Raw genomic sequence first — 72089 nt, 5'->3', positions numbered from 1 at the left:
GCTATCTACCCGCCTACTCTGCCCACCCATCCTTCCACCATACATTCCAACCAGCCCACCCACCTGCCCTTCTACCTGCCCACACACCCTGCCCACCCACCTGCCCTTCTACCTGCCCACACACCCTGCCCACCCACCTGCCCATCTGTCTACCCTATTCCATTGTGCTCACCCGCCCACCCCGCCCCACCTCGCCCTCTCAGGGCTATCTGTGCATATCCTAGTCTGTGCATACACTATGCATTTAATAAATTGATCCAGGCTCTAAAAAACTAAATTTAAATAAAACAGAAAATTATACAAACACAAGTGTTTTATTCAGGAGTAAACATATTAAGCTGGGGGTTGGATGCCAAATACTTTTTTTTTTTTATGCGAGGAAGAAGGAACCAAAGGCCATGAGCCTGCAATAACAGTTCCCTCCAAGAGAAAAACAAAATACAAGAGAGAGCCAAATTCAAGATCCGTTCATTTCGAGATGCCTGGACACACTGCGTTTGAAAGACTGGAGATCATAGGCAGCAGGAAATACAGACAGAAGGAGACAGTTCCAGAGTTGACCTATTGCATAAAAGAAGGACTGGGAGTAACGGTTAACTCTTGCATTAAAGAGTTGAACAGATAAGGGATGAGAATTTGCTGCTAGACAGGTGCTACGTGCACGTCGTGGAGGTGGAGGAATGCATGCAGACAGTTCAGAGGAGCAGTGACCATTAAAGTAGCCATAGAAAAGAGATAAAGATGCAACAGTGCGACGAAGAGACAGAGGTTGAAGGAGAGTCGGTAAGAGGAGGAGAGTTAATGAGATGAAAAGCCTTTGACTCCACCCTATTGAGAAGAGCTGTATGTGGAGAGCCTCCCCACACATGAGAGTTGTACTCCACACAGGAGCGGATAAAACCCCTGTATAGAGTCAACAACTGTGCAGGGGTAAAGAAAGAACGGAGTCGGCTTAGCACACCCAATCTCTCGGAAGTAGATTTTACAAGAGATGTAATATGATCTTTCCAAGATAAGTCCCGAGTAAATGAACCCCAAACATGTTCAAGGATGATGCAGGATTAAGCTGAATATTATTAAACATTAGTGGGTATACCTGTGGAAGATTTTGACGAGTTGATAGGTGTAAGAACTGAGTCTTACATGCATTAAAAACAACAAGATTATTTTTACCCCAGTCAGAGATACGAGCCAAGTCGGACATTAGGTGTGCCATAGCCTCATCCCTTGTTTGTTGAAGTAACTGCTGAGATGGGTGTTGCGGGAACAGAATGGAAAGGTGAAGGGTGGAGTCATCAGCGTATGAGTGGATAGGGTTAGATGTACAGGTTAGAAGATCATTGATGAATAAAAGGAATAGAGTTGGTGATAGGACAGAGCCCTGAGGAGCACCACTGTTGATACATCCAGGAGAAGAACGATGGCCGTCTACAACAGCGGAAATAGAACAACCAGAAAGGAAGCTAGCGATGAAGGCACAGATAGAAGGATAGAAACCGTAAGAGGGCAGTTTGGAAATTAAAGATTTATGCCAGATTCGATCGAAAGCCTTTGAGATGTCAAGTGCAATGGCAAAGCTCTCGCCAAATTCCCGAAAGGAGGATGACCAGGAGTCTGAAAAGTAGGTGAGAAGATCGCCAGTGGAGCGTCCCTGACAGAACCCGTACTGACGATCAGAAAGAAGGTTGTGATAGGAAAGATGCCTTAAAATTATTCTATTAAGAATTGACTTGAAAACCTTTGAAATACAGGATGTTAAAGAAATTGGACGATAGTTGGAGGGTTGGGAGTGGTCACCCTTCTTTGGGACTGGCTGCATGAGAGCAAACTTCCAGGAAGAAGGAAAGATACAAGTTGACAGACAAAGGCGAAAGAGTTTGCCTAGGCAGGGTGTAAGCACAGAAGCACAGTTCTTGAGAACAACAGGAGGGACTCCATCAGGCCCATATGCCTTGTTAGTATTGAGGCCAGTGATGGCAGAAAATACATCAGCTGAAGAAATTTTAATGTCAGCCATGAGGAAGTCAGAGGCAGGAAATGATGGAGGAACAGCACCGGAATCGTCTAAGGTGGAATTGGAGGAGAAAGTCAGTGCCAAGAGATCTGCTTTATCAGTAGATGAAATAGCTACAGAACCATCGGAGTAGAAAACAGGAGGGAAGGATGATGAGGTAAAGTTGTTAGAAAGGTTTTTGGCAAAGTGCCAGAAGGAGCGGGAAGAATTCGAGTAGGAGAGTTGAGAGCATTTAGTACGGATGAAATTGTTTTTAGCAGAGTGACGAACAGACTTAGCACGATTCCGGGCAGAAACGTAAAGATGATGTGATTCAGGGATGGGTTGGCTCCGGTACCTCTTGTAAGCCTTCTCCTTGTTGTGGACAGGATGAGAACAAGCATGATTAAACCAAGGCTTTCTTGCATTAGTCAAAGAATATGAGAAAGGAATGCATGCTTCCATGCCCGAGAGAATAACCTCCGTAATGCGCAAGGCACACTCAGATGGCTCCCGGCCATGGAAGCAATAATCATTCCAGAGAAAATCAAAGAAGCACTGCCTGAGGGCCTCCCAATCCGCGGCTCCAAAATGCCACAGACGACGTTTCCCTGGAGAGTCCACAGGCCGTACCAGAGTGATAGGACAGGTTAAGGTGATAAGGTTGTGATCGGAGGAGCCCAACGGAGAGAAAAGATTAACAGTGTAAGCAGAAGGATTAGGCGACCTTTAAAGGTTTGTACTGTATTACAATATATTACGTTGGAGGGCAATTTATTCCATGTATTTACAGCTCTATTGAAGAAGAAATGCTTAGCTTCATGCAACTGGAATCGTTTGCCAATTATTTTATTCCCATTGCCCCTAGTGTAGTTCGAGTGATCAACTGTGAAGTATTTATCGACAGCCATTTTATCATGTCCTTTAAATATCTTGAATACTTGTATTAAATCTCCTCATATCCTCCGTTTTGTTAGGGTAAAGAGATTAAGAGTTCTAAACGTTCCTCGTACGGTTTATTTCTCAATCTAGGTATCATCTTTGTCATCCTACGCTGCGCTCTTTCAAGCTTTTCCATATCCTTTTTATAATACGGTGAGCAAAACTGAACGCAATACTCCAAGTGCGGGTGTACTAAGGAATTATACAAAGTGAGGACGATATTATCAGAATTTATATTCAAATGCTCTGCCTATGAACCCAATCAATTTGTTGGCCTATTTCACAGCTTCTGTACATTGTTTGCTTGGTTTCAAATCATTTGTTATTATAACTCCTAAGTCTTTTTCATGGTTTACCCTATCAAGCTGGACATTATTCATGCTATAACTTGCTCTTACATTTTTACTGCCAATGTTTAACACTTTGCGTTTATTAATATTGAAATCCATTTGCCAGACTTCGGCCCAATTAAACAGATGATCAAGATCAGTCTGAATTGCCTGTCTTTGCAGTGCTGTATCTGCCCTGTTACCTATTTTAGTATCGTCAGCAAATTTTGAAATCTTACAACACAATCCTTCGTCAATATCATTCACATATATTAAGAAAAGAATAGGACCTAGCACTGAACCCTGCAGCACTCCACTTGTAACGTTTATCCTGGCTGATGTAGGCTGAGTGGAATTTTGTAATGTTTTGACTTGTCTTTGTATGAACTGAGCTTTATTTTCTGGTGATACAGCAGTTCAGTGCAATTGTTGTGTATTAACAGTAGTGTGGGAACGATTTTGTGACGATTTAAGCAGTTTGTGGCAATCAGTTGTGACTGTGGTTGGCGCCGTTGTGTTTGTAGATGTAAACAATTAAAGTCTGGTACAGTATACTTGGTGTATTTAGTGTTAAGCATTCCCCTGTGAACAGTGTGTGAGTGAGTGAGTACTATTCCCTTAGTTTTTGTTAGTTTGTTTGTTTTTGCCAGCGAAAACAGTTTATATCCCAGGTTTACAGTTACCCTTATAGGTAAGATATAATTGTATTTTCATATATTGTAACTTTTCAGGTGATAAACAACTTATTTGTGTATTGTAAGACTCTGTTGTGACTTCATTGTTGTTGTATTTCAGGTAGTATAATTTTAATTCTTCCTTCCAGGTAATGGTTAGCTTTCCATTCTTTGTAACAGGTGTATTACTAACCAGTAAGGTAGCTATTCCTGTACAGTTCTAAACTAAACAGCAACAAGACCTCCACCAGTAAAACCTGTAACCATTGCATAAATTGTCACTGTTCTAACAGGCTTTGTATATAACTTATTCTTATTCCAATATCTCTTCCAGGTACTAATCAGTATAACCAGATTCTTTTTCTCTGATTAATCCTCGCAGTTACCTTGCATTTCAGAATGCCGTGGAACATCATTTGCGTAACCTGCTCCGGTAGTTTCACCTTATCCTTTTATACAGACTGCACCTTTGTTTGCAGGATGTGCAAACTACATCAGAGCCTGGAAGACAAGCTGACTGAGGCTACGAACAAAATTAACAGTCTGACCCGAAAAGTAGATGTGCTGGAGGAATTCATTGCGAGTAATGTCGGACACACTGCAGAGGACAATGTCACTGCTAGGCCAACTGCAGTCCAGGTTGACCATCCTCTTCCTGCTGTAGTTACTTCTCCCCCCACCATACGGAATGAGTTCCAGCTAGTGCGAAATGGTGCAAGGCTTGTAAGGAAAAGAAGCATCATTCCAGTAACAACATACAACAAGTTTCAGATTCTAACAGAAGTAGAGGAAGAGCTCCATAAGGCACGGGTTGTGGGGGACTCCATCATCCGTGATGAGTTGGTGGAATTTTGCGGCCGGGCACCCTCTAAGAAAGCGTTTTTGTATTCCAGGTGCAGGAATAGATGACGTAACAGAGGCTGTGGATGACGTTTTTGAGAATGCGGAAAATGACAGCCTTGTTATCATTCATACAGGTACCAACGACGTCATGTGAACCCAATCAGAGGAGCTGATGGAGAAGTACAGGAAGATGATCCGACGCTACAAGGAGAAAACTAACCATATTTTAATTTCAGGCATACTACCAAGGATTAATGCAGGGAATGCCTTCTTCAGCAGAGCATTTAGTATTAAAAACGGAGTCAAGTCACTTTGCATACAGGAAGGAGTTCAGTTCATCGACACGTGGAACCAATTTTACAAGCAGTGTACACTGTTTACGAACGATGGACTACACTTGAATGCCGTTGGTTCTGCCAGTCTCGGTCGTTTGCTTAATGACGCCGTAAGTTTTTTCTGGAGAAAAAACAGGCATCACGGGAGGCAAACGTAGATATCATACGATCTGATAAATCAATAAATAATGGAAGCTCCCAACATCAGAAAGGAAAGCACATTAAAGCAATCCTTGCAAATGCTTGTAGTCTACGTAATAAATTTTCTGATTTAGAGCCCCTTGCCTTTACCGAAGATTATGATGTAATTGGAGTAGCAGAATCGTGACTAAATACTGAGCAGAGAGATTTTCTAGCAGAGTTTAATTTACCAGGCTATCACATTTTCAGTTGTGAAAGGAAGAATCGAGCAGGGGGCGGTGTGTTGTTACATGTTAAATCAGGATTTCATCCAGTCAGAATTACCAAGCCATGTATCGAAAACATCGACACTATTTATATTCAGCTTAGAAATGAATATTGTCATAAAATCACTCTTGGGTTAATTTATCGTCCACCTGGTCAGCCACTCAACACTGATAATGAAATCTACAATCAAATTGCCGAACTATCTTGTACGCAAAACACTGTAGTATTTGGTGACTTTAATTTACCAGTTCCAAAATTGGGAGAAGCCCTATCCTCACACAGAGGGTCAGACCTATATACAAATTTGCAAGAAAATTCTTTGTATCAATTTGTAAATTATCCGACACGTTGAGCTAACATCCTAGATCTTGTCTTAGCTACATCAGAAAATGTAGTGAGTAATGTTATTGTAGGAGAAAAATTTAGTACAAGTGATCATCGCATAGTTACATTTAACATTAAATTCAGTGAAGACAGTGTCAAGGCCAGTTGTGAGAAAGTGCCCGCCTTTAGAGAGCAAATTTTAAGAAATTAAAGGCAATTGCAGGTGCAGCTGACTGGCATCCCATTGTCAAAACTTTAGATATAAATGACGCATGGAGTTACTTTACAGAAACTCTCAACAGTGCCATCAAATTATGTATTCCTATGTGCAACAGAAGGCCCACCAAAAATTCTAAACCCAAATGGTGGAACTCCAACATTAAACATTGTCTAGAAGCAAAAAATCTTGCATATAAGAATTATAATACCACAAAGAGTCAAAGTGATAAAAATGAATACGATGCCCTTTGACGAAAAGCCAAAAAAAAAATTAAATGCAGTAAGAAAAACCTTGAGACACATATTGCAAGTATCAGTAAATCAAGTCCCAAAGAATTTTTCAGTTACATAAGAAGCAAAAAGGTAATAACTCCATCAATTGGTCCTTTAGTCACAGATAACGGAGAGCACACTGATGATGAAACTATGATGGCGAAAATTCTTAATACTTTCTTCGCGTCAGTATTTACAACAGAAAATATACATACCGGTACAATTCCTACTGTTTCTCCCATTCCTATAGAAGAGGGCAACATAATCACTGACATTACAGTCAGCGATCACGACGTACTGCTTGCAATAAACAGATTAAAAGAGAATAAAGCACCAGGACCGGACAAAATATCACTGTCATAAACGGACTCTGTAGTTACTTGTAGCTGAAGTTATCTATTAGACTTGTGGACGAGCGGTTGTTATACTTGAGTTGTTTTGTAAGTAGATAATCTTGGTTCCCATTTGTCATGCAATGACAGGAGAGATAAAGAAGAGTATGGGACTATTTTTATTTGTCTTGGAAATATTAACAAGTCTCTCACACACAAGTGAGTATAAGTAGAGTCCCTGTCTCCCTGTCTCTCTCTCTCTCTCCCAAGTTGCTAAGCCTTTCTCCCTACACCCTGCCGATTCTATGGCCTCTCTCCTTCTGAGCTCTCTTTCCTAAATTCTGGTGAAACAGGGGTCGTGTCACGTGTGTTCACTGTGGTTGGAAAGTTCTAGAAGCCTGTGTGTGAGTATGTGTGTATGTGTGTGTATGGTCACGAGGCACTGTCGTGTGCCTATAAAGCATTCCTTGAGTTAAGAGTGTGTAAGCATGTTTAGCATTGCTCGATTCTCGCAGACACAATACCTTCTCATCATCTGACCTCCTGCTTCTATCTGTCTCTCTATCAATCTATATATCTATTTATCTATTATGATTTGTAATTATAATATGGAGACCTGACATCACCACGTGTATTGAAGGAACTACAGAATGAAATATCAAAGCCTTTAGCTGAACTTTTTAGCTTATCACTTAGGAGCAGTAAGGTGCCACATGAATGGAAGCTTGCTAACGTAACCCCAATATTCAAAAAGGGCAACAGAGCCCAACCAGAAAACTACCGCCCAATTAGTTTAACATCGGTGGCTTGCAAATTGCTTGAAACACTTATCAGAGACAAGTTTGTAAATCACTTAGAAACAAACAATCTCATAAAAGAATCGCAACATGGTTTTCGTAACAATCGCTCTTGCCTCACGAATCTGCTGGACTTTTTCAATGATATACTGAACATGTATAACGAGACTAAATCTATTGATGTGGTCTACCTCGATTTTCAAAAAGCTTTTGACAAAGTTCCACACAAAAGACTCGTTCAGAAGCTAAAGGCACATGGTTTCAGCGGCAGTGTTCTCGGGTGGGTGAAGATTGGCTCACCAGACGAAAGCAAAGAGTTGTAATAAATGGTATGAATATGTCCGTAAGGGAAAATGGGGGCATTGGGAATTATGTTCCTGAGGAAATGAACCTAAGGAACAATGTAAGTCCAATGGGTTATAACAGGTCCATGGGTGAAATAGGTCCATGAGAGCAAATAGGGCCATGTACAAATTCTTTGGTTCCTGTTGGTAGAACACTGGTTATTATGAGAAAATAGGTCCATGGGGAAAATAGGTCTATGGAGAAAGTAGGTCCAAGGGAGATAAAAGGTCCAGGAGGGAATAACTGGACCAAGAGGAAAGATGGGTCAAAGGGCAAAACAGAACTTACTGGGGACATAGGTGCATGGAGGAAAACAGGTCCATGGTGAAATTTGGATTCATGGAACATAAAAATTTGTTGGTGGAAAATAGGTCCATGAGAAAAATAGGTCCATGGGTAAAACAGGTCCAGGAGGAAAATAGATCCATGAAGAGAAAAGGCCCATTGTGACAATAGGTCCACATGGAGAATATGTCCTTCAGTAAAAATCGGTTCATGGAGGGAGCAGATCCATGGGGGAAAATTTGACATTGTTGGAACAGGTCCGTGGGTGAATATAGGTGGGTGTTGGTTGGCACCTCGGGGGTGTAGCCGGAGACGAGTTCATGTGTTGGTATGACCCTAAGGAATAAAAGTATGTAACATTCACAAAGAGGCCTGTCATGACCTTTGGTCTAATTGTCGGAACAGCCAAACACTGGACATTGTTACTGATCCCAACCCTGCTGAAGCAAACACGTGTGGGACAAGAATTTATAAAACAGATAAACATGGGAGGTGGTCTTCCTCTCGACCCCTTAGCCTACCTAACACCCATTAATCTCGACTTCGGATCAGCTGGTGACAACGAAGCGAAAGAAGGAGAACATGAAGAGGAATAAACTGCTGTACACCAAGGGTATTGGCAGTTGCTGAAAGTGGCTTATAAAGCTGTTAAAAGTAGGCATCTTGAGGACATTAAAACATAAGCACATGAAGCATGACGAGCTGCAGTGAAGACTTAGAGACGGTGGAAGACTAGACAAATCTCAGAAACGAGAAGAATGATGGAGTGAAAATAGATGGCAGTGAAACATGCGAAAGTTCTTGAGACATTATAGCATAGGCCTGACTCTTGTGAAAAAAAAAAAAAAAAAAAAAAAAAGGTCCTTTGTGGGGCGTGGAGTGAACAAGCAGAGATTATGAGGGGGTGTACTGCTGAAGTGAATTCTACTAAGTGGTTACGAGAAAGGTACCCCTAGAAGTATCATTAGTTTTAGTAAGAGTTCACGAGAAGGTGTCCCTAAAAGCATCATTAATTTTAACACAAACGAATCAGTATGAAGCTCGATAGTTCGAGTGTTGTACAAGACAGTGCTCCAGGAACTACTATAGATATAAGCAGAGGTATGAGGGTGACAGGGGGAGTACATATTTAGGCGGCTGTCAGACGGGACACATCTGTGAGAGTCTCGGGAGACAAGAATTCTGTTGAGAGGAGCAGAGTGTCACATGACCATGGACAGCTTAAGGATTCTAGTCAGTGGAAGTAGCTAAGATGGGGAGATTGTGAGTGTACAAGACAAGGGAATTGCACATTCATAAGCATAAATTAAAAACGTCAATTATCCTCTGCCCAATATCCAGCAATAATTAATGCTAGTCTCTGGTCGTGGGGATAATTATAGTGGTCATTCTGTAGCATGTAAGAATTCAAATAAACATATAAGTGAATCATTATGGAAGAGTACGGTAGGTGGGAACACTCACCATCCACTCACCCGATGTAGTGCATCTTTGGGTGTTTGCCCTTTCATTTCTCCCATCCTTCCTCTTCTGTCTTTTTTCCTTCATTCTTTCCTCTGTCTTCTGCCTACGGGTGATTTTACACTCCCTCTTCTGTCTTTCATTCATTCTTTCGTCTTCCTTCTGCCTACTGGTGACTTTACACTCCCTCTTCTCTTCTCCATTCTTTCCTCTTCCCTCTGCCTATGGGTGACTACACCGAGTGACAGTCAAATGGTTTCCTGTCCACCAGGAAACCATTTACTACACTAGATGGTAACCATATAACAAAATTATGGCGCCTTGTGGTTTAGTGGACGATTGAAGCACTCTAATCGGACTGAGCCTGTGTAGGTTTGTATACAAGAGGTGGTTGGGGTTTATTGCTCACGTAATGCCACTCAGGCACGAGTGAGACTGGTCACTCTCTTTTTAAATGTCAGGACCAACTTGCCTAGCCCCAGGCTTCTAAGCTCCTCAAGGGGCAACTTAGGATTGGATGATGGATGGATGGACGGAAGAATATTTGTAATTATATGAAAATTGAGTTAAATCTCCAGCATTGCGTGACCAGTTTATAATTGTGTTCCTAAAGTAATGTAACTGTCTTGTTCTAAGCCAGTAATGGTAAAGTAGAAAACGTATCTGTGTTTTGGAACCTCAGTGTGTGGAACAGTTTTCATCGAAGTCTGGGAGGGAACTGGGAGAGAAAATGACACTCAGTGTCACACTGTCTTAGCTGTAATGTTACAGATCCTCTCTGGACTTGTCTCCACACTCCTTGCTGCTACTGTTCTCGCGCTGCCTAGCTAGATAAATAGCAGTCATATATCGTGCTCATTACAGATGAGTGTGAAACATATGATTACTGAGGTAGAGTAGGGTACGACATAATTTATCCTAAATTAACTAAAACTGCAAAATCATGTCATATCGACATTGGTTGTTATAAGGGTTATGCCGGCTGACGGCTATGCAGAACCTCGATACGAAGCTGATGAACGAGCTCGTTGTAGAGTTGTACATTAAGATTAGCATTTACATGCTTCTAAGTTCGTCATGACACGAGGTTTGACTGTTAATTGAATAAATGTCTGGAGGTAGTGATGAATTATTAAGGGACATCCTCTCCGTGAAAGAGTGACTGAAATTTGTACAGACTCTCTGCAGAACCAGCGGTTGCCACAGTTTGAACATAGCGTTGCGGCCGTAGCAGGAATAGTGATTATTTGAGATGATCACAGTAACAAAGTAAATATATTTCTAATATCACAGCAATATGACAGGATGGTCCATATACCATATCTGAGACTTACGTGCGGAAAGTGGCGCGTTACGATTTTGTCGGGTACACACTGGTTATATTACATGCTGGAATGTGAATTAATATATTTCATGGTTGTACCTCGATGCTCTAATATCCACCGATACTTTAATTCACCTGAAGAAAGGGACATCACAAATAGGAATGAAAATATTGGAACAGTAATATTTTGATCATATAATCACTAATGTTACTGAAAACTCAACACTATGCACACTACTCACGTAGTACAAAGTACAAAGTTTTCTGTGTATTAGTTTATTTTTACCTGCGTAGGAAGATGACAGGAGTATAAGAAAGGAGCGTCCTTAATTTCTACTTACTAATCAACTGGTTTTAGAATGTATCGAAGTAATCCATTGCCAGATCCACAGAAGGCAACCTGCACCACCTGTGTTCACAGGTAAGTATTACTTCCTCCTTGCTCAAAAAAAAAAAAAAAAAAAAAAAAAAAAAAAATCCTTCTCCCCAACCCATCTCAAACCATCATGTGTTTATACCCACGACTCCCGAAATGAGAACGGGTGTTTTGTTGCAAAGAAAAGTTTAACAAGTTGTAATCTGCTTTCAATCAGGGCTGGGGGAACGGTTGAAGGACAGAACAAGAGGAATGTTCTTGTCTTTCAAGAACAATAGGTCAAAGATGTAGGTCACGGGGCTGGGTCAAACGTTGATCCAGCAAAATCAACGTCAACGGTTTTTATCCAGTTATGACAAAACTTGGAGGAAGAGCTGAGGGTATGGCAGGAATTGGGTGATTCAGTTTTGACAACGCTCATTGAAAGATCAAGGTCACAGGTCAAGGTCAAATTTTCGATTCGGATGTGTGATGGTTAACAAAATAACTCAGACAGATGTAGTCTGCTTTTAATAAAGCTTGGCTGAATGGTTGAAGGTGGGGCACGGAGTAAATTTTTTTTTTTTTTTTTTTTTTTTTTAGATCTATATGTCAAATTTCTAGATCATGGGGCATGGTCAACTTAAAATTTTCATCTAATTTACACCATTTGTGAAAGGTTGTGGATAACACACGAAAAAGAGGGTGTGATTAAGAGCACATTCGAAGGTCAAGGTCACAGGGAAAGGTCAAAGGCCATATTTACAAGACAGAGTCAGCTTTGAGTTTTGGTCTTATTTGAACAAAATTCTGTAGAAGAGTTAAGGGTCAGATAATGCAGAATATTCATAAACTCTAACAAAAACTTTATTTTGTAAAATGCATAAAGATTTTGATCAAAGTAATATTAACAAAAAAAGTGGTAGTAGCAGAATAAACTACAAATATACAGAAATATATAATTAGTCTTCAAAGTGTTAAGAAAATATTGCCACAGATATATAGTATAGCAAGAGAATATATCCTTTATATAGGAGGGTTTGAACTCCTGAATCAACAACTCCACCATCAAGTTAGCCTACTGATCCACTGCGTCTAGTTCATGATCAAGCACGTGTTATTTTCTTCCTGACATTTCACATCAAAGAGGATCATCTATTGGCAGAGAAACATACCAAGCCTCTCTCAGCTATTCCAGTGCATCTACTTCACACTTACAGCATGTACTGTTCATCACTTTCCTCCCTGATGTTCAGTACAGTACCACAGAAAAGTGTCTATGAGCAGAGAAACATAACATACCTCCCTCAGCCATTCCACTGCATCTACTTCACAATTAGGGAATGTCCATCATATTGCTCCCTGATACACACTACCAGGGAAAATTATCTAACGGCTTAGAAACATGCAGCTCCAGTTGCCTGTTTACTAGTCCACAACATCATACTCAGCACACACGAACACCACAACCCACAAGGCAACAGAATACATTAAAACCCAAACTTTTCATCAAAGATATTCTGCCTCATAAGGCAATGCAACAGATTTAAACACACCTCACCTCTCCCACACACACAACACTCCATCACAAGGCTCCAAGAACTAAACAATGAGATCAGCAACAAAATTAGTACAAAGAAAATGGAAAACTGGAAGGCCTTTGTAAGAACACGTTGTCACTTCACAGTCACCTCTAGACTCTACAAAATATTTAACAGAATCACTAAATCACAAACATGCACTTCCAAGACCCACGTTACCATCACCTCCAACACCCAACGCATCACATCTTACAATGAACAAGCAAATATTCTTATAAATCACTACAAAACATAAGTCACAACATGCACAGGGTCTGAAAAACAAACCTCTCAACATAGGCCCTCCTTTTCTCTCGATCACAGTGCAACCCCCTTCGCTCCAGAAGAGACAACATCAACAAAAAGAACCCTACAAGCACAGGGCCAGATACTGTCAGCAACCTGCACCTAAAAAATAAAGGACCACAAGGCATCCAGACCCTGACAAACATCAGCACCTACTCATATTCACACTGCAGCATTCCCAGTATTTGGAAACCTGGAACAGTCACCATTATACCTAAACCAAACAATGACCCGACACTCCCTTCTTTGTACAGACTCGTAACACTACTTAGCACACCATCCATAATAAGTGAATGTCTCATTCACATTAGAGTCATTCCCCATGTCCTCCTTGCACTGATTCAAAGCAGTGTTTTCTACATGCACCTGACTGGCTAATCTCGCGCAACGAGCATCGAATGGCATGAACTCCACGACACCAGGTCAGAGTACATTCCTCACAATAGATAAGTAAAGCCGTAGATGCCATCCCGCGATGCAAAGTAATCACCAAGATAATGAAAATGAATATGGAGAACAACACTAACTGTTGGCTTGCCAGCTATTTATCTGATAGATAAGCAAATGTTATATTCCACGGAGAGCCATCATGAACAAGAAATTTCCCTAACGTAGGTCCACAGGGCTTTCTTGTCTCACCCATACTCATCGACCTATGCACACATATTCCTACACCCCAACCACTTACAAACATTGCCTTATTATGCAGATGATATCACCAAAATACCACACACTTCGTTGCAAACACAGACTGCACACTGCAACAAGATTTCCTCAGCACACCGCAGGCTTGTGTGGACAACAGGCTGATGATTGCCCCAGTCAAATCCAGCACCACACTCATCAGCAGCAGTAAACATGACCACAGGTACTCCCCCCACATCACACTTAACAATGTACATGTGCCACACACACCCTCTTTTAAGACCCTTGGAGTGACATATAACACCGGACTCACCTTCAAGGGCCATGTACGTCAAGAGGCGGTGCATCCCCAGACTCAATACACTAAGGGCAACTATAAGGCCACACTTTGGGGTACAAAAAGAAACACTCTCCTTACTGAATAAACATTAGATGAATAATGTCATATGCCTCCCCGGCATGGGCTCCCATCCTATCTGATGTTTGCTACAACATATTGCAGATCATACAGAACAATGCATCACCACTGGCTCCACCAAAATCACACCAACACCTTACTTGCAATCTGAAACAAAAGCCCTCCCTGTCAGAACTACCTCGATATGAGGGGCACACAATTCTCTGCAGCGGCCTTCTCCAGAACACAATACCCTTGCCCTTATATGAAAGAAACACACAACACACCTAGGCACATAAAACACTCACCACACAAACATTATCAAACCCTCAACAACAATATCCAACCTCCAGATATTCGAACACTAACAATGAAACAACACCTACCTATACTGTATTCATGTGCAGGGCACTACAACACCTCGATCACAACACCATACTACAACCCCCCTCCCCCCGGACATCCACACATCGGAGGTGTCCTTAAATTGAGCTGAATGAGTTCACTTAGCTTCACTCAGAGCAGGACATACCCAGCCCTCCACAACTAATAGTTTAGATTAGAGGGCATTATTAATGGGAAGAGAAACACATCAGGCTTCTCAGCATTTGAACATTAGCCAACAGAGGAGAGTAGGAAGTAGAACAGGTGTAATGTTAAGTGAACTTTTATCCTTGGGTGTACCTAGGTGGCACCTCCCCGACTGCCTTACTCCCCGTCTCCACCCAAGCCTGGAGAAGAATAAAAGATCCCAGTCAATTTTTGCAATAAACAAATCTCTATTCCAGTGGTTCAGTAATATCGCAGATCATTGTCTTTGGTATAAATTTTTCATCCTAATACCAACTCAAGATTGGCCATGAAGTGTCAGGTGAGGAAATAAAAGTATAAAGTAACAATCTCATACGCAAATCATGCTCAAGAAAATTTGTGAGTATGGTACCTGGAACTTGGCCTTCATTTGGGGTGTGAAGCGATTGACCCAGTCCCCAGTGGCACCTGAAGGGAGAGAAGAACACAGGATGAACACTGAGAACACTGCCACTGACAACATACAATACTCAATGTAAATTCACCTGATGGAACTGGGACACTCCTACACCTTGAAAACTAAGTCGCAGTTGCGTGAATTTAGATGAATCTTAGTAATGAGGTGGACATGAGCCTCCTTCATTAATAGTTAAATTGACCTTCCACTCTGGCTTCACTTGGTCATCAACTGAGCTGCAAAGGGTTATGGATCTTTGTCAGGTAAAACATGCTATTTCACCTTTATCTGTGGGCTCACCTTAATCTCGCCCAGCTTATATCTACCTATTTCTAGTAAAGGGTGGTCCATATATTACACCGTGGCCCGTATTCTTGTTAGTTAAGGAAGGGGTTGACGCCTTTTCCTAAGTGGTTCGTTTATTACAACTTACTGTACTCTTCAGTGTTACATAAATTCTTCTAACGCCACCATACTCCTCAAAAATAAAGTACAAAAGGATATTAACCACCCATATCCCATAATAAATCATTAAGAAAGAGGTGTTAGGGAGCTTCCTTACCCAGTAAGAATATAGGCCCATGTGTTGCAGGGACGGCTCAGTCAGTGTAAACAGTATCTTCTTCCAATAAATCTGTCCATAGCCAGACGCCTTTATCCCGTAAGTGGTGTCCATGTCACCCTGTCCTCTGCCATTATTCTGCCCTACCCCCTAGCTCACGCACGGCTGTCTCATATACCTGTCCACTCCATCCCTCCCTCTCACCCTCTGTCTCCCACTCCCTCTCCCTCTTTTCTACTTTTTTACTACTTTCCATAAATCTTTACATCCTTAATACTCTCCACGTTTATGCTTTCACTGACTGCATGGTGGATTAGTAGTTTCATGATGAAGCCAAAATCTCTGCTTTCCCCATACCAGCAGACTGAGCCAGGACCACACGATACAAGGGTGCAATATACCATCCATCTTGTGTATCGTTGTATGCCCAGCTTAGCATACTGTAACCTGGTCATTCAAACCTGACATGCTTAACCTACTTTGTCTGACTGGCTTGCATCCATTAATGAGGTGAGTGAAGATGATGATGATGTAAAGACTATGATGATGATGAACACTACGACGAAGACAGGGATGATGATGATGATGATGATGATGATGATGATACTGATGATGTAACGACAATGATGATGAACACTACGACGAAGACAGGGATGATGATGATGACGATGATGATGATGATGATGATGATGTGAAGACAATGATGATGATCACTACGACGAAGACAGGGATGATGATGATGACGATGATGATGATGATGATGATGATGATGATAATGATGATGATGATGATGATGATGTAACGACAAATATGATGAACACTAAGACGAAGACAGGGATGATGATGATGATGATGATGATGATGATGATGATAATGATGATGATGATGATGATGATGTAACGACGATGATGATGAACACTAAGACGAAGGCAGGGATGATGATGATGATGATGATGATGATGATGATGATGAACACTAAGACGAAGACAGGGATGATGATGATGATGATGATAATGATGATGATGATGATGATGATGATGATAATGATGATGATGATGATGATGATGATGTATCGACAAAGATGATGAACACTAAGACGAAGACAGGGATGATGATGATGATGATGATGATGATGATGATGATGATGTAACGACAATGATGATGAACACTAAGACGAAGACAGGGATGATGACGATGATGATGATGATGATGATGATGATGATGATGATGTAAAGAAAATGATGACGAACACTAAGACGAAGACAGGGATGATGACAATGATGATGATGATGATGATGATGATGGTGATGATGATGATGTAACGACGATGATGATGAACACTAAGACGAAGACAGGGATGTTGTGATGACGATGATGATGATGATGTAACGACGATGATGATGAACACTAAGACGAAGACAGGGATGATGATGATGATGATGACGACGACGATGATGATGATGATGATGTAAAGACAATGGTGACGAACACTAAGACGAAGACAGGGATGATGATGATGATGACGATGATGATGATGATGGTGTAACGACGATAATGATGAACACTAAGACGAAGACAGGGATGTTGATGATGACGATGATGATGATGATGATGTAACGACGATGATGATGAACACTAAGACGAAGACAGGGATGATGATGATGATGATGATGATGATGATGAACACTAAGACGAAGACAGGGATGATGATGATGATGATGATGACGACGACGATGATGATGATGATGATGTAAAGACAATGGTGACGAACACTAAGACGAAGACAGGGATGATGATGATGATGATGTAAAGACAATGGTGACGAACACTAAGACGAAGACAGGGATGATGATGATGATGACGATGATGATGATGATGGTGTAACGACGATGATGATGAACACAGAGACGATGACAGGGATGATGATGATGATGATGATGATGCTGATGCTGATGTAGCGCCAATGATGCTGAACACCAAGACGAAGACAGGGATAATGATGATGACGTTGATGATGATGATGACAATGAAGATGATGACGGATGACGACGACAACAGACGATGATGATGATGGTAATGAAGGCAATAATAATGATATTGATGCCAAAGGTGACATTGACAATGGATGATGATGATCATGATGATGATGGTACTGAAGACAATAAGTAATAATAATTATTATGATGACAATGATGATGATAACAGCGACGATAATAAATAAGAAGAGGATGATTAAGATTATGATGACAACAACGACGACGCTAATTAAACTCACCCTTCCTCACAAACTCAGCCTCTCCCGGCACCAGTATAGGCGATTCCGGGATGAGACTGATGTTAGTGGCAGGTCTGGCCTTCATGTTGGCAAAGCTGGAATGCTGGGCCACCTGCAGCAGCTCGTCTTCCGTCAGGCCTGTGGCGAGGAAGTGGTCCAGGCGCTGAAGTTCCCTCAGCGGATCCTTGTTCATGTCTTCGTAGTATAGCCAGAGGAGGTTTGGTGGGTGCGTTTTGCCCATGCCTCGCTTAAGTGACTCCAGTATGGTCCTCGCATAACTGTGAAGAAAAAGAAAGAAAAAGAAAAAGAAAGAGAGAGAAAAGGAGAAAAGAGGGAAAAGAAGATGAAGGCGTCGAAGAAGAAGAAAGAGATGCAGGAGAAGGAAAGGAAAAAGAAGGATTAATGCACATTATTCCTATCAACGGCACTAAAATCAACAGTTTATTAAATTTTTGCAAAGTCCCATTCTTCGTTTTCTCTCTCTCTCTCTCTCTCTCTCTCTCTCTCTCTCTTCTTACCTAAATCTTGGCACCACAAATCCAGGAACTCTTCCAGGTCACCCTTGAAATTCACTGACTTGAGGAGTCTTTGAAGGTGGTAGTAAGACACACACACGTCACCCGGATATCTAGCCACATATATCACCTACGAATGAAAATGAAAACTATCACCACCAACATCTTGATCTTCATTATCATCTCCATCATTCTTATTTTAAAAGTTGATTCAATAAGCTTATGTTCGTATTTGTGTACTACGGTAGAAACCAAAACAGATCAAAACAAGTGGCGGTGCCAAGGAACAGCAAACCCGTCCCTGTGAGTCATTTTAGTGCTGACGTATAAACTGAATATCTAATCAAATATGCCACATATCAAGTTTGAAGTAAATCAGGTGAAAACTAACGATTTTATGCCCATATGAAATTTTAGGCCAAATCCACCTGACACTGACCTCTTTACCACTAGCTGAGGGGTGACCCCCCTGATGTAATGAGGCATGTTATACGATGCAGATTTGAAAGACGCACCTATAGGTTTTACTTTCATGTCGATATGACGATTTTAAAAGAGTTATCGCGAAAAAAAAAAAAAATCCCCCTTTTTTTTTTTTTTTTTTTTTTTTTACACTTTAGGGGCCCGCAGCCTGGGTCTTAGCCCAAAATTTAATCAGGTGATCAGGTCATAGCCCTTCATCCTTTTTAGGTTTAGTTATAATCGCACCAGTAGTTTTCGCAAAAAGTTAACAGATAAACAGACAGACCGAGTTAATGCAATACCCGTCCCCCACCCCTTCCTGTGTGGGGTCTGGTAACTAACACTTTCAAAGAGAGAGAGAGAGAGAGAGAGAGAGAGAGAGAGAGAGAGAGAGAGAGAGAGAGAGAGAGAGAGAGAGAGACCAAATTAGATTAAAACTAATTAGCTAACCTGATTGAGTAGCCACAATAAGGAAATTTCGCTCTAACTCCCAATTTTTTTTTTTTTTTTTGCCTATCGACCATGGGGGCCGAAGCCTCTGGTTATTAAGGCAAATATATATATCAGCCGTTTGAGTATCCACTACAGGACCGGCCTATCCCGACCGAAGTCGGGACGATCAGCCAATGTATCTCTACCAAGTGGCTTAAGCTGTCTGGTAGAGATTGTATGTAGGGTGAGAAGTACTTGTTAGTGTAATTGTAGTGTTGGAGTGGCTTTGGATGTGTGTGTAGTCTGTGAACCAAGTGTAATCGGCCCGCGCAAACCGACTGGGTGCAAGCATACTTTATAGCAAGCGACACTGGTTCAACCACAGCACCCCTGGTGTCCGCTAATGCAGTATGTGGCCGGGTGAACACTCCCAAAGTTTATTACCCTGGCGGGGAGCGAACCCTGGCTCACCCGTGTACGAAACGCACACTCTACCACTGTACCACAGAGGCCCATATATATATATATATATATATATATATATATATATATATATATATATATATATATATATATATATATATATAATCATGAGGTCCACTGCACGACCGGCTTATCCTACTGAAGCAGGGACGATAGAGCCAATGTATCTCTACCCAATGACTTAAGCTGTCTGGTAGAGACTGTATGTAGGGTGAGAAGTGCTTGTGAGTGTGATTGTAGTGGCTTTGTATGGGTGTGTACTCTGTGAACCAAGTATAATCGGCCCGCCTTAAGCCGATTGGGTACAAGCATACTAGTATGCGACACTGGTTCAACCACAGCACCCCTTGTGTCCGCCAAAGTAGCAAGTGGCTTGGTGAACGCTTCCCAAAGTTTTTACACCTCTGGCGGGAGGCGAACCCGCGCTCACCAGCGAGAGAAACGCACATTTTACCACTGTACCACAGAGGTATATATATATATATATATATATATATATATATATATATATATATATATATATATATATATATTCACACACACATCCATGCATATATATACAGACACTTTCATTCATATATATATATATACATGTAATTTTTTATTGTATTTAGTTTTTTTATTTGTATTTTTATTTTTTTATGTTTTTTTTTTTAACCTTACGTTATGTAACAGAAAGAAAAAAAAGGTAATGAACCTAAAGTCCCTAAAACTAATAACTTAACAGACAAATCGCTAACCTATACTAAATCCTAAAAGGCAAATAACTAAACCTACAGTAATGATAAAAAGAAAAATACCTCGACCAAGAGAACTCCATTGACTGCAGATATGTAATGCCTTTCTACATTACATACCTGCACTCATCACCTGTTGACTGTCACTCGAGGCAGAACCTAATATAGGGGACATCAATATATGAAAGGGAACCAGACGAGTCAGGAACATTTCCTTATACGTCAGCTGTCGCCCTAATTAGAATAACTTAAGCAAGATGGTTTAATGTATTTACATAATATGTACAAAAAGTGAAGTACCTCTCCCAACAGACCACCATCGACTGCAACTGCCCAATACCTTTCTATATTGCACACTTGCACTCATCAGCTGGTCACTGTCACGCGAGGAACAGGGTTTAATGTAGGGTACATCAATATTAGAAATGGATCAGTGGGAGGAGGAACTATTTCAAATACGTCAACTGTCAACCCTAATTAATATTACAATATATACATATATACAGTTGATAAAAACCATAACCACACAGTAAAAAAGTCACATCACTCTGATCAGTCCGGTCTCTCTCAAGAAAGCCATCAATTTATCAGTCATAACAATATCCCTATCACCCAGGATGGTGGAAAGGGTGAAGGGGACGTCTGCTGTGCCACAGTAATTTATAAGTGAAGCGTGTTCATGAATAAATCGCCGACAGCGCAGGATGATATGACTGATAGATAACACCCCATCACAGATGTCACAGTGCGGTGGAAAGCGTCTTTCCATGTACGGTTTCATGTGCGTTACCACGGTGGCATTGAGCCGTAATTGCGCCAATACTTTTTCCTCAAGACGACTGGAAAGGTTGGCAGTATCCCAGTCGCCTAGGTACGGCTTACAGGTTGGAATATTTAGTCTAGGCCACTGACCTTGCCACAGTTTTCATCGTAGACTGGGAGGGAATTGGAACAGAAAGGAACACACAGTACTACATTGTCTTAACTTTAATGTTACAAATTCTCTCCGGACTTGTCTCCACACTCCCTGCTGCTATTATTCTCATACTGCCTGATTGTAAATGATTACTGAGTGAGTCTAAGGTACGACATCTTTTATTCTAAATTAACTAACACTGGAAAATCATATGTCAGACATTGGTTCTTAGAAAGGTTATGCCAGCTGTGTATTGATTTAATTACCTGCGTCGGAAGATGACAGTTGTATAAGAAAGGAACGTCTTTAATTTCTACATACTAATCAACTGGTTTTAGTATGTTTTGAAGTAATCCTTTGCCAGATCCACTGAAGGCAACCTGCACCACCTGTGTTCACAGGTAATTATTACTTCTCCCTCGCTCAAATATCCACCACCACCAAAACCCATCCCCCCTACCCATCTCAAACCAATTCACGTCTTTGTACCCAGGACTCGCAAAACGAGAACGGGTGTTTTATTTTGAGTGGTGTGTGTGTGTGTGTGTGTGTGTGTGTGTGTGTGTGTGTGTGTGTGTGTGTGTGTGTGTGTGTGTGTGTGTGTGTGTGTGTGTTTAAAAAAACAGTTCAAAAAGTTGTAATCTGCTTTCAATCAGAATTGGGGGAACGGTTGAAGGACAGAACAAGAGGAATGTTCTTGTCTTTCAAGAACAATGGGTCAAAGATGTAGGTCACGGGGCTGGCTCAAGCGTTGATTCTGCAAAATCAACGTCAACAGTTTTTATCCACGAATAGGATGGATGGACAGTGTGAAGAGGGCACTGGATATGAGAGGGATGTCTGTTGAGCAAGGAAGAGTGGCTGTGCGTGACAGAAATAAATGGAGAGAAATTGTGAATGAATAAGTGATGACGCAGCCCTGAGGGGATATTCTCCCGCATTTGGTCTGATCAGCTAGTCAGGTCAGGTGTGGGTAAGGGGATGGGTCTGTTATGATGTGGCAGGGGTAAACCAGCTCTGCTGTTGGGCCCTGCTGCAGATGTCACTGATTGCATTACGCAGTTGACCCTTGTGCGGTGTGGTGCGGTGAGGATCTGTCCGTTCTCCCCTTGAGGCTAAGGGCCGTTTTCACAGTCGTCCCCAATGCAGTCCCCAGTGGCCTACTCGCCTCCGAACACATGTTTTCGTTTTCACAGTCGCCCCCAACCAGCCTTCCGAGGCCTCTGTTGGGGACGGCATTCGGGACGGCCCGAACAAATTACTGGAACATTCCTGGGGGACCTGCAGCCTCCCCAACAGACAGTCCCGAAAGTAAAAAAGTAAAAGAATAATTACATGTAACATATTTTCATTATTATTTCAATATTATGTACCCAATGTAATATTTCTGGGGTAAAAAACGCACCCGGTACTGAAAAAATATATATGTTTGTGTATTTTTATGAGACTTTCTACTATGTATCCGAATACTAGCCTTTCGCAGACGGGTGGAGGTGTAACTTGCAATACTTTGGTGATAGAAACTCCGTGTACAAACAGCTAGATAAGGAGTTTATTACAAGCTCACAGTAAAATAGTCTGCCCGTGTCGGCTGTCTGCTAAGAACTGATGCAATAACGCCGTCTTCAGGCGTGGGAAAGCATGCTGACCTAGCAAAGTTAGTGGGGGCATGTATGCATTGGGGGGGGACATATATACATCGGGGATAGACATATTGTGGAGGGGGTACACTACTCCCCCGGGTAGCTGAGACGGTGTCTCCTGACACCGGGAGTTAAATGGTGGGTGATGATAGTAGTAAGGCAGGACCGGGGAGGTTTGTACAAGGGATAAGTATGATACAGGGGCAGTAGGGGAGACATGGCCATGTTGAGGGGAGGGAATTAGCAAGATATATACATATAAGAAAGACAAGGATTAAGTCATAATGGAAATTACACAATAATAGTTTGATACATGAGAAACAAGGAGTAGATATGAGAGTTCTTGTGTTGTTCTTCCTTCTTTTTTTTTTTTTTTTTGTATTTTCTGTAGGATACACTGTCACTAAGTAATGCGTGAAAGAAATACCATCATTTTCTAGTAGGCAGAGTGCTGTTCACAGTGTGGTTAAAAGTTAGATGGCAATGGTAGTCACGGAATGCGAGGGCACTAAGTACGGGGAGTTTCGACGTCGTGTGTAGGGAGTACTATGCCTGTAGTGACTGATTTCCTGGAGTCGACGTTCCATTTTTCTGACACAACAATGCACTGCACAGATGATGAGTAGAAAACCTACGAAAGCGATAACCACAGGGGGAAACACAACTGTTGGATGAACCCATGAACGGCTGAAGGCCAGAGAAAATTGATCCATAATGAAATCACTGTCATTAAGGAAGGTGAGCATGCGCAAGTGAGGGGAGGTGATGGTAATGTTGGCAGAAGGTAGGGTTGAAGGCATGTCGATTGGTTGAAAGATGTCATAGGAGTGTTTACGAACAGCTTGGTGATAGCAAGTGGCGTAAGTGATGACGGACTCTGATTTGACGGTACAATAGCCAGGTGCTTTGTAGAGACCACTAGCGGGGACGGAGCGAATGGAAGAACCAGGACACATGATTGTGACAGAGATGGGAACAGCAAAGAAGAAATACTGGACATGGTTGAGGTGAGCATGATGGACCGGGAGGGCAGGAGCTGGTACAAAAGAACAGGCCGAGTAGATGGAATGGTGACGAACTAGAGCAGACTCACAGGGTGTGGCACTGCTAGGGAAGATAGCGAAAAGGTGGGCAGCAGAGAGACGAGAGGTCGGAGTAAGGGAGGAACATTGCTGGAGGTCTGTGGAAGAAAGGAAGGCAACGGAAAGATGATCATGGGAGAGGAGGAAATATTCTGAAGGAACAGATACCTGGAACAAGGAGTTGTTGAGGCGGAAAGGGAAGGGAATGATGTGGAAAAGGTTAAAGGTTATGGCAGAATGGAGAGGAATATCGACGACGACGTATGTAGTGAGAAGAGTGGCTTCGAGAACAGGATAACAATATTCAAGGGAGGAGTAAGGGAGGACTGGGGATAGACCAAAGGTGGAGTGAGCCCATTTCAGGACAGAACGGAGAGCTGAGACAGGTACTAAGTCGGCAGTGACACGTCCATTGATAGCATCGACCAGGATACGAATCAAGGTAGAGACTTGAGACAAGAGAGAGTCAATGGCTAGTTGGAGATGATCCATGTTCATTTTGAGGTAGAAGAACTGAGAGAGAACGTTGAGATCGGAAAGGTGGCGTTGTAAGATATCGGTGAAATGGTGTAGAGTGGACGTGACGTCATTGAGTTGGGTTTCAGTGAATCTGTGACTTATGTATTGCAAGTGCCAGGAGAGTGGGAGGAAAAGGTTATAGAGATACTCATTCGGGTTGTGTGTCCCCATGAGGGCCGTGAGATGGTTCCTGATTCCGTGGAGTTGGTGCGCGTAGGCAGGTAGGGCAATGGCTACGTCGGCCAGGGGCGCAAGATCGTAGCGCAAGGAGACCTCGCCTCCTGAGCCGACCAAGGCCCCGGGACGTACTCCACCATCGTCCTGACCTGACCCAGACCCCAGGAGGGTCAGCACTGCCAGCAGGGAGATCGCTAACATCGTACCTAGAAAATCAGGGTAGAGTTAATGGGGGAGGTCGTGAAGAGGTTGATGGGCAGAGCGCAGTTTGGACCGATATTGATTGGTTGATGAATGAGCAGGTGGAGATGGAGATGAAGGAGACTGAGGGATAGGTGGAGACAAGGTAGACTGAAGGATGGGAGGAGGGGAAGAGGGGGCAGGAGGTTGTGTAAGTGACTCTTCCAACACAAGGCCACGGGGTGCTCGCTTTAAGTCATTGACGTGAACCCATCTGGTGTCCCTAGTGGACAGGTCCTGGAGGTGAAATTTGTTGCCTTGTTGAATGAGGACGCGGTGGGGCCCTGTAAATTTGTCATCCAACTTAGAGGAACGCGTATGGGAATGAGCAAAGACAAGATCGCCTAAATTGATAGTGATAGGAGAGGCGGACTTATGTTGGCGCTGCAGCATGTCCTCCTGAGAGGAAGCCAAAGTCGATTGGACATACTGGTGGATTGTCTGGAAGTTGGCCAATTTTAGTTTAACATAATCATCCATGTTGTAGATGGGTTCTGGCTTTGAGGATAAGAGAGAGTATGGGAGGTCCTTGTCAAAACCAAAGAGGACGAAGAAGGGAGATTCAGCAATGGATGCATTGATGGAACTATTGATGGAGGATGCCACTTGGGGAATCCAGTCATCCCAGGACGAACTATGGGAGCCGAGATGTCTGATGCACTCTAAGATTTTTCGGTTGTGGCGTTCTACAAGGCCATTGGAAGCCGGATGGTTAGGCACGACATTGCACTTACTGATATGAAAGTGGCGACAGATCTCATCGAGAAGGCTATTGTTGAACTCTGTACCGTTGTCAGTAAGAATGGTATGAGGGGTACTGAACGGGCAAATTACATGATCTACAAGGGCACGTGCAACGCTCTTCGCGGTCTTGTCGGAGAGGGGAACGAGGACACAGTAGCGGGAGAAGTGGTCGACCGCTACGAACAAGTACTCAGCGCCAGATTCTGTGAGAGGTAGTTTTAAGAGATCGATTGAGACAGTTTCCCATGGTCGTGATGGGATTGGGTATTGTAAGAGAGGTGCTGGTAAGCCGGTTGATCCTTTGTGGCGGTGGCAGGAGAGGCAAGAGTCACAGTGGGCATTGATATCGCGGCGCATGGTTGGCCAATAGTATTTGAGACGTGCTTGGCACAAGCATCGGTCTTTGCCTGGATGGGAAGCTTGAGGAGTATTATGAACAATACGAAGAACCTTTGGTATCAGGGCAGTGGGGCCAACAAGTTGGCGTACTTCGCGATTGGGCATATCTTTGCCTGTTAGCAGTGTTTTCCTGTACAAGAGATCATCATCTAGCATGAACTCATCTAGTGATACTGGCAGAGTAGGTAAGGTCGAGGCATCGCCAGATTCTAGGAAATAAATGACTTTGGACCATATGGGGTCTTGGCGTTGAAAGTTTCGAACAACTTCTGACGTTAGTGTAGTGTTTTCAGTTACTTCAGGCTGCAGTGAGGTTATAGCTGCTGCTACGTGACGTGAGAGTGCGTCTGTGACTACATTCAACTTGCCTGGTACATATCGAAAAGTGGGATTAAAGTCCTGGATGATGACAGACCATCTAGCTAACCTACCTGTTAGGTTGCGATTCTTGAACAAATCACATAGTGGAAGGTGGTCTGTTTGGATATGCACTGGATAACCATAGACTATATCTCTGAAATGTTTCAAGGACCAGATTACCGCTAGCGCTTCGAGATCTGTGACACTGTAGTTACGTTCAGCGGTTGTAAGGGTGCGACTAGCATACGCTATTACGCGCTTCCTTGATGCTTCATCGAGTTGCATCAAAACGGCACCAATTCCAGTGCCTGAGGCGTCTGTGCAGAGAAGGAAGGGTGTGGTATAATCAGGGAATGCTAGAATATTGGCATTTACAAGAGCTGTCTTTAGCTTTTCGAAAGCCTGTGACTGGTCGTTAGTCCAAACAAAGGGCACATTCTGCTTGAGTAAGTGGGTTAGAGGAGCGGCGATCTGGGCATAATCCCGGATAAAGTGACGATAATAGCCACTGAGGCCCAGGAAACTTCGTACAGTGTCGGTAGTGGTAGGTTCTGGGAAGTTAATGATCGCCTTAGTTTTATCCTCATTAGTATGAATGCCTTGTGCATCTACGACATGGCCTAGGAATTTGATTTTCTTTCACAGGAAGTCGCATTTACCGAGATTGATTTTCAGGCCTGCGAGCTGGAGGCGTTCAAAGACTTGCTGGAGTTTGGTAAAATGATCAGGGATGGATTTACTCACAACAATTATATCATCTAGGTAAGCAAAAAGAGAGTGTACCATCATACCGCTGAAGACTGAATGGATAAGTCGCATGAACACGGAAGGAGCATTTCTCAGACCAAAAGGGAGTCTCTTAAACTGAAAATGTCCGGAAGGGGTGCTAAAGGCTGTAACTGGGCGAGAGGACTCTTCCATTTCGACCTGCCAGTACCCGCTGAGGAGGTCTAAAAATGAGAAGACTACGTTATTGTCACCAAGGGATTCTAGCAAATCAGTGAGGTCAGGTAACGGGAAACGGTCTGGAACGGTGACAGAATTGACCTTACGATAGTCGACTACTGGTCTAAAGTTGCCGTCCTTCTTTGGTACTAAGAAAAGTGGGCTATTCCATGGACTGACGGAGGGTTCAATAATGTCCTGGTCTAACATGTTCTGTACCATTTGATCTGTTTGCTTTCTCTGGCTGTGAGGCAATCGATACGCTGGTATGTAAATCGGCTGAGTTCCTAGGAGTAGTTCAATCGTATGTTTGACAAGGTCTGTTCTACCCATCGGTTCACCGGGTAAGGCAACCACGTTTCTGTACGAGGTCAGAAGGTCGAGGAGTTGAGGCGTATGTTCTGGGAAATCTGTGCAAGTGAGATGTGAGAGCATATCGGGTGAATGCGTCGGCGCAGATCCCGTAGAGTTAATAGTACATACACCGATTGGCGTATCATCAGTCTGAATAGTAGGAATTGAGGAATCCTGGCACACCTTTACGGCCGCTGGGTATACTAGGAAGTCTCCAATCTTTACACCACTTTTAAGTTTTAGTGGAGCATTTGTGACATTGAGCAAGTACAGGTAGCATAAACTGTCCTCTAAGACTGTACACCACGCTGACTCATAAGTCAAGCCATTCACACAACACGTCTCAGGTAGGGTTAGTACATCCACTCCTTCTTTCGCACCGGCAACACAAACAGAGACTTTGGTGAACTCATGCGGTAACAAAATTGTGCACGTATTCGTTACTGCACGTTTCGTCTCTGCGTGTTGGAGAAGATCATTCAGACTGTGTGAGGTAGGTAACTGAGACATGTCTGAGTCAGCGATAGTGTTGTCGGGAGAGGATGTAAGAGCTATGTTCGAGGGCTGAGATGATGGATCAGGAGACATTGAGGAATTTATGTCCTTGTTCGCAGTCAGTAAAGGAATGATCTCTGTATTCTCAGATGATGATAGTGGTGGTTTGGGCTGGGTTGGACTTTTTGGTAGTGATAGGGACAGAGGTAATTGAAGGACTGATTTGATCGTAAGAACAGGACGGAGACATTCCATAGTGTAAACCGGGAATCCAGAAATGTCTATACTACCACAAGCAGGTAATAATGCAATGGAATGTTGTGCCATGGTGGAGAAACCAATAAGGGCATCTGCGGGATACTGCAAGTCATTAGTGACATGAAATTCAATGAGGATAGGGGGCAAAGCTCTGTGGAGTTTGACTTCAAGGGTGACTCTTCCCTTAACCTTAAACTCTGAGCCGTTAACACCACATAGGCGAATGTCTGGTGGTTCTAGGAAACTGACGTGGCTGTGATGGCGATGAATAATTTGTAAGGAATTTTCGGAGATGAGATTTACAATAGATCCTGTGTCCAAGAAGAATGACGTTGGTATGTCATGACTGCTTCCGAGAATGACTAAACCCGAGGATGTTATGGGACCTACATGGCGGATGGGGAGATGGGTTTCTGGTTCTACGTGATATTGGTCCGATACGGGCGCGGCGCTTCCCCCGACTGTGGGCGGTTGAGGTAACGACATTCCTCAGTGGTGTGAGTCGTGCTTGATTTGTGGTATTTGCAGTGTGGACGACGTGAGCGGGAAGGCGTACGCTGTCTGGTTTGGGAGTGAGGACGTCTGTATGTACGGTTGCAGCTGGATGCTCGATGTCCAGGATGACCACAGTACCAGCAAAGAATCGAAGATTGTCTGTTTCGTCAGGCGCTAGATTGATCACGACCTGCGGTAGGAGAGCGATGTGTGGCAGGTCTGCCGCGTGTGGTGGGACGGGAGCGAAATTGGTCTGGGGTAGTGGAGGTGTGACAGACTGAGGAGGCCAAGGGTTGGATGGTGCCCTGACGCGTGTAGTTCGAACCTGTTCTTTCATGAATGGCTTTAGTGACCTGAATAATTTTATCTCCTGGATTGAAACCGATTTCCAAGGCGAGCTCTCGCTGTTTAGGAGTAAGCCAGTGAAGGAATCTGAGGTAACCAATTAAGTCAGCAAAGTTGGTGAGTGAAAGCATTGGAACGCCATTCTTGTCTTCTAACCATTTCGTGCATACCAGTAATTGGAGCATCTTGCTACTAGTTGCTTTCATGGCGGCGGCAGCTTCGCGGAGCTTGGCATATTGCGCTGGGACGCGCAAGTCCTCATCTAGTTGGTTTAGGAGATTAATGAATCCCATGAGAGACGCGGATTTTGAATGCTGGCAACAAAGGCTGATGAGTTCCGTACGAAAATCAGCAAAGGTACGAATACTATCGAAATGTCCTGCACGGATCGCGGATCCGATGTCTGATTTACCGTGGTGCAAGCGACCGAGGAGGTAAGCTACTTTGAGCGATTCCTCGGTAATTTGTCTATTGTTTATTTCGGTGTCGACTTCTCTGAGGAAATCATAGACAGACCAAGTTGGGTCCTGGCCAGTAAATTTGGGACGATTGGCATTGTCGAGATAGATAGACTGTGGAGGGTTGGCCATGGCTGGAAGTGGAGAAGTGGCGGCAGGAGAGGTGGGGGAGAGAGAGAAGGTAGTGGCAGTTAAGGGCGAGCAAGACGGGGGATGAAGGGAGGTAGGAGAGGGAACGACAGGGGAAGGAGTAGAGGAAGAAGAAGGGAGTGTAGAGGGAGGAGTAGAGGAGGAGGTATCTGGATTTATGAGGGTAGGACGGGTAGTAAGTGATTCTGCGGGAAGTGGAACGGGAGTCTCAGGTACGGGGCGGTGGTACTCTTTGCCACTTCGTAAATGAGTGATTGTGTTAGAGTCGGCAGACGGGGTATGAGCAGGTGATGGTTCCGGGTCGAGAGGGCTGGTGGTAAGCGGTTGACGTGGAAAGTATGACATTTAATGCGGCAATGGAAGATGAGAGGATGAAGATGGATACGTAGGTGGAAATGTATAAATAACAATGAGAGAATGGAATACACTAGGTGTGAAAATGAATGAAGGTGCGGGCATGGATGGTTTAAATAAAATGTGAAGGATGAGATGGATAATAAATAACGTAGGTGAAGATGAAAACGGGGTAATGGAAATGAGATGGAATATGTACAATAACCAATCTGTAGAGAAAATCGAGGATAATCTGTAGAGAAAATCGAGGATAATCTCTAGAGAAAGGAAAGATATACTATGGTTACACAGTAGAAACGGGAGTGTCGAGATGTATGACGTGCAGGGTGGCTGGGCGTAGCTGGGCTGGGGCGGGGCGGGGTGATGGGGCGGGGCGGCGGTGGAGAGACAGCTGGGCGGAGAGGAGAAGAGACGCCGCGATGAATCACCGGCAGGGAGTGGCGGTCTTAGGAGGCTCCGTAATGCAGACCAGATGCGGGCGACGGCAGAGGCCGGTGGTGGGTGGTGAGGCAGATGTCGGCGCAAGGCAGGTGTAGAGCTGGTGAGTTGCAAATGCAGAGAATGGTGGTGGGCAGGCAGCGGGCAGACAGTGATAAGTGGCACCGTGGGGGCAGGAGCTATGATGAGTCCGGAACAGGTGCTGGGAACAGGTGCAACAGGTGCGTAGTGTGGCGACGGCGACACGTGCGGTCAGGAACAAGGCTTATGGGTGCGGTTGTTGGAGAGGTGAGCACTGGTGAGAAAAATGGTAAACTCGAAAAGCACAGCCAAGGTATAGAGGCACGGAGGAGGGGCGAGGCTGGCAGATGCGAGACGTCGTGTATCTCGTTGTAGCACTAAAAATCCAAGGAGGCGGTCAGAATGTGATGGTTCGAAACACCGCTGCCACCAAATGTAACTTGCAATACTTTGGTGATAGAAACTCCGTGTACAAACAGCTAGATAAGGAGTTTATTACAAGCTCACAGTAAAATAGTCTGCCCGTGTCGGCTGTCTGCTAAGAACTGATGCAATAACGCCGTCTTCAGGCGTGGGAAAGCATGCTGACCTAGCAAAGTTAGTGAGGGCATGTATGCACTGGGGGGGGGACATATATACATCGGGGGTAGACATGTTGTGGAGGGGGTACAGAGGCTTCACAATAAACGGACCCGAAAGAAATACGAAAATGGTTGTCTAATGCATATTTTCGTGAAAATTCTAATATCTGTTGCCCGACGTAAAAGTTGATATAGCTAACACCCCGTTTAGAAAAGAAAATGTTCATGTATTAATAGTATATCCGTTAATAAACTACACCATCACTCATTGGACGTTATACATGTTACTTCATGGTTATTTTTACTTAAGCCTTTTTTTTTACAGTACTTAACATTCATCAGCATTCAGCTTAATTCCGATTTCAAGTAGGAGTGTGTTGAGATTGCCGTTAGTTAACTCTTCAATCCGATGACGTTTCCTGTTCGTTATTTTTGCTGCATTCTTGCGAATATCTTCACTCCTGAATATATTAGTAGGAATTGTGTGAAGTGGATGTTCCAGCCATGTTATTTATCACATTCATTACATTCCAATTTCTAAATATTCTCTACATATGGAAAGTGTTTTCGCCATCCAGAGCTACCAACCCTACCGCATCAACACAGGCAGACGTCCCCACGTTAGTAAGCTCCCGAAAGCCATTCGGAGCGACTGTGAAATCCAAAGGTGCTTTTGGTTCGGGCCCGACACACGTTCGGGCCCAGAAGGTTAGGGACGACTGTGAAAATGGCCCTAAGATGCGAATGAATGTGTTTGAATGGATGAGTAAATGGGGAGTGTGTCGTCCTGTCTCGGCTACCTCTCTTTCCTTGGGGGAAGCAGCCTAGGTATATAGATAGATGACAAAACTTGGAGGTAGAGCTGAGGGTATGGCAGGAATTGGGTGATTCAGTTTTGAGAACGCTCATTGAAAGATCAAGGTCACAGGTCAAGGTCAAATTTTCGACTCGGGTGTGTGATGGTTAAATAACTCAAACAGTTATAGTCTGCTTTTAAACAAGCTTCTCTGAATGCCTGAGGGTGAGGCATGGAGTAAAGATTTCCTTTTTTTTTTTTTTCTTTAAGAACTATAAGTTAAACTCTATATCATGGAGCAAGGTCAATTTAAAGTCTTCCTTCAATTTACACAACAAGACACGAATAGCAGGGTGTGATTATGAGCACAATCAAAAGTCAAGGTCACAGGGAAAGGTCAAAGGCCATAATTACAAGACAAGGTTAAGCAAAGAGTCTGGTTATATGAACAAAAACTTGTTGAAGATTTTAGGGTCAGATAATACAAAATATTCTTAAACTCTAGCAAAATCTTTAGGTTGTAAATTTCATAAAGATTTTCATCAGAGTAATATTAAGCTAAAAAAAAAAAAAAAGCAGAATAACTGCAAGTATAAAGAAATATATGATCAGCCTTGAGAATGTTAAAAAAGGTTGGCAGTATGGGAAGAGTTAATATATCCTTTAATATATTAGGGTCTGAACTCACGAAACTACAGCTCCACCATCAGGTTAGCATACTGTTCCACTGCGTCTAGTTCACGCTTCAAGCAAATGTCACTTTCTCCCCGACATTTCACATCAAAGAGGATCATCTATAGGCAGAGAAACATACCAAGCCTCTTTCAGCTTTTCCAGTACATATACTTCACTCTTACAGCATGTACGTTACATCACTTCCCTCCCTGACGTACAGTGCAGTACCACAGAGAATTGTCCGTGAGCAGAGAAACATACCATACCTCTCTCAGCTATTCCACTGCATATAATTCACAGTTAGGGAATGTCCATCATATTATCTCATGATACTCACTATCAGGGAAAATCATCTAAGGGCTGAGAAACATGCAGCCCCAGTTGCATCTCTACTAGTCCACAACATCATACTCAGCGCACACTAACACCGCAACCCAAAAGGCAACAGACTACATTGAAACCCTAACTTTTCACCAAAGGCTGTCTACCTCTTAAGGCAATGCAATGGATTTAAACACACCTCACCTCTCCCACACATACAACACACCATCACAAGGCTCCAAGAGGTAAACAATGAGATCAGCAACAAAATTAGTACCAAAAACTGGAAAACTGGAAGGCCTTTATAACAACAATTTGTCACTCTACAGACACCTCTAGAATCTACAAAATATTTAACGGTGTCACTAAATCACAAACATGCACTTCCAAGACCCAAGCCACCATCACCTCCAACACCCAACACATCACTTCCTACAATGAACAAACAAACATTCTTATAAATCACTACAAAACATAAGTCACAACACGCAGGGTCTGAAAAACAAACCTCTCAACATAGGCCGTCCTTTCCTCTCGGTCACTAGGCAACCCCCTTCACTCCAGAACAGACATTTAATATCATCAAGAAAAAGAACCCTACAAGCACAGGGCCAGATGGTATCAGCAACCTGCACCTGAAACATTAAGGACCACAAGGCATCCCGACCCTGACAAACATCAGCAACTACTCATATTCACACTGCAGCATTCCCAATATTTTGAAAAATGGAACAATATCCACTTTACTTGAACCAAAAAATGACCCGACACTGCCTTCTTTGTACAGACTCGTAACACTACTTAGCACACCATCCAAAATAGGTAAACGTCTCACTATTAATAAAGTCCTCTCCGATGTCCCTTTTGCTCCTTCATGGCATGGATTCAGAGCAAAGCATTCTACAAACAACTTGCTGACTAATCTCTCTCAACGAGCATCGAATGGAATCAACTCCACGACACCAGCTCAGTGTACACTTCTCACAACAGTTAAGTAATGCCGGAGATACCATCCCGCAATGCAAAGAAATCACCAAGATAATGAAATGAATATGGAGAACAACATTAAATGTTGGCTTGCCAACTGTTTATTTGGTAGATAAGCAAATATTTCATTGCACGGCAAGTCATCATGATTAGGTGTGCTTCGTCGACTCCATTCCTTCTTTACCGCTGCACAGTTATTGACTCTACACACGAGTTTTATCGGCCCCTGTGAAGAGTACGACTCTTATGTGTGGGGAGGCTCTCCACATACAGCTCTTCTCAATAGAGTGGAGTCAAAGGCTTTTCGTCTCATTAAATCTCCTCCTCTTACTGACTCCCTTCAACCTCTGTCTCTTCGCCGCACTGCTACATCTTTGTCTCTTTTCTATCGCCACGTCAATGGTCACTGCTCCTCTGAACTGACTGCTTGCATCCCTCCACCTCTACAACGGGCGTGTAGCACCCGTCTAGCAGCAAACTCTCATCCCTTTTCTGTCCAGCTCTCTAATGCAAGAGTTAACCGTTACTACCAGTAACAGGTCAACTCTGGAACTGTCTCCCTCTATCTGTATTACCTGCTGGCTATGATCTCCAGTCTTTCAGTTGCAGTGTGTTCAGGCATCTCGAAATGATTGGATCTTGAATTTGTCTCTCTCTTATATTTTGTTTTTCGATTGGAGGGAAAAGTATCGTGGGCTCGGGACCTTTTGTTCCATCTTCCTAGCATTAAAAAAAAAAAAAGAAGAACACGAAATTTCCCTACCTGAGTTCCACAGGGCTCTCTTCTCTCAACCATACTCTTCGACCTCTACACACATATTCCCACACCCCAACCATCTACAAACATTGCCTCATTATGCAGATAACATCACCATAATAACCACACACCACGCTACAGAGGCATACTACACATTGCAACAGGACTACCTCAACACACTGCAAACTTATGTGAACAACAGGCTGAAGATTGCCCCAGCCAAATCCAGCACCACATTCATCATCAGCAGTAAACACAGGTACTCCCCCCAGATCACACTTAACAATGCACATGTGCCACACACACCTTCTATTAAGATCCTTGGAGTGACATATAACACCGGATTCACCTTCAAAGGCCATGTACATCAAGTGGCGGTGCATCCCCAGACTCAGTGCACTAAGGGCAACTATAAGGCCATACTTTGGGGAACAAAAATAAACACACTTCTTACACTACAAACATTAAATGAGCTAATGTCATATGCCTCCCCGGCATGAGCTCCCATCCTACCTAATGCCCACTAGATCATCTTGCAGATCATACAAAACAATGCTTTGTGCATCACCACTGGCTCCACCAAAATCACTCCCACAGCTTACTTGCAATCTGAAACGAAAGTCCTTCCTGTCAGAAACTACCTCGGTATGAGAGGCACACAATTTTCTGCAGCAGCCTTATCCAATACACACCACCCCTGTCCTTCTATGAAAGAAACGCATACACCTAGGCACATAAAACACTCACCACACAAACATTATCAGTCCCTCTACAACTATGTCCCACCACCAGATATTCCAACACTAACAGTGAAAAAACACCTACCTACTGTATTCATGTGCAGGGCAATACAACACCTCGATTACAGCACCATACTACAACTTCCCCCCCCCCCTCCTAACATCCACCCATCGGAGGTGTCCTTATATATATATGCACAGTACACACTACACTTCCTTTTCCATCCATCCATCCATCCATCATCCAATCCTACATTGCTCCATGAGGAGTGTAGGAGCCCGGGGCTAGGCAGTTGGTCCCGACATTTAAGATGAGAGTGACCAGCCTCACTCATCCCTGAGTGGCATTACATGAACAATAAACCCCAACCATCCCTTGGATATAAACCTTCACCGGCTCAGACTGAAGCGCAATAATTACCCACTAAACCACCAGGCGCCAAAGTTTGGTTATATGGTTACCACCCAGCAGAGTAAATGGTTTCCTGGTTTACTGGAAATCATTTGGCTTGTCACTCAGTGTAGAGTCACCCACAGGTAGAAGGAAGAGGAAAGAATGAAGGAAAGAAAGACAGAAGAGTGTAAAGTTACCCATAGGCATAAGGACAAGGAAAGAATGAAGGAAAGGAAGACAGAAGAGGATGGAAGGAAAGAAAGAGACGAAAGGACAGACACCCGACAGCAGCACTACATCGAGTGAGTCGATGGTGAGCGCCCCCACCTACCACTAAACCAAAATTTAAAAAAAATCATGGCAGTACAACATGTGGCCTCGGAGTCCCAAGGGGGGGGGGACCATAAATGCCAGCACCTTCTGCCCCTCTCCCAGTGACGAGTCAAGATGCCTGGAACCACTGTCTGACTCTCTTCTTCTTCATTTCTGCAACATTCGTGGCTTTTCTTCTTACCTTTGCTCTGTTGAGCACCACCTCTCCTTCTCTAAACCTCACCTTCTGTTTCTAACCGAGACTTAGCTGTCTGAGGCAACTGACAGCAGACCCTTTTCTGTATCCTCCTCCTTTCTCTATACTCATTTCAAAGCCAAAGGTGGCTGTTGTGTATATATACACAACGACTTATCTTGCTCTCGTGTTCCTGAACTCGATTCTTAATTCTCTACACTCTGGCTTCGGCTTTCCTGTCATTCTCATACTAAATATATCTGTGCTGTTTATTTATCTCCTAATTCTACAGACTATCAAAAATTCTTTGACTATCTTACTTCTACGATGAAATGCATTCTATCCATTTCCCCGTTCTGTGAAATCTCCATTCTAGATTTCAATGTTCACCACCATCTTTGGCTCTCCTCTCCTTTCACTGATCCACTTGGTGAAGAAGCCTACATCTTTTCTATCGTTTATGACCTAGAGCAGCTTGTACAGCACTCTACCCGTATCCCTGACCACCTTGGAGAGAGCTCCAATATACTTGACCTCTTCCTTACAACTAATCCTTCTGCTTACACTGCCAATTTTTTGTCTCCGTTGGGCTCCTTTGATCACATCCTTATCACCTTTACCTGTCCTATCGCTCCGGCACGGCCTGTGGACCCTCCAAAGAAACGTAGTCTGTGGCACTTCGGAGCTGCAGATTGGGAGGCCCTCAGGCAGTACTTCTTTGATTTTCCATAGAATGATTATTGCTTCCATGGCCGGGACCCATCTGAGTATGCCTTGCGCATTACGGAGGTTATTCTCTCGGGCATGGAAGCATACATTCCTTTCTCATATCCTTTGACTAATGCAAGAAAGCCTTGGTTTAATCATGCTTGTTCTAATGCTGTCCACAACAAGAAGAGGGCCTATAAAAGGTACCGGAGCCAACCCACCCCTGAATCACATCTTTTATACGTTTCTGGCCGGAATCGTGCTAAGTCTGTTCTTCGCTCTGCTAAAAATAACTTCATCCGTACTGAATGCTCTCAGCTCTCCAGCTCGAATTCTTCCTGCTCCTTCTGGCACCTTGCCAAAAACCTTTCTAACAATTTTACCTCATCATCCTTCCCTCCTCTTTTCTACTCTGATGGCTCTGTAGCTATATCTTCTTCTGATAAAGCAGATCTCTTCGCTCAGACTTTCTCCTCCAATTCCACCTTAGATGATGCCGGTGTTGTTCCTCCATCACTTCCCCCCCCCATCTGAGTTCCCTCATGGCTGACATTAAAATTTCTTCAGCTGATGTATTTTCTGCCATCACAGGCCTCAATACTAATAAGGCATATGGGCCTGATGGAGTCCCTCCTGTTGCTCTCAAGAACTGTGCTTTTGTGCTTACACCCTGCCTAGGCAAACTCTTTTGCCTTTGTCTATCAACTTGTACCTATCCTTCTTGCTGGAAGTTTGCTCTCATTCAGCCAGTCCCAAAGAAGGGTGACCATTACCAACCCTCTGACTATCGTCCAATTGCTTTAACATCCTGAATCTCAGACGTTTTCGAGTCAATTTTAAAGCATCTTTCCTATCACAACCTTCTTTCTGATCGTCAGTATGGATTCCGTCAGGGACGCTCCATTGGCGATCTTTTCTCCTACCTTTCCGACTCCTGGTCATCCTCCTGTCAGGACTTCGGCGAAAGCTTTGCCATTGCACTTGACCTCTCAAAGGCTGTCGATCGAGTCTGGCATAAATCTTTAATTTCAAAACTGCCCTCTTACGGTTTCTATCCTTCTATCTGTGCCTTCATCTCTGGCATCCTTTCTGGTCGTTCTATAGCTGCTGTTGTAAACGGCCATCGTTCTTCTTCTAGATCTATTAACAGTGGTGTTCCTCAGGGCACTTTCCTATCACCAGCTCTCTTCCTTTCATTCATTAATGACTTTCTAAGGTGTACATCTAACCCTAGCCACTCATACGCTGATGACTCCATCCTTCACCTTTCCATTCGGTTCCCGCAACGTCCATCTCGGCTGGTACTTCAGCAAATAAGGGATAAGGTTATGGCACACCTAATGTCTAACTTGGCTCGTATCTCTGACTGAGGTAAAAAAAATCTGGTTGCTTTTAATACATCAAAGACTCAGTTTTTACACTTATCAATCCGACAAAACCTTCCAGAGCTAGACCCACTAATGTTTAATAATATTCAGCTTAATCCTGCATCATCCTTGAACATGTTTGGGGTTTCATTTACTCGGGACTTATCTTGGATAGATCATATTACATCTCTTGTAAAATCTGCTTCTAAGAGATTAGGTGTGCTAAGCCGACTTCGTTCCATCTTTACTCCTGGACAATTGTTGACTCTGTACACGGGTTTTATCCGCCCCTGTGTGGAGTACAATTCTCATATGTGGGGAGGCTCCCCATATACAGCTCTTCTCAATAGGGTGGAGTCAAAGGCTTTCGTCTCATTAACTCTCCTCCTCTTACTGGCTCCCATCAACCTCTGTCTCTTCACCGCACTGTTGCATCTTTATCTCTTTTCTATCGTTAAGTCAATGGTCACTGCTCCTCTGACCTGTCTGCATGAATTCCTCTACCTCTACGACGGGTGCGTAGCACCTGTCTAGCAGCAAACTCTCATCCCTTTTCTGTCCAGCTCTCTAATGCAAGAGTTAACCGTTACTCCTAGTCCTTCATTTACGCAACAGGTCAACTCTGGAACTGTCTCCCTTTGTCTGTATTTCCTGCTTCCTATGATCTCCAGTCTTTCAAACGCAGTGTGTCCAGGCATCTCGAAATGATCAGATATTGAATTTGGCTCTCTCTTGTATTTTGTTTTTATCTTGGAAGGAACAATAATTGCTGGCTCGGGGCCTTTGGATCCTTCTTCCTCACATTAAAAAAATATATATATATATATTGAGCTCATTGAGTTTACCTAGCTACACTCAGAGCAGGACATCACCCAGCCCTCCTCAACTAGTTTAGATTACAGAGCATTATCTATGGGCAGAGAAGCACACCAGGCTTATCAGCATTCGAACGTCAGCCAAGAGAAGAGAGTGGGAAGTAGAACAGGTGTGAAGTTACGTGAACTTTTATCCTTGGGTGTACCTAGGTGGCACCTCCCCGACTGCCTTACTCCCCGTCTCCACCCAAGCCTGGAGAAGAATGAAAGATCCTAGTTAATTTTTGCAATAAACAAATCTCTATTGCAGTGGTTCAGTAATATCAAAGATCATTGTCTTTGGTATAGATTTTTCATCATAATTCTAACTCAAGATTGGCCATGAAGTGACAGGAATGGAAATAAAAGTATAAAGTAACAATCTCATACGCAAATCATGCTCAAGAAAATTTGTGAGTATGGTACCTGGAACTTGGCCTTCATTTGGGGAGTGAAGCGATTGACCCAGTCCCCAGTGGCACGTGTAGGGAGAGAAGAACACAGGATGAACACTGAGAACACTGCCACTGACAACATACAATACTCAGTGTAAATTCACCTGATGGAACTGGGCTGCTCCTACAACTTGAAAACTAAGTCGCAGTTCCGTGAATTTAGATGAAATTTAGTAATGAGGTGGACATGAGCCTCCTTCATTAATAGTTAAATTGACCTTCCAGTCTGACTTCACTTGGCCATCAACTGAGCTGCAAATGGTTATGGATCTTTGTCAGGTAAAACATGCTATTTCACCTTTATCTGTGGGCTCACCTTAATCTCACCCAGCTTATATCTACCTATTTCTAGTAAAGGATGGTCCATATATTACACAATGGCCCGTATTCTTGTTAGTTAAGGAAGGTCCCTGACACCTTTTCCTAAGTGGTTTGTTTATTACACCATAATGTACTCTTCAGTGTTACATAAATACTTCTAACATCACCATACTCTGCAAAAAATAACGTACAAAAGGATATTAACCATCCATTTCCCAAAATAAATCACTATGGAAGAGGTTTTAAGGAGCTTCCTTATCCAGTGACAATATGGGCCCATGTATTGCAGGGACGGCTGAGTCAGCGTGATGATGAAAATGACAATGATAGATAAGAAGAGGATGACAAATATTATGATGACAACAAGGACGACGCTAATTATTAAACTCACCCATCCTCACAAACTCAGCCTCTCCCGGCATCAGTCCAAACAATGCCGGGATGAGACTGTAGTTAGTGGCAGGTCTGGCCTTCATGTTGGCAAAGCTGGAATGCTGGGCCACCTGCAGCAGGTCGTCTTCCGTCAGGCCTGTGGCGAGGAACTGGTCCAGGCGCTGAAGTTCCCTCAGCGGATCCCTGTTCATGTCTTCGTAGTATACCCAGAGGAGGTTTGGGTGGGTGCGTTTTGCCCATGCCTCACTTAAGTGACTCCAGTATGGTCCTAGCAGAACTGTGAAGATGAAGAAGGAGTAAAAAAGAAAGAGAGAGAAGGAGAAGAGAGGGAAAAGAAGGTGAGGGCGTGGGAGAAGAGGAAAGAGAAGCAGGGGAAGGAGAAGAAAACGATGAAGGATTACTGCGATTTATACCTATCAACTGCACTGATATCAGCATCAACAATCTGTTTATTAATGCAAAGTCCCATTTCTCTCTCTCTCTCTCTCTCTCTCTCTCTCTCTCTCTCTCTCTTCTTACCTAAATCTCGGCACCACAAATCCAGGAACTCTTCCAGGTCGCCCTTGAAATTCACTGACTTGACGAGTCTTTGATGATGGTAGTAAGACACACACACGTCACCCGGATGTCTAGCCACATATATCACCTACGAATGAAAATGTAAACCGTCGTCATCATCATCATCATCATCATCATCATCATCATCTCCATCATTCTGATTTCAAAATAAGAATTTGACGGCTTAACTTTGTATTTGTCGACGACGGTAGAAACCAAAACAGATCAAAACTTACAGAGAGAGAGAGAGAGAGAGAGAGAGAGAACGTCACCCACCTTACAGCTCTCAAGAATGGATGGCGGGAGAAGGGAGAAGTGAGAAGGGCAGATGGGTTTTGATTATTCTGGGTGAAGGAACGGACTCAGCACGGGCCAGAAATACCCCAGAGGTGCGCGGGTCCTCGTCTGGATGTTGCTTTAAAAAACTGTTAACCAGAAAACTGGGCAGGGGAAGATCTGGATGGTGAATTGAGTCATACCTGGAAAAAAGGATGGTTGTCAGTCTCTCTCTCTCTCTCTGCCTGTCCGTTTGTTTGTTCCCACTCTCTATCTAATCATATGTCCATCTATCTACCCGTGTGTCTGTCTCCTTCTCCCTGTCTCTTTATCTAATCATCTATGTGGTTATCTATCTGTCTGTCTGCTTGCCCCTCTCTCTTTATCTAATCATTTATCTATCTGTCCGTCTATCTATCTCTTTGTCTATATATCTGTCTGTTTGTCTGTTTGTCCCTCTCTTTATCAAATCATCTATCTGTCTATTTATCTGTCTGTTTGTCCCACTCTCCTTATCTAATCACCTATCTATTAATCTGTCCATCTATCTGTATACCTGTCTATCTATCTACCTGTCTGTCTGTATGTTTGTCTCTCTCTCTCTCTCGCTCTCTCTCTCTTTATCTAATCATCTCTCTGTCTGTCTATATATCTCTATCCATCAGTCTTTCTACCATAGTCGTGGCGCACGACTCTGAGGTTGTCATTAGCATACTCGGGCAACCTGCCTGTCAACAGTGAATCCGATTTCGTATTATATTATACACGAATCATATTATTACACACGAGTATATTGTACACGAATATTATAATACACAAACATATTATACACGAATCATATTATTACACACGAGTATAATGTACACGAATATTATAATACACAAACATATTATACACGAATCACACGCGTATCACGAAATCGGACACACTGTTGACGGGTAGGTTGCCAGAGTACGATAACGACAACCCCGGTCGTGCGCTGCGACTATATCTGTCGATCTGTATGTGTCAGATTTATTCCCTGTTAATCTACCTATCTGTCTGCCTATCGATCTATCGTCTGTAAGAGAACTGCGCAGGGGTAGCACAAGATATTCTGTCCTATAAGGAAAATTCTCTCTCTCTCTCTCTCTCTCTCTTACACACCACTTCTTCATGACTGGCGCCATATTCTAGTGTTAATCTTAGCTCAGTGACAGATAATGACTGTGCTGTGACTCTACATCCTTTACATAGCACTTCTTCATGATAAGCACCAAATCGTAATGTTAATTGTTACACCCCAGTAGTCAAGATGGGGAAATGGCAACTTTAGGCGGAATTAGAATTAGTAGAGCATAATAACTATCCTCTGTTTACTTTAACTTGGCATAACGTTGCCCCCTCCAACCATACCCTATTTGATTGACCTGTGCAGCTGAGATGTATGGGGCGAGTAGGGTGTGTTTGAATCGTGGCTGCTGATTGGCCGCCGATGATTTAAATCTACACCTCTTCTTATTTTAACACACATATATTTATATTTTTAAACTGCCTTCAGTGCAATCTGCCAGATTAAATATGGATTAATTTCTGAAGCTGAGGAGGTAAAAATTAGCTTTTAAAATTTACTGTTATCGAAGAAAATTAAGCTCAATTATAAAGTTTTATAAAACGATGAGTGACGTTTGAAGCAAATTATCCACCCATGGCATACTTCCACGTCCGCATGTTGCACTGCATCCACCCACGGTGTACAGTCACAAGAAAAACTATTGTTACCCCCACGTATGTTCGATACGAAACGAACGTTAGCTGGGCTATGTGGGTGGGTCCTTGCTGTTCTCCCCTCCCCTAGCTAGTGTTGCCATATCACAATCCCATTACAATTGTTGGAAAAATGAGCAAGAATGAGCCATATGGCGGGGAAAAATATAGGAGGTGTTTGCGTTACCCTGAGCGCATCGCAAGGGACTAATAATGAAACTCAGCACGTTTATTATTTTCATATTATTCAACACTTATTACCAATAAAGTACAACAAATAAATTATTTTGAAGTGTATTAAATCTATAGGCATCGACTTTTTTTTTTTATTTTTTATGATAGTGTAGCAGGGGTGCACGAGTTCATTAGTTTGCTTTAGATGGGTGGTTAAATGCTTCAGATGGATACTTCAGTTAGTGGAATTCATGCGTCGACGTCTAGAAGCTGTTTTGGAAGCAGGGGGTAAGTATACAAAATATTAATGCAATGAGACTGAACATGTACTATTATTTTCCTTCTACCCAAATTTATTATATGTAGAAAGTAATACATATCATTATTACATTGAAATTTACTAACTTGGCTTGTATTGGCGGAATTACAATCATACGTCTGGCATGGGTGCATATACTCATTGCCCGTCTGCGTGTGTGTTGCCGACTCTACACCATTCTGTTATATTTTTATTTAATGAATTCGGTGCCAGATAATAAAAGGTATTGTCTATGCACAGAGGCCAAACGATCTAATTAGTTTTTATTACCTCTAGCACAGATTCTAATATCTATGTCTCACATAACCGACATTGATGGGTTTGTGGTACAAACTTTCCTGCCCAGTCATTTCACAACACTTCATCATTGTGTCATAGTTCATAGCTCTGAAGGGTAACGATAGTTTTTCTTATGACTGTACACTTACGTCCACATGGTGCGCTATAACATCCACTCACGGTGTACACCTACGTCCGCATGTTGCACTACAATACATGCCTGCATAATTTTACTTCAATGACATCATCGGCGGCCAATCAGCAGCCGCGAAACAAACACATCCTACTTACCCCATACATCTCAGCTGCACAGGTCAGTCAAATAGACTATAGAATGTGGAATTGTAACAGGAGATGAACAACAGAATTTGGTGCAAGTCAGGAACAAGTGCCGTGGAAAGAATGCAGGACCGTGGCATTATATTATTCTACCACAGAACTAATGGATATAAGCTGCAAAAGGACGAAAATACATGCCTATACACCCTTCACCTTACTTGGCCCAGATTTCCGTCCTTTTGCAGCTTATTTCTCGTAGATCAGGGACATGAAAGGGCAGTGCTACATCTCTACGGTTTTTACACAGCATTAATCGTGATCAGCATCATGTTCGATTATTAACCCACTGTTATAACTCAGCATTCAAGATGGAAAATGGCAATTTTAGGCCAGGTTGTAGAAAAAGATGTAGAGCCGTAGTAATGTCTTATTTTCCAGTAAAAGAGGTAGTGAAGGCTGTATCTAACCCCTCCAGTTCCAAAAGTCTATCCAAACAGCTGTAGTAGTAGTAGTAGTAGTAGTGTTGATGGTGGGTGTGGTACTGGTATTGGCAGTAGTATTAGTAGTAGTAGTAGTAGTAGTCCTTCTCTCTCCGTTCACCATTCTCCTTTCAGGGATAGGGAGGAATCTGTGGGACATTTGTATAAGCAGGCAGAGGAGTGGCCTGTCCATTTCAGTGCCACCGCGAGAAGGCGTCCCTCACTATACATACTCAATGGAGGACACAGGAGACTAAGCAACACTTCATCCTCTACTATGATGTTAACGTGTTCGCTGACAGGCAAAACAAATCGCTAAAGGAGAGCCATTACGTAGTCCTAATCAACGAGGATATGGCTTGAATCAATGAAAAATCAAAAGATGTAAGAGTACAGACATACAAGAAGCGGTGCCAATTTACAGCAAACCCGTCCCTGGCAGTCATTTTGGTGCTGACGTATAAACACAACAGGAAATCTAGTCAAAGATGACACATATCAAATCTGGAGTCAATCTGGTGAAAATTGACGATTTTATGCCCATTTGAAATGTTAGGCCAGACCCACCTGGCATTGACCCCCAACCGCTAACTGAGGGTGACCCCCCTAATGTAATGAGGCATGTTATAGGATGCATATTTGAAAGATGCGCTCTTTGGTTTCGGTTTCATGTTGGTATGACGAATTTGAAAGGAGTTATGTCAAGAAAACTTTTATTTTTTCATTTTTTGTGCCTACAGCCTGGACCTTGGCCCAATTTGGCCCCAAATTTAATCAGATGATTAAAATGTTATGGGCCATCATCCCTGTAATTTTAGTCAAAATCGCACCACTGGTTCTCACGTAAAGTTGTTAACAAACCGTCACGAATTGGCACGAGCATGTTTATAAGTTCATGACATTTTTATTTCAGTGTGAAAACCGCGAATTCTAGTGAAATTCTCACTGAGTATCACTCAGTTCAAACGTCCTAACGTTCACTCAACTGAGACAGTTTTCAGAACATTTTTCACTGTTTCATAAGTGATCATCCTTGCGCACGACATTAGTGCCTTCGCTGAGTGATTTATTGTGGACGTGTATCGCTCACTTTCTTTCCGTTGACCATTGAAGCAAGCATGGCCATCCCTCACCTCCTTTCATAATTTGAAGGCAGTCAGGATTTGATCGTCATGAGAGAAGGTTCGTGTACAGCGAGTTCCTGAAATCTCCACCTAGACGGTGAATCGGTGAATAGGTTTAGCATGTTTGCAGCGTCCTTCCTACGTAACGATGCCCAGTCATTCCATTTAGCCTCCTCTACTGACCAGTATTTCTTTTCGTTTTTCCTAGGTTCAAGTTTAGCTTTTGATTGAGCGAATGAGTGTATTCTCCTTGTTATTTTGAATTCATTTTGAGACTCATGTAACATAAAATTAATTCATTGTGATTGATAAATTCACAGTTCTTTTTCTTTGAGCTCAATGTAGTTAAACTCGTGTTTTATTTCTCCACAATTAGCTTATTTAGTTGCCACTCATAGTTTGCACAGACGCTTTACATTACTCATAACTGGTACTAGGCCAGTCCTTTTGTATTAAGCTTAAATCCGTTGTGCCAGCCAGGAGTTAATGCACCGGCAAGAACCTGTTTATTACTATTAGTATTAGTTATTGATTGTCAGGGGTGGAGTCACTTTCTCGAGAGGCTAACAGTACTACAAACAGCACTCGTGAGTAACTAGTCTCTGCTGTGTACTGTTGAGAAAGTTTATAAATTCTCGTCCTTAGAGAATCGGTGAAGTAAGCCGGCATAAAGTAAAACGTACTGCTTGATTTCACAAGTCAATTTTTGCCCCTATTTACAAGCAACATTTTTAGCATTATTAATTTATGAATTTACAAAACCCCGTGACATCTGGCGACCTCGCCAGGATGTTAACTCTTAGCCCTAAAGTTATAAATGAGATAATACTCATTCGTTCATACTTAGGTATTTATCATTAAAGTCTATAGGCACTGTCTTACTGGTGATTATTGATTCATAATAGTTTTCACAGTCAGTAGCTTTTTTTTAATTTTCTTTCTTTACCAGTTTAACTAGATAAAACTGGTCACCACTAACCTGTGCCTATATTCTTTACTCTTGATTATTGGCATTTCTCTGCAAAATAGCAGTCAGTACTTAGTCTTTAGTTCACTCAGAGTGAGTTAGCATCATGTCTACCAACGTCTATGTACAGGAAGTTAAAGATATGGGGCTTAGCGACCCCGAAAAAGTCAGAGAGTATGTACTCTATCGGTTTAGTTACGAGCAGTAACATGAGAATGATGCTCACGAAGACCGTCGAATCCAACGTGAACATGAGTGAGAACAATGCAAGTACGAGCAAAAACAACGTGAATATGAGTGAGAACAGTGCAAGGAACGTGAGAGAGAACGTCAGCATGAGTGAGAACAATGCGAAAGAGAAAGTGAAAACGAGCGAGAACAACGCGAGAGAGAACGTGAATACGAGCAAGAACAACAAGAACACAAACGTGCCGAGTGTGAGACATGTGAAAAACATGAACTTGAGATGCTGAAGCTCAAACTAGACTCCTTGGCTTCAGACACATCTGGTGCAGCTGGCCCAAGCTCCACAAGCACTCTCCCTGCACGTGTTCTGGCGACCTCACACATCAAGCTTCCTCCATACAAGGAAGGCGAGCGAATCGAGCCATTCATAACTCGTTTCGAAGACATGGCTCAGCTGTACCAGCTGGATGAGGCACCTAAGCGACTCCTGTTTCTTAGCTTGTTTGAGGGCCCTGCCCTCGGTATTCACCACAGAATTCGTGGAGACAATCTCACGTATGAGATGATGAAGGCCACACTCGTCAAAGCATACGGTCTCACAGTTGATGATGCCAAGAGTCAGTTTATGAGGGTGCGTTTACAAGAAAAAGAGACTGCCGTTCAGTTTCTTGATCAGCTTACTGCTTACTTAGATGAGTGGATGGAGAAAGATGAAACTCCTTCCACGTGTGAGGGGATAATCAACCTTATGTTGCGCATGCGCTAGAAAAGTCGTGGCCTGCTGAACTTATGGCTCAGCTTAAAATCTGCCAGGTAAGGGATGCCAGCCAAATGGTGAACAAGGCTGATGCGTTCTTCACTGCGTACAGGTATCAATCTCGTAAGCAGCACACCTAGAACAGGAAAGCTGACAAATCTGGGAAACTGTCTCAGACTGAACCCCAGCAAAAAGGCCGTTCCCAGAATAATGTCCAAGGTCCAAAACCACAGAAGAAGGACCAGGGGCAAAATATGCAGCAGCCTCTCTGGAAGAGGTACAACAAGTACCCTAACCAGCAGCAGTATCAGCCACGCAATCAAAGATCGGGACAAACCTTTTCAGCACCAGCCCCAGTGTATTGGAGGCAGGAGGTGAACGCAGCCTTCGTTCCTCAGCAGCAGCACGGTGGTGTCATCCCTAGCAGTACGGGTACTTCCCCACAGTTCACTAGTCCCCCAGCGAGAGTGAACCCTCCTCCACAGATGGTCAACGCTCCATCTTCCCAGACAGTGAATATGACACCTCAGACATCTAATTCTCAGGGCACCATGTTTGCCGCATCATTTATTCAGCAGCCTCATCAGTGGCTGGCTGCTTCCTCCACAGGCCCTCCCACAGGTAACAGTGCCTTCCTTGTTCAGCCAGAGTTTGTGGGAGGCATTCCTGTGAAGGTCCTGAGAGACAATGGTTCCTCAGGTTGCTCTGTCAGGCAGAGTCTAGTTCGGCCTGAGGAGTACACAGGTCGACAGATCCAAGCAAATCTTATTGATGGATCAGTGAGATTGTTCCCTGAGGCATGTATCCAGGTGGCATCTCCATTTTACACTGGTACGACAGTTGCAGTTGTCATGCCAGAACCTTTGTTTGACCTTATTATAGGCAATATTCAAGGTGCCAAGTATAGTTGCACCGAAGATGACGCTACACAGACTTCGGCTGCAGTAACACGAGCCATGGCTGAGGCTCCAAACTGTGTCACCCCTGTGACCATTGCATCACCGAAAGATCTGATTTGTGGTCAAGATGTTGTCCAAGAACAACATTCTGACCCAACACTTGCTGCCGTGCAGAAGAAACAAAAGGGTAGAGTGATAAAGCATTCACGGGGAGGTCAAGCCAAGTTCCTTCGCAAACAAGGACGGCTGTACCATAAGTCACGAACACCCCAGGGCGAGGTTCGACTGCAGTTCGTCGTTCCTGCTAAGTACTGCCAAGCAGTGTTAGAATGGGGTCATTGTTCAGCCTCAGGAGGTCACATGGGCAAAAGGAAAACCCAGGGCCATATCCGTGCTGACTTTTTCTGGCCAGGAATGGGGCCGGAAATAGATAGTTTTGTGCGTTCCTGCAATGTGTGTCCAAGTACCATCGAGCAGGGACATGTCCTTCATGAGCCGTTTGAATCCACACCCATGATCTCTGAAGCAGTTGAAAGAGAGGGTAGTGGTAATGTGGGTGCAGACCTGACGTCTCGCCTGTTGGCCCCACAGGACATATCATGTCCAGGGCCTGTACATACATATGTACCGTGGGTTAAGGGGAAAGTTTGAGAACCCCGTATTGACAATCTGAGGCTGTGTATGAATTACCTTGTGGAGTGTCTTGAGCTGTGGGCCTCTCTGAGGATTCCTGGAGAATGCACATTATCCACATGGGTGTTCACACCCACGGTGGGTGTTAAAATGTGACCTGCCCAAGACTGTAGGGATTCTCAGCTTCCTGTCATTAATCGTAAGTGTAGAGTTAAGTTAACCAGTAAACTGCCCATTCTCAGAGATTTGAGCATCCAGGAACTGGCACATTTCCTGGTTAATCTATCTATCTATCTATTGCCAGACGCCTCAATCCCGTTCGGGGTGGCCACAAACAAATCGCCTCCACGCCACCCTGTCCTCTGCCATTTCATTGCCCCGCTCCCAACCCAAACCACCCTCTCTCATATACCTTTCCACCCCATCCCTCCATCTCATCCTCAGCCTCCCCCTCCCTCTTCCCCCCTCCACCTCACTCACATACACTCTCTTCATCAGTCTTTCACCCTCCATCCTCTCCACATGGCCAAACCACCTCAGTGTATTCCTCCTAACGCTTCCTATCACATCCACATCCACACCACAACGCTCCTTTATATCCTCATTTGTCAGCCTGTCTCTCCATGTGACTCCACAGGCTCCTCTTAAATAACTCATTTCCACTGCTTTCACTCTTGACTTGTGTCCTTCCAACAACGTCCAAGCTTCACTTCCATACGTTAGAGTTGGTATCACAATACTGTCATGTAGTAACTTTTTCACTTCCATGCTCACTTCCCTGTTTCTTATCACTGCTTTCAAGGAACCAGCAACCTTTCTTCCTTGCTGTACCCTTTCAAGCATTTCACCCTCCAAACCTCCATCTTTACTCATCACACTACCCAAGTACTTAAACGTACTCACTTTTTCCAATTCCTCACCATCCAACCTCACTGTACATTCTCTGACTTCACTTCTCTCGAAGACCATAACTTTACTCTTCCCTAAATTCCCCTTTAGATTCTGTTTCTTACACACTCTCCCAAACTTATCCACCAAGCCTTGCAGCTCCCCTTCGTCTTCACTCAACAACACAGTATCATCTGCAAACAACAGTACAGGAAGTTTCCAAACACTACCCTCTCTCACCAGGGCCACTCCAACATCCACTACCCTACCTTGTAGCTCTTTTATTACCCCATCCATGTACAGATTGAATAACCATGGAGACATGACACATCCCTGTTTCAACCCAATCTTCAAAGAGAAAAATTCACTCAGTTCACTATCCACACACACTGCAGCCTTAGCACCATCATACATACTCTTCACAGCATTCAACAACCATCTGCTCCATATATTCTTAATATTTTCCACAATCCTTGTCTATCCACCCTGTCATATGCTTTCTCCAAATCCATGAAAGCCGCATACAACTTCTTTCCCTTCTCTAGAAACTTTTCCACTAAAGATCTAAGACTGAATATCTGATCTACACAACCTCTTCCCTTCCTAAACCCTCCCTGTTCTTCTCCAACTAATTCCTCTGTTCTTTCTCTAACTCTGTCAATAAGTATCCTACCATACACTTTTCCTATTATACTAAGAAGACAGATGCCCCTATGATTGCCACACACTTCTTTTTCCCCTTTTCTTTTGTACAAGGGAATAATTATACCTGCCTTCCAATCCTCCGGGACTCTACCTTCCTCCTAGGCCAATCTGCACATTTTCCACATCCATTCTACTACTCTCTCTCCCCCATACTTCAGCATTTCACCACAACACTCCATCAATTCCAGGGGCTTTCCCAAATTTCACTTTCTTCATTGCTTCCACAACTTCTATCCTACTGATTTTTTTTCCTGTCTTCTCACCTCCCTCTTTCCCCCAGCCATTCCCCAGCCTCTTATACTCGCATTACTTCCATCCTCTATGTTCAACAATTCCTCAAAGTTTTCTCTCCATCTGCTCACTCTTTCTCCCTTCTCCACTAGTAATCTACCATTTTTATCTTTCACTCCCCTGCAAACTTCACTTCCACCCTGTCTTACTCTTTTTACCTCTTTCCAGAACATTTTCTTACAGTCCCTCCACTTTACACTCAAGTTCCTTCCAAATTCCTCATCTGCTCTCGTCTTACTCTCTCTTACTAATCTTTTCACCTCTCATTCTTTCTACATATAGCTCTCTCTTCCGCCTCTCAAATTCTTCCACGCCCCTATTGCTCATCCATTCATTGTATGCTTTCTTCTTTTGTGCCACAGCCTGTCTCACCTCTTCATTCCACCACCCTGTTCCTTGCACACCCCTCCGTCTTCTCTTCATCCCACACACCACATCACATGCTACACATATTTCTTCTGTAAATATCCTGCACACACCTTCCACGTCCCCCATCTGCTCCAATTCATATTTGCCCAATCATTCCTCCACTTCTCTCATATACTCTGCCTTTTCCTCATCCTCTTGTAACCTTTCCACTCTCCTTATAAATACTCCTTCTTCCCGTCCTTTCCTTCTTCTATTTCTCCATCCTAAATGGACCTCGATTCTGGCCACCAAGAAGTAGTGGTCAGAAAGTCCACTCCCCCAACCTCTATAAGCTCTTCCATCCATTACACATTTTCGTATCCTTTCATCCGCACACACATAATCAATCATTGCCTTCCTTTCATTCAGTTCACCACCCACCCTTCTCATCACTCGCCATGTATACCTGTGGATCATTTTGTGCCTGAAGAGGGTATTGGCTATCACCAACCCCCTCCCAGCACAAATGTACACTAATGCACTGCCATTCTCATCTATCACAGCAGGCACACCCCACTCACCAACTATTCCATCCACCTTCACATTCCCTACTTTACCATTCATATCACCCATCAAAAACACTCTCTCATTCCTTCCAAACTTTTCCATGCACACTTCCACATTTGTCCAGAACTCTTCTCTCACTCTGCTTGCACGATCTTGCGTTGGTGCATACACACACACAATCGCCCACATTTGTATTCCAACTTTCAATCTTACCCACACAATCCTTGACCCAACTGATCCATACTCTCTTATGCTCTTCTTCCATCTTTTACTCACAACTAAACATACTCCTTCTTTTGCCCTCTCATTCTCACCTACTCCTGCACATATACCCCATCCATACTCCCATTCTCTCACACTCTCACCTCTTCATTTCGTTTTAGTTATTCCGCATACATCAACTTTTGCACTCTCAAGCACCTGGACAATCTCTCTCTCACCTCATCATTCGCTCCCCTTACATTCCACGTTCCGATTACCATGTCCTTTGTCCGGTCCTTGGTTAATAATGTACGTTAACCAGTGAACTGCCCGTTCTGAGAGATTTGGGCAATTCAAGAACTGGCACGTTTCCTGGTTAATAATGTAAGTTAAACCAATAAACTGCCCGTTCTGAGAGATTTGGGCAATTCAAGAACTGGCACATTTCCTGGTTAATAATGTAGGTTAACCAGTAAACTGCAAGAGTCTTAAGAGAGTTGAGCAATCCAAAGACTACGTTTTCTGGTTAATAATGTATCCATTAATAGAATAATAGTGTATGTTTTGTAACATAAATACTGATTGCTAGGCAGAGAGAGAGAGAGAAATGACACGTTTGATGCTCCACCTTGACTGCTTTTGCAGGTGCAGCTGGTGGGTGCAGCATTGTCGTGGAGATCAGCTGATCGTCTCTGCCGCATGCTGCCGCCTCTTCTCTTCTGCCTCGTCGTCATTATTTACTATTGTATTACATAATTTTACATGTAGGCACAGTTACACCACAACTGTTACACCTACACCGTGTATTACATACATCACGCTACAAAAAAATTAGTTTATTAATATAAATGTAGCAAACTTTTCGCTCAGTTTGACCTGAGTACAGGATTTTTCACCGTCGTCACGAAGTTTTTTCCTCAAGCTTGCTTCTATTAACGTAAATACGAGGTTTTTACACTCATGGGCGACTGTGATTTTTCTCCTGTAGCAGGGTAGTACACACACCACAGTGTGAATCTTGTGTGACTGAGTTAGGACTTATATGTATGTATATCGAATTTCTTTTTTTTTGAAGAAAAAATTTGGTTTTGATGGGGCGTAATGTCACGAATTGGCGCGACCGTGTTTATAAGTTCGTGACATTTTTGTTTCAGTGTAAAAACCGTGAATTCTAGTGGAATTCTCACTGAGTATCACTCAGTTCAGCCGTCCTAACGTTCACTCAATTGGGACGGTTTTCAGAACATTTTTCACTGTTTCATAAGTGATCATCCTTGCGCGCGACATTAGTGCCTTCACTGAGTAATTTATTGTGGGCGTGTATTGCTCACTTTCTTTCCGTTGACCGTTGAAGCAAGCATGGCCATCCCTCGCCCCCTTTCACAATTCGAAGGCAGTCAGGCTTTGATCGTCGTGAGAGAAGGTTCGTGTACAGCGAGTTCCTGAAATCTCCACCTAGACAGAGAATCGGTGAATAGGTTTAGCATGTTTGCAGCGTCTGTCCTATGTAACGACGCCCAGTCATTACACTTAGCCCCCCTCTACTGACCAGTATTTCTTTTCGTTTTTCCTAGGTTTAAGTTTAGCTTTTGAGTGAGTGAGTGAGTGTATTCTCCTTGTTATTTTGAATTAATTTTGAGACTCATATAACGTAAAATTAATTCATTGTGATTAATAAATTCACATTTCTTTTTCTTTGAGCTCAGTGTAGCTAACTCATGTTTTATTTCTCCACAATTAGCTTATTTAGTTGCCACTCCTAGTTTGCACAGATGCTTTACATTACTCATAACTGGTACTTAGGCCAGTCCTTTTGTATTAAGCTTAAATCCATTGTGCCAGCCAGGAGTTAATGCACTGGCAAGAACCTGTTTATTACTATTAGTATTAGTTATTGATTGTCAGGGGTGGAGTCACTTTCTCGAGAGGCTAACAGTACTACAAACAGCACTCGTGAGTAATTGGTCTCTGCTGTGTACTGTTGAGAAAGTTCATAAATTCTCGTCCTTAGAGAATCGGCGAAGTAAGCCGGCATAAAGTAAAAGTTACTGCTTGATATCACAAGTCAATTTTGCCCCTGTTTACAAGCAACATTTTTAGCATCATTTATTTTTTAAAAATTAACAAAACCCCGTGACACAAACAAAAAACAGAGAGACAGATAAACAAACCCAGTGAACGCAATACCATCAAAGTAATTAACATTCAAATGAACCTTGATTACCACTACTACTACTACGCACCACCACCACCACTACTACTGCTACAACTACTACTTCACACCACCGCCACCATTACCCCTACTACTTCTACTCGTACTACTACAACTTCACACCATCAGCACTACCACCGCCACTACTACTACTACTGCTGCTACACACAACCACCACCATCACTATTACTACTACTACTGCTGCTACTACTACTACTACTACTACTACTACTACTACTACTACCACCACCACCACCACCACCACCACTACTACTAGTACTAGTACTACTACTACTACTATCATCACTGCTACTACTACTACTACTACTACTGCTACTACCTCCTCTGCTCCCTCTATTGCTACTACCACCACCACCACCACCACCATTACTACTACTATTGCTACTACCACCACCACCACCATCATCATCACTACTACTACTACTCTTAGTCTATTTGATTGACCTGTGCAGCTGAGATGTGTGGGGCAAGTAGGGTGTGTTTGATTAGCGGCTGCTGATTGGCCGCCGATGATGACACTGAAGTAAATGCAGGCATGTATTGTAGTGCAACATGCTGACGGACGTGTACTACGTGGGTGGATATTATAGTGCAACATGCGGACGTAGGTGTGCACCGTGGGTGTACACCGGGGTGGATAATTTATTTCAGAACTCACTCATCATTTTCTAAAACTTTATAATCAACTTTTATTTTCTTTGATAACGTAAACTTGCAAAGCTAATTCTGACCTCTGCAGCTTCGGAAATTGTTCCATATTTAAACTGGCTGCGTATATTTCAGACAATTTAAAAATACTGTATAACTATATATGTGTTAAAATAAGAGAAGCTGTAAATTTAAATCTTTGGCGGCCAAATCAGCAGCCGCAAATCAAACACACCCTACTCACCCCATACATCTCAGCTGCACAGGTCAGTCAAATCGGTTATACAACTACTGCTACTACCGATGAGGCAGAATCAAGTGATGTTGGTGCATACTCAAGAAAGGGAGATCGCTCTGTGAGTGGAATGTTAATGGCTGTGGTGAAGTCAAGGTCGTGAGTCATACACCACACCATCTCCTGCGTCCAGGTCGTGCCGCTGCGGGGAAACGTCATCACCACTACGCCATCTGGCCGAAACCTGGCCAAGAAAAATGAAAATCGTAGGAAAAATCGTCCTCTAAAAAAGAAAAACAATGAATGAGCTGACTGGGGATAAGAGTTTCATGTCGCCAAATTTGCAACTATGGAAGAGAACGATGAGAAGACTGTTTTACACGTACAAATCCAAGAATTCCTTAACCCAGCGTAACGTAATGGTAAACTGAAGCTCACTTACCTCCCACCCCACGAAATTAGGAGAGACAGAGCACAGCTAGACTCGAACTGTGTAGCACAGCCCTCTTCCAGTAAAGTACCCAGTCATTGTGGGAGTCTTATATGACCAGAATTCTTGATGGAATATCTCTAGGTTTATCTCTTACATGAATTTTATTTTTCTTGAATTTTGGACCTCCCAGACATGGCACGAAAAGGATAAAGAAGAAGAAGAAGGAGAGAGAGAGAGAGAGAGAGAGGGGAGGGGAGGGAAGGAGAGAAAAGCTCCGACATTTGATGAACCACGTTAAAACTCAACTGCATGTTTATTGTAAGGAACAAAGTTAGTCATCACTAGTCATATAATCTTTAGATCTCTGATTTTTCTCCATCGCCAGAAATACAGTATGTCTTATTTACTTACACGTCACGGTGGTAGGTTGGTGGTGGCGACCATCATCCACTCACCTAATGTAGTGCTGCTTACATCCTCCTTCACCTTTATGAATAATTTTCTGTGTCTGCTCTTCTCTCCTCCTATTTCTCCCATCCTTCCTGTCACTTTGATTGTTACTCTTTCAACTTCAGGTGGCTCTAAGCTGCGTGACAAGCCTAATGGTTTCCTTTAACCCAGGAAACCATTTATACTTCTGGGTGACAACCATATAATCAAATAATGGGGTGATGTGCGCCTTCTATGATGCCCTTGTTAACTGGGTGGAGAGTGGTTGCTTGCCTGCGGTTAATGGGTCTGCTCAACAACCTACACGTCACGGTGAATGAGGGTAGGGGAGGGGGTAACGGGTGGTGGATGTGGATTGAGGATGAAATGAAGGTGGAGTGGGGAACATGGCAGGATCAGTGATGAGGAAGATTCAGTCTGGATAATACTACTTTGAGTGAGGTTTATGGAGTAGGTCTTTTTTATTTATTTATTTATTATTATTTTTTGTTGCATCCGTTACGTGAGGCCCAGCAGTCTTCCCACGTATCATACACCTCCACATGTCACCATTTCGGCACTAACGCCCACCGTCTATACTGAATACATGGTAGAGCCACCGTCTATACTGAATACATGGTAGAGCCACCGTCTATACTGAATACATGGTACAGCCACCGTCTATACTGAATACATGGTAGAGCCACCGTCTATACTGAATACATGGTACAGCCACCGTCTATACTGAATACATGGTACAACCACCGTCTATACTGAATACATGGTACAGCCACCGTCTATACTGAATACATGGTAGTGCTGTTGCATACAGGACTTGGTGTATTGGTTATAGCAGGGGTGTTTTTACGACATATCGGCGGGTCTTATGGTTGACCAGGAAGTCTGCTTTAACAAAATTCAAATCCTTACACCGTTCCTTGCAACTCCCCCTCCCCCGTCTCTCTCTCTCTCTCTCTCTCTCTCTCTCTCTCTCTCTCTCTCTCTCTCTTTCTCTCTCCTTTTGTGTGTGTGTAAAGATAATCGACTCAGTTTCCCCCCCCCCCTCTCTCTCTCAAATCTACTCACCTGAACTGGGCATATTTATCAAGGTACAATCTGCAGTGCGGTGGCAGGAGGTACCTCCCTGGTCCAACCTCCACCAGTCCCTTATCAAATGATCCGAATTTCGTCTGTAGTTCCTGCTGGATCTCCGGGGCCAAGGGGAAGGCCATCACGGGGCAGGAGTCTCCGTTACCAGCCATTTTTTAGCACTGTAAATGTAAATAAAAGTGTAAGTATGAGGGACATATTACAGGGAATAGCGCAGCACTTGAAATACATCTGGTGGTATCTTGTGTCCACAGGAAATAGGAAATATAGACAGAGGGACACGCTTCCAGAGTTGACCATTTGCATAAATGAAGGACTGGGAGTAACGGATAACTCTTGCATTAGAGAGTTGGACAGAAAAAGGATGAGAGTTTGTTGCTACATGAGTGCTACGCGCCCGTTGTAGAGGTGGAGGGATGCAAGCAGACAGTTCAGAGGAGCAGTGACCATTGAAGTAGCAACGAAAAGAGATAATGGTGCAACAGTGCGGCGAAGAGACAGAGGTTGAAAGGAGCCAGTAAGAGTAGGAGAGTTAATGTGCAGTCTCATCTCTCCGCCGGTCCTGGCTCAGACTCCGACTCCAACTTATGTGCATCTACCATCTAGCCAACCTTCAGTCAACAGTCTGTCTGCCACTCCTTCCATGCCTTCCTGCTCCTGTTTTGCTCCCTACTCTTTGATACTGAATGTGCATGAATGTATCTATCTAATGTATGTATGACTTTTCGGCTTAACGGCCAGTTTTATGGCCGATAGCCAGTAAATAAGAAACTGCTCACCAGATCGGCCATGTATGCCCACTACTACGTTCACTGTTGTTCATGTTCGTTCGCACCTCTACCCTGAAAAATATGTTGCTGAACCCACTAACACTTCGAAGCCTCAGTTACATCTGTTCATCCTTTAATTTGTCTTCTCAGCCACACTCTAGTCGCTGGCATGCAAGGGTCGTGTTAGTGTGGGAGCAGAAACATATCCGAATATTAACGTTAGCTTCTCTAGATTTCTGTCTATTTCTACTTAATTTCACATAACTCTGTGACAAAAAAATAATACAGTACGACGATTCAGTATCTTGTCCATTGCACTTCTTCGTGACTAGAATCATATGCTGGTGTTAATCTATTGCTACTATTGATAAACGCTGGAGGATGCTTCGGTGGGATGGGGTGGAGAGTCATATGACATGAGGGGTTGTGAATTGGAAGGACAGACAGATGGCAGAGGAGGAGATTTGCATGTGGACACCCCAGGATTGAGGCTTCAAGAGATAAAGACAAATATAGAAATAGATAGCGATAGACATAGATGGATGAGTGGATGAAAGGAGGGATGGATGAATGGAGAGATGGATGAATGGAGAGATGAATGAATGGATGGATGGATGGACAGATGGACAGATGGATGGAAGGACGGACGGATGGAGGGATGGACGGATTGATATAGACATGGGCAGACAGACAGATACTGTAGCTAAAGTCTACTACATCATTCTTTTATGTCATCAGGTCATCATTACTCTGAATCTTGTCACGATGTATACACTGTCCACAATGTGCAGGTGAACTTAATTTTGCTCTTGGCTAAATTTTAAGTGGCTTTGATTACTTAACCCCTCGTTCTTTGCGCTCATGAGTGGCTTTAATTTCGTTACACCTCTTCCTTGGCAATTTATTCTGCATGTCATAGATAGGTTTTTCTCTTATATTTATTTTTAGTGGTTAGGGAGATCCGTAACGCATCTTCCTTTGCTATATACTTTGCACGTTATATATCAGTACCTTTTTGCATTTATTATCAGTAGTTTTGGAAATCCGTAACATCTCCTTCTTTGCAACTTATCCTGCACTTCTTGATATAATCTTGTAGGGATCTGATGTAAACCATCTGATCATTGTTATCGTGTTTTTTTTTTCTTAGAGGCTTCTGGCCTTCGGTTCCTTCTTCCTCGCATAAAGAAAGAAAAACTCTATATAATATACAGGTGTTGAGAAGCAGGAGCGCTAGCTAGGTGGTAGTGGAAAATTCCAGATAGTTCACGCATTTTCAACTGTTAGTCAGAGGTGCCAGGTGGCCGTCTGTTGTGAGTGGAGGTATTTTGTAAAGTTATGCGTTAATATTCATTCTTGTTTTTGTCTCCCTATAATATTTTATTTTGATGGTTGTTAAATTTTGTAATACTCGTATTTTTCAGTTTGTATGCTAAAGCATTTAGTGCTACATAATGTAAGAAAGCTCTGGAATATTTTGGATCTCTTGTCAGTACGAATACTTAGAACGTCCGAGGTTATAAAAGGATGCGGGAGAGAATGGATGAATGAGTTTACTTGTGGCCTCGTGTAGTTAGTGTAGCGTTGGCACTCGTGAAAGTAGTTAGACAGTGTAATTACTTGGAAAATAAAGACTACGAACGTGAGAAGCCTGTTATTACGATGCCTGAGTTGATTTTGTGTACACTGAAAGGCTGACCCTTCGAGGAAAAAATCACTGTGCAACGTCCCTCCTATACGGAAGTACTGATGAAGCCTGTGGCAATGTGGGACGAGGACGTAACAAGCGATGACGGGAGTTGGAATAGAAAAATGTTGCAGTGAATCAAATCTTCTACATGAAGCCAGAGGGTGTACAGAGAAGAAGCCAGGCTAGGCAGGAGGTGGCATCTCTGGCTGCAGTCATGAACTTACTGCAAGCACAAAGTGAACTACAAGCACAAAGTGAAGAACAGAAACAATGACATAAATGGCCTCAAGAGGCAATACAGGAGCAACAGAAGGGGTTACAACTGATGATGCAGGGACAACTAGATGCTTTCAAGAGGGAAGTGAAAGAAGAAAGGCAAAAGTTGAAGGATGAAGTATACACTGAGCTACAGTAGCAGAAATGCAAGGTGAGCAATAATGTGATAGAGTGCAGACAGTATGTAGACGACCAGTTGAAGTTAATAAGTGGGAGAATTGTTGAGATTAGAGAAATCTTGCACTGATGAGCCTCAGCTTAGTGTACAGGGAGCATATGTAAAAAATGGACAGTGTAAGGTGAATCTTGAATCCAAATCATCTGAAGGTAGCATTACGGGACTGAATGATCAGACTGTAGAGAATTTGAGTCCTAGATTCAATTATAATGCCCTAGTTTTTAGGCCTAAAACCAGTGAAGTGCATGGCTATAATGGTCCACTTAAAATGAAACCTCAGGAATCTGACAGCAAAGTATTTTAGGATGCAACCGTGTGCAATTATTTGAGTTACTTGAAGATCAGAATGGTTGGGATGATAGTCAGAGGGTAATGCAGCTTGCTATTAGCCTCAAGGGTGTTGCAATGGAGATTCTCAGCCAGGTGTCAGTGGAGGAGAGGAACAGTTATCATTCCCTAGTAGAAGGCTGGAGCACAGATACAGGACCATGTGCCAGACTAGGTTTACAGAGTGAGATTCCAGACCTATGAACGGGCTCGAGGCGAATCCCTTTAGCAGTAACCTGGAGAGTATGGTACACAAGGCATGCCCTGAAGCAGTACCTAACATGCTGGCTATTCTTCTAAAGGACCAGGTCATTGATGCTTTTGATGGTGCAGAGCTGAAAGTGCAAGTGAAGCAGACACAACCAAGAAGCATGCAAGAAGCACTAGCCAGGGCTCTAGAATTTGAGTCCTATGTCAGGTCCAGTAGGCCTATGTTCACTTTTCAGGCAGGTCTTAGCGCAGGATTCGAGGCAAGAAAGGGGCGGGTACATGAAGCAGAAAAATTTGAAGGAAGTTGCTGGGACTGTGAAAAACCAGGACATAGGAAAGAGGACTGCTACAAGTGGAAGAGGGAACAGGAGAAGACCAGAGGAGAATGCTGGTTCTGAAAGGAAGCCAAGACACAAAAAGGAGGATTGTTACAATTGGAAGACGGAGCACGAACAGAGCAGTGCAGGGAAATCTACGATCATAACAGAAGGGTGTTGGACATGTGGTGAGGTGGGACACTTCAGTTCTGAGTGTCCCAAGAAGAAAAAGGACAAGAAGAAGGCTGCAGAAGACAGGAAAGGAGCAGAAAACTAGTAAAGGCTTGTATTAAGGGTCAACCACCACCTGGATTTTCCCCAAGTAGCCCCACCACTGAAAAAATACAAAAGGACTGTGATTGACTGTGTGAGTAGACAGAAGAATAGACGGCAAGAGGTGTTCCCTGGTGACTGATTCTGCTTCGCAGCAGACTTTTGTGACACCTGATGTGTAACATCATTGGTATTTGCCTGAGTCATCAGAACAACTGTGTGGTATAACTGGGCACCGCGCAGAACTGAGGGGACCCCTGGATGTCCAGAAGTGGCAGGGCTAGAGGCTATGCTTCCAGTCCGCGTGGTCAATAGGGAGGATCCTTGCCTTCTTGGTCTAAACTATCCAATGTCCATGGGATGTGAGCTGGACTTCTGCTCCATGAAGCTGAAGGTTCAAGGAAAGTCGGTTCCCGTCACAGCAGTGAGATGTACCAGTTCTGGTGTCTAGGTGATGGCGCTCTACACTTCACTGATACCCCCAGGATCAGAACTAATGCTCCAGTGCAAGAAGAGTGGCTCTTTTGACAGCTACCTAGTGGTTATGGAGCCTCATATATGGTGCAAGACAAAGGCTGGAGTGATGGTAGGGGGAACTTTGGTGGAAACATGTGCAGGTGAAGTGCCAGTTGTGGTGGCCAATTTCTCCCGTGAGCCACAGAATGTCAACGAGGGAGAAATTGTGGGACTGTGCCAGGCAATGGACCTTGAGTGGCATCAGTGGAAGGCCTCTAAAAGGAGTGTAGTCAGAGAAGATGGGAATCTGCCAGACCAATTACAAGATATGTTTTTAAGGAGTTGCCAATACCTGGATGACTCACAAGTGCTGCAGTTAAGGCAACTGCTAGTAAAGTTTGCTGATGTCTTTTCCACCGGGGACCTAGACCTGGGATGCAGTAACCTGGTAAAACATTGTAACGACACTGGGGATCACCACCCAATTAAACAGCCAGCATGGAGGATGGCGTCAGCCCAAGGCAAGTAATGGAGAATGTGATGGAGAATCTCCAAAGTCAAGGAGTGATAAAAAAGTCCAGCAGTCCTTCGGCATCAACAGTGGTTCTGGTAAGGAAGAAGGATGGCTCGGTAAGGTGCTGTGTGGATTATCGAGCCCTGAATGAAGTGACAGTGAAGGATGCATACCCTTTTGCCAAGGACTGATGACACGCTGGATGCTCTGCCATGTGCCAATTGGTTCTCCACCTTAGATATGAAAGCAGGATACCACCAGGTGAAGGTCGCAGATGACGAGGAGAAAACAGCTTTTTCATACGGGCAGGGTTTATGGCAGTTTAAAGTGATGTCAATTGGCCTATGCAATGCCCCATACTTTTGAGCATCTCATGGATCATGTACTAGAAGACCTACACTGGCAGACAACTCACATCTATCTGGACGATGTAATTGTGTTTGGATGGACTTTCGATCGGGCATTGAAGAGGCTGACGGAGGTGTTCAAAAGTATCTGAGCAGTGCACCTGAAGCTGAGCCCCAAGAAGTGCTACTTGTTCCAGAAGGAAGTGAAGTACCTGGAACTCATTGTAGGCTAGGGTGGCGTCTCTACTGATCTGGAGAGGTGGCAGCTATGAAAAACTGGCCAGTTCCAACTTTTGTGAAGGAACTATGGCGTTTTCTGGGCTTGTGTACCTACTATCTGCATTTTGTAAAGGACTTTCCAACAAGTTTTTAGGGAAGAGGCAGAAGTTTATGTGGACTGCAGTTACTCAGAAGGTCTTCAATGAATTCAAGCATGCGTTTGGCAAGCTCTCTGGTGCTGCTGTACCCAGACTAGATCGACCATTCATCCTGGACTGTGAAGCTAGCAACCAAGATATTGGTGAAGTCCTGTTGCAGAAGAATGATGACAAAGAGTTTGTTGTGGTGTATTACAGCAGAAAGGTCAGCCCACCGGAGCAGAGCTACTATGCGACCCATATGGAGCTCTTGGCAGTGAGGAAGAGCCTTGATTTCTTCCATCTCTTCTTGTATTGGTCCTACTTCTTCAACAGGGTAGACCATGCAGCACTGAAGTGGCTGTAAGACATTAAAGAATCCGGAAGGACAACTAGCACGCTGGCTTGGGAAACTAGACCAGCACAGCTATGAGGTGCAGCACCATCCTGGGTGGGTACATGACAATGCTGACAGCCTGAGTTGTCGGCCTTGTGACCCAGATAGCAAGCACTGTAGAATAAAAGATCATAGCAAGAAATGCAGATACTGCAGTGACAGGCCCAGCATCAGATGAAGAAGATCCGAAGAGGATGCAGAGGGAGGATGTAGATTTACAGCCAGTGCAAGAGTGGCTGCAGCGGAGTATAGTGCGACCATCTTGGGAAGAAGGTTCAGACATGCGATTAAGAGCTACTGGAGTCAATGGGTCCTTATTCATTTGAACAATGGACTATTGGAGCATCTGTGGGAGACACCCGATGGCCTCAGCAAGTATAGGCAACTGGTTGTTCTGAAGAAAATGAGGTCTGAGATCTTGGATGAGTCTAATAACCAGATCACTACTGGGCACCTGGGAGTGAAGGAAATTCTAAGTCGACTGCAACACCGGTTCTACTGGACTGGCTTGCCTCAGAATGTTGAAGCATGGTGTCGGGCCTGTGATGTATGCTGTACCAAGAAAGGATCCAAGGAACGTGGGTGCACCCCTTTCCAGCTGTTTCAGCTGTACCAAGTGGGTGCACCAATAGAAAGAATCGCAGTGGACATTGTTGGACCTCTGGCAGTCACTGAAAGAGGAAACTGGTATGTGTGTGTCCCCATGGACTACTTCATAAAGTGACCAGAAACCTATGTCATCCCTGATCAAAAGGCTGGGACTGTTGCTCAGGCGTTGATTGACCAGTTTTTCTGTCGTTTGGGATGCCACAAGAGCTACATTCAGACCAGGGTAGAAACATCGAGTCTGCTGTGTTCCTAAAGCGCTGCAAGTTACTTGGGATCAAGAAGACCAGGGTGACCCCACTAAGACCACATTCAGATGGGATGATGAAGAAATTCAAGTGGACTCTGGGACTGGCCAAATTCTGCGTAGAGTGACAAAAGGAATGGGACCAGAAAGTACTTGCGTTGCTGATGGCATATCTGTCTGCATCCCATGAGTCCACCAGCTACACCCCTGCACAACTGATATTGGGCCACTACTTACGTTTACCCTTTGACTTGTTAATGGGAAGACCACCTGGAGAAGGGCTACGTACAGACACTCCAGCTACGTGACGCATCTCCAGGAATAGGTGGCTGAGGTACATCATCAAATGCAAGAAGCTCTAAAGTTTTCAGGCGAATTGATGAAGCACAAGTATGATACCAAGGCAAGTGAGGTGGGCTTCAAGAATGGTGACAGAGTTTGGCTGTACAATCCTCAGTGGAAGAAGGGAAAGTCACCAAAGCTGCAGAGCCCATGGGATGGACCCTACACAATGATGAACTGCCAGTCTGATTTAACGTACCGGATTCGGGGAAGCAAGAAGTCTCGCCTAAAGGTGGTACACGCTAGTCATTTGTGGCAGTACCATGGGCCAGGATAGTACATCTGGGATGGCCCTGAAGAATCATTCACGCCAGTAGCTGATGTTGAAGAGGATCCAGGAACTGAAGTACAAGAGGATGGTGACAGTTTCTTGACGGAAAAAGTGAATCAGGAAAAGGACCAAGTCATTCCAGGAGGAGTGGACATATAGAGGAGCTGGGACGTTGTCAGATGCAGAACGGAAGAAGACCTGATAAGTTGAAGGATTATTTTGTGCATAATTAGATGTTTCATTTGGACTAAGAATTATGTTTGTATATATTGTGCACTTTTGTCGGCACAGCAAAAGGACTAGGAAGGGGGTAGTGTTAAGAAGTGGGATTTGCGAGGTAGGTAGTACTGGAGGGCTCCCGGTGGTTCTCACGTTTTTTTTTTACGTGTCAAAGTTGCCAGTTAGCCTGCTTTGTGAGCAGAGTTATTTTTTAAAGTTATACATAAATTTTTATGCTCTTTTTCTCTATAATGTATTTATATATGCGATAGCTGAATTATGTAATTCATTTCAGTTTGTATGCTAAAGAATTTAGAGTGTTACACGGTGGAAGAAAACTCTGGATATTCTGGATGTCTCCGAGTTGGTAACTATTGCTTCTCTGAGAATGCAGTAGATCATTCTGGTCTGTGGGAAGCTTTATAAGGATGGGGAAGGGACTAGAGGAGTTCTCAGTTAAGTTTGAGTTTAGTTCGGTTAGTAAAGATTGTATAGCTCTGGTACTTGTGAAAACGGTGAAGTGTAGTTAGCAAGCATTAATGTGTAATTATTTGGAAAATACAGATAGCGAACTTACAAAGTCAGTGTTTATTTACAACGCCGAGCGGATATCTGTTGTTGCACACTAAAAGGCTGACCCTAATACGAACAACTCCCTGGGGAACGTCCTCCCTATACTGAATTACTGCTGCTAGAGGCTGTGGCAGTGTGGAGCAGGGACGTAACAGCTCTATACTGACAAGGTAATAATGCCCAACTATCAGTCCGTTAACTCTGTCAACTCATTTCAAGAGACCTCAAATACAATAGTACCGGTAGCAAATTAAGGTGAGAGAATCGTACGATTTTTTCCAAAAATGATCTGGTAATGTAGTTAGAGGGAAGATCAAAGGTGGTATTCTCGTGAGGTTAGGAAGCTTACATCTTTACCGGTTTATTTGATTCTGTTCCGTTACTATATTCTGTGCTATTCATGCGATCTCTGTCCACATTCAGAAGATTTGAGAAGCAAAAGAGAGGGCATTAATGGTTAGGGTGGAAAATAAATCGTTAAAGAAGAGAATACGGACCGGTGTATAGCACTTCAATACCCGTCAGTCACACTTCCTATATCGGCCCCAATTTACTTCATAGCTACGAAATAGGTTAAGCCACTGCAGAAATATACCAAAGGCAATAAAGTAACAAATAATAATAGGCTTGAGTCGTAATCAGTTCACTATCTCTTTATCACTTAAGTACCTTTCCAATGTCGCTTCATTATCGCCACAGGGAAGCTGAAAACAGCCAAAATCTACATAAATCACCTTTGTATAAAAATAGTGTGGCAAAAATAACCAAAGTGTATACTGTCTGTAGAAAAATAAACACTGTGGGAAAAATAACCAAAGTATTTATATCGTCTGCATAAAAACAAGTATTGTGGGAAAAATAACCAAAACATGTATGTCGTCTGTATAAAAATAATGTGGGAATCGTCTGTATAAAGCTAAATAGTAGAGGAAATACCCAAAATATTTTATAACACAAACAGTGGGAAAAATAACCCAAATATTATATCGTCTGTATAAAAATAAACGTTGTGCGAAACATAACCAAAATATGTACATAACAGTTACTTCAGTCATCAACATCGGTACACTTTCAACGACCTGATGGCTCGATATGTAAAAGGTAATGTACGACAGATGTTTACATAATTGTATGGAATTCGTTATAACAACAAACTGTATGAAAATGAAAATGAGATCATGTCACATGGATAAGTACAGGTAAATGGATAAAGTGGACATTTGTAATTAAAAAAATAATAATAACAGATGTTCATTTTAATTTCATCATTTGTTAGCAGGACCTCGCCTGCAGTTAGTTTCTATTTCCGTACAAAATGAATACAAGGAGAGTACTTACGTTTATGTGGAGTCAAGGTGGAAGTCGACCATTTAGGTTAACTGCAAGATGCAGAGTGTGGTGGTGGTGGTGGTGGAGATAGTTATTGTACTTATGAGTACTACGAGTACTTGATAACGGGCGCCTGGCCGCGTCCGACGCTGGCTAGTTGTAGCAAAATTAGAGTGCTCCCACACTCACTCTTTTCATCGTTTTTATGCCGAGGAAATTAATTCTCACTATTCTTCGTAAGTACAAATTGTTTACAACTGCTCACAGCACAGAGGCACTTACGATTACTGGAGCACTTAACGCTGATATAATCACTCATTTTGATCTTATTATTTACTTGTGCACTCGTAAATACGTTGACTGTTTACTATAAGTTTGTGGATATGTAGGAGACAAATTACAACATCAGTCTGGTACAGAAATGGAGAGAATGAATATATAAACTGAGCAGTGGTAATGGAAAAACTTAAACACTTTTAACAGTTCTCGCCATCCAGTGTCCACAAGTGCTGGTGATGTCGCGTTACCATGGCAAAGATCTGTTAGTTCTAGAACAAACACAGCGACAATACCGTCTCTTCTTTCTTTCCTCTCGGACTCTCTGGGGACGGAAATCAACACAAGTGCGAAAACCACTATAAATGTCGTCATATAATTATAAAGCTTCTCTTACTCCCGTGGTATGACATTAGACAATCAATGCTAGCATCAAAGAAAGTCTACAAAACTAGGGTGTCTCGAATTTGTTAGGTTTGGCTGCAAACTTTTCTTAATACCTTTTCCTTATTCTAGAATAATTTTTCAACATAACACTGCTGGCAGAAATAATGTTTATGCATTTTTTTTTCCTGGCTTGCTAAGCTCATGTCGGTCAGTATACTGTACTGTATCATCAGATACGAAATACTGAACTTTGGTTCTGTGTCATATAGACAGAACACTAGAATTCGGTACAAGATAAATTTTAAAGGAAAAAAAAAACAAGTTTATCAATAAATATAAATCCAGCAACAAATATAGTTCCAATAATTTTTTCAACCTGTTTGTTGATCTTTTCTTTCCACAGTACAGTATGTTCACTGGGTCACACACACACACACACACACACACACACACACACACACACACACACATTGTCAATTTAAGGTTCACTTCCTATTACTTCAGACTGTATAGGTAAGTTCAAGTGGGTTTTGTTCACAGGCAGAGCTACAGTCAGTGTTTTGTTCGCAGTCTGTGTTAGTCCTTGGCCAAAATCTGATTACTAAGGATTTCAGGGGCAGTGTCCAACTGTTTTTTTTAAATAACGTCTCAACAAAGCGTCGGACAAGGATTTAACTTTGGCAGTGCATGTTTGAGACCCCGACCTAATTAGTAAAATTATGCTTTTGTACCAAATGTGTATGATTAAGGCATTTATAAGAGTAAATGTAGTTAAACTTAGCTAAAATCGTCATAGGCATGTAGCGAGGCTAGCTTCGGTCACGATACAAGCCCCGCCCACAATTAGGAACGTGACGTCGGTGTGACGTAGTAGTAATCACCGACGCAAGTGGCAGTTCTGTCTTTCTGACCCCCCCCCACATACTGTACTCTCTCTCTCTCTCTCTCTCTCTCTCTCTCTCTGACACACACACACACACACACACACACACACACACACACACACACACACACCGAAGTAATATTTCACCCCTACTACAGATTCAGTATGGTCCTTATATGAGAAGAATGTTTGCGAAAAAAAGGTTTACTTGGAGGAAATTACTTATCATTTACGTGGACAATACGGCCATTGCTACATGCTCGGTGCATGTAACATAGAGCAGTGGTTTATTAAACTTGTTCATTGTGAACGCCCACTATCACTCTAAAAATCAGCCGCAGCTCAGAAATATGAGTAACCCTGAGGCACTGAATCTGAAGCAGCTTACATAAAGACAGAACTGCCACTTGCGTCGGTGATTACTACTACGTCACACCGACGTCACGTTCCGAATTGTGGGCGGGGATTGTATCGTGACCGATGCTAGCCTCGCTACATGCCTATGACGATTTTAGCTAAGTTTACCCTACATTTACTCTTATAAATGCCTTAATCATACACATTTGGTACAAAAGCATAATTTTACAAATTAGGTCGGGGTCTCAAACATGCACTGCCAAAGTTAAATCCTTGTCCGACGCTTTGTTGAGACGTTATTTAAAAAAAACAGTTGGACACTGCCCCTGAAATCCTTAGTAGGTTAGGTTAGGTCCAGCGGTAGTCTGTAGCCTATTAATCAGCTGGGGTGATTTAGTGTAGTTAAGCTAGGTTGAGTGTTGGCTGTATTATGATGAATGATTGCTTTAGTCAAGAAGCCAAAGGTATCATTAGTACTGTATTTTACTTCAGAAGGAATAAATTTTTGGCACGCAATTCTACAGCACTAGAAATAAAAGAAAGAAAACTGTCTGAGACATGGTGGTATTTATTGTATTTCAATATCTTACTCTTGCAAGCACAAATTGTCCGTTTTCTATGTTTTCTATGCCCTGACCAGAAAATCTGTGCATTTATCACAATTGTAATAAAAACAGAAGTCGTCCCCATAACACTGTGTATCATGCATTCTTGGTTTAATAATATTTTTGGTATACCATTTCTGTTTTGTAAGACTCAGGTTCCCTCTTAGCATTATTTAAAATCTACCTGAAGGATAATTTCAGACTAAAGCACGGTTGACAGGTTGAACATTACTAGGACCTGCTTCAAGCTCACTTGACCATGTTTCTTCATCCTCTACTTTACAAGTTTTCGTATTTCTTTTTTGTTTTCTGGCTTTATCATACCTCTAAAATGACAGCCGCATCGTACTGATATGAAGTAGGAGTTTTGTCTGTTCTCCGGCTGGTGATTACCATCTGGAACGAAGCAGTGAACCATTTTTATTGCTTATTAACCCCCTTTGCTTCGATGTTATGGAAGAAACTGCATCTTCTACTGTCTGTTTCGAACCAGCACGCGGTTGCCACAGTTACGTGACCTCACACTTTAATTCGGCGATACGTGCAATCTTGCTCCTCGTGTGGCTGTGATATTCATCCTCACTATCAGTATTCACTTTCGTTAACTGTTCTTCAGTGTAAACATTTTTTTCAGTACCACAACTCACATGTGTTTAACTTTTCCAGAATCTGACGTGAGGGAGAATGAGACAGGGAGGAACGAGGCGGAAGGACGTATAATCCCACGCATCCTATTCGTGCATTGGGTTGGTGGGTCGCTTTGATACGGTTATGGTCCGAGTCTACCAGGGTTGCCAACAAACAGTGATGCCAAACCATGGCAGATTGCCCTTCAAAACCGCGGCATATACTTGAAAAGTAGTCTAAACATTTCATTTATTAAAATCTGTTCCTTGATCCCCCCATTAGTCATAAAAATAGTGGAATACATGTACAAGATCTTCAGATCCCCCTAGGCCTGCGTAAGCCTATCAATCTTCAGTGTATCCTTAATAATATAAGTTGCAGGTGCTTAATTTTTAAAAACATAATGTAATGTAATTCATGCCTGAATCGAAGTCATATAAATGAACTGAGATAATTTTTATTCCACAGAGGCCAAAGTTTTCCACAGTTTAACTCAGTGTAAGCTGAAAAGTATCCTGTATAATTTATTATACATTGCAGTAAAAAGAGAAAACAAAAAGTACACGAGAAGAGACCATGTTTCCTAATGAATAATCTCAATAATGAATCTATTACTGGCGTCGCGGTCTGACTTGAAATGTAGGTCAAAATGAGGCAAGTAGCGTCAGCAATTTTTAAAGCCACATCACGCTGTTACCCGCGGTGTTGGCAATACTGGAGCTGGCAGGGAAGAAGAGATTGCCACACCCCGAGAAATTATAATCCTGATCAGGGAAACAAAGATTAGATCGAGGTCTGATAGTAGTTCCCTTCTGTCGGATCGTGAGGCTAGATCAACCTAAAGAAAAAACAAATAAAAAAAAAATAAAATAGCCAAATCTAATATACTCTAACCGAACAGAACTAACCTAACTAGCCGTAGTGAAGGGTATGACTGCGAAATTGTAACAACACTCAAATATAATTACCTCGCCCGGACAGAGTCCGACAAGGTATTGTTTTTGGTCGTTTCTTTGTTTATTTGTTTGTTTGTTAAAAACATTACGGAAAAACGGCTGAGTGAAATTACATGAAACTTCCAGGATATGTGGACACTGGTCCCCAAGGAAAGTGAAAAAATTTTGGAGGTAATCGAGTGACCCTGAAAGATCGAAATTAAGGTCACGGATTTTCAGAGGGCTATAACTTGAAAATGATTGAAGATAGATATACTCACTATTATGAACATACAGGAACTTCTTGTGTAGATCAGACATTTGTTCTTAGATCTTTAGTGGAAAAGTTTCTTCAGAAGGGAAAGAAGTTGCATGCAGCCATGGATTTGGACAAAACCTATCACAGGGTGGATAGACCAAGATTGTGGAAAGTATTAATTGGAGCAGATGGGAAGTTGCTGAATGCTGTGAAGAGTATGTATGAGAGTGCTAAGGCTGCAGTGCGTGTGGATATCGAACTGAGTTAATTTTTCTATTTGAAGGGTGGATTGAAACAGCGATGAATTATGTCTCCATGGTTGTTCAGTCTGTATACGGATGGAGATATAAAAGAGATACAAGGTAGGGCGGTGGATATTGGAGTGGCCCTTATGAGAGAGGCCAGTGTTTGGAAACACCCTATACTG

At 43.1% G+C, this 72089-nt stretch overlaps 1 pseudogene; it reads right to left on the bottom strand.

Moving 5' to 3' along the window:
- Nucleotides 1–14766: 14766 nt before the first annotated feature.
- LOC145418114 (uncharacterized) lies at nucleotides 14767–57787 on the bottom strand (annotated as a pseudogene).
- Between the last annotated feature and the right edge of the window lie 14302 nt (nucleotides 57788–72089).

This window comes from Coenobita brevimanus, chromosome 112 (assembly GCF_032717465.1).
Source record: "Coenobita brevimanus isolate Jiangsu-jjx chromosome 112, ASM3271746v2, whole genome shotgun sequence".
Taxonomy (NCBI): domain Eukaryota; kingdom Metazoa; phylum Arthropoda; class Malacostraca; order Decapoda; family Coenobitidae; genus Coenobita; species Coenobita brevimanus.
The sequence above is the reverse complement of the archived record's forward strand: the minus strand, read 5'-3'. Positions and strand labels throughout refer to the sequence as shown.